General features: G+C 44.2%; 1 long non-coding RNA gene across 1 annotated transcript; it reads right to left on the bottom strand.

The window, feature by feature from the left end:
* Positions 1-938: 938 nt before the first annotated feature.
* LOC134299289 (uncharacterized) lies at positions 939-37,633 on the bottom strand. Its single transcript, XR_010006474.1, has 2 exons — positions 34,945-37,633; positions 939-8,237 (listed from the first exon to the last, which is right to left on the bottom strand). It is a non-coding gene; the product is annotated as an uncharacterized LOC134299289 (long non-coding RNA).
* Positions 37,634-60,948: the final 23,315 nt, after the last annotated feature.

Genomic DNA, 60,948 nt, shown 5'->3' with positions numbered 1-60,948 from the left:
ATATTATTGATCTTGTTCTCCACAACATTATTATCTACAGCAGGGGTCCCCAAACTAAGGCGGGGGTGGGGGGCGCGGATGCAACCCTCCAAGGTCATTGACCTGGCCCCTGCTCTCAGTTTTAGACCTAGGCTCGCCCAAAGTCTGACATGACTTGAAGGCACACAACAACAACAACAATCCTACTTAACTTGACTATCTCATTGGCCAGAATCAGGCCCACACTTCCCATTGAAATCCTGATAGGTTTACTGTATGTTGGTTAAAATTGTTTTTATTTTTAAACATTGTATTGTCCTTTCATTTACTAATATTGTGCTATGGTAATAATGGAATATATTGTGTATACATATAATGTTGATACTAATATGATAATGTCATACAATATAATACTAATGATAATGAAACATAATAATATTAATTATACATTATATATCAAATGTAATATTACTAATAATATTACAGCATAGTGGTATAATACAATATAGTAAAATATAATGCTAATATTGTACTTTACCATTAATATAATATATTGTATGTACATACAACTTGTAAGCCGCTCTTGAGGTCCACTTCAGGGCGAGAGAGGGCAGGGTATAAATGTAGTAAATAAATAAATAAATAAATAAATAAATGTTATTGTTGTTGTTTTTTTTGAACCGGCCCTCTACTTTAAAAGTTTGAGGACCCCTGATCTACAGAGAGAAAAGGTAGAAATAGTATCGTTCCTTCTTTCCATGGGGGGCACCTCACCAAAGGAAAGACCCACAGAAATAATAATAATAATAATAATAATAATAATAATAATAATAATAACTCTGTTTATATCCCGCCACTCTCTCCCAAAGGGACTCGGGGCGGCTTACAAGACAGCACACACACATTAAGTGCTATAACACTTAAAATACAAGTCAAATATCTCAACATTAGTAACAACACAATATCAAAAAATTTTTATTATTTATTTGCCCCATTTATACCCCGCCTTTCTCACCCCGGAGGGGACACGCACAAAAGTAAAACCTAACTCAATGTAAATCAGATATTGAATAAAAACGCAGCAATAGCAATATAAGATGGTCAATACTAAATCCCAATATATGAAAATACTGTACATGAAATCAATATTCAAACATAAACAACACTCACAAAAGTAAAACCCAACTCAATTTAAATCAGATATTGAATAAAAACGCAGCAATAGCAATATAAGATGGTCAATACTAAATCCCAATATATGAAAATACTGTACATGAAATCAATATTCAAACATAAACAACACTCACAAAAGTAAAACCCAACTCAATTTAAATCAGATATTGAATAAAAACGCAGCAATAGCAATATAAGATGGTCAATACTAAATCCCAATATATGAAAATACTGTACATGAAATCAATATTCAAACATAAACAACACTCACAAAAGTAAAACCCAACTCAATTTAAATCAGGCATTCAATAAAAACAAAGCGATGGCAATATAAGATGGTCAATACTAAATCCCAATATATGAAAATACTGTACATGAAATCAATATTCAAACATAAACAACACTCACAAAAGTAAAACCCAACTCAATTTAAATCAGATATTGAATAAAAACGCAGCAATAGCAATATAAGATGGTCAATACTAAATCCCAATATATGAAAATACTGTACATGAAATCAATATTCAAACATAAACAACACTCACAAAAGTAAAACCCAACTCAATTTAAATCAGATATTGAATAAAAACGCAGCAATAGCAATATAAGATGGTCAATACTAAATCCCAATATATGAAAATACTGTACATGAAATCAATATTCAAACATAAACAACACTCACAAAAGTAAAACCCAACTCAATTTAAATCAGATATTGAATAAAAACGCAGCAATAGCAATATAAGATGGTCAATACTAAATCCCAATATATGAAAATACTGTACATGAAATCAATATTCAAACATAAACAACACTCACAAAAGTAAAACCCAACTCAATTTAAATCAGGCATTCAATAAAAACAAAGCGATGGCAATATAAGATGGTCAATACTAAATCCCAATATATGAAAATACTGTACATGAAATCAATATTCAAACATAAACAACACTCACAAAAGTAAAACCCAACTCAATTTAAATCAGGCATTCAATAAAAACAAAGCGATGGCAATATAAAAAGGGCAACACTAAATCCCAATACATGAAATTCGGACCATTTCTTTTGCAAAAGGGTTTTTCTTTAAAGTTATGGGAAGGCATCTCTCCTAAATTCGCCCCATTTTAAAGGGGGAAATCGGGCTTCGGGGCACTTTCCGGCCCTTTTCTGCCCCTTCCAGCTCAAAATGAAGGGAAGTCCGCGGAAATGCCGAAAATGGAGGGGCGGTTCTTCCTCTTCTTCCCCATTTTCCTTTCTCTTTTAAGAGTGTCTTCTGTGTTTCTTTTTATTAAAGGTATTTTTGCCTGTCTGGCTTCCTTCCTTCAGCCCTGGGCTCTGAGCAGAAGAAGGGGAGCCACACAGGAAAGGCTGGCATCGCATGGCTTCCTTTCCCAAAAGGCTTCGAGAACAGAACCTCCCAACTGAAGGGTCAAGGACGGCGAAGGAAAAGGCGAAAGGAGTCCAACGCTGCCCCGAAAGGGTCTCACTTCGCGGGATTGGGGCCCGCCAAGAGGCGGAGAGAGACCACCCCACCCTCGGCTCTCCAGGGGGAAGGAAGGCAAGAGCTCTGCCTTTACAACAACAGCAACAACAACAACATAAATAGCAGCGACAACAATAGTATAGTAATAATAGTAATAATAATAATAATAATGATAATTCTTTCTCATAGTAGCGAACAACAATAAATAAATAAATAGCAGCGACAACATTAGTGTAGTAGTAGTAATAATAATAATTCTTTCTCATAGTAGCGACAACAATAGTATAATAATAATAATAATAACAACAACAATAATAATAATGTGTTGTCGAAGGCTTTCATGGCCAGGATCACAGGGTTGTTGTGTGTCTTTCGGGCTGTGTGGCCATGTTCCAGAAGCATTCTCTCCTGACGTTTCGCCCACATCTATGGCAGGCATCCTCAGAGGTTGTGAGGATGCCTGCCATAGATGTGGGCGAAACGTCAGGAGAGAATGCTTCTGGAACATGGCCACACAGCCCGAAAGACACACAACAACCCAATAATAATAATAATAACGATCTGCCAACTGCAAAAGGCCACCCTACTGGGATCTGCACGCATCATCCGAAAATACATCACACAGTCCTAGACACTTGGGAAGTGTTCGACTTGTGGTTTTGTGATAAGAAATCAAGCATATCTATCTTGTTTGCTGTGTCATCCAATAATAATAATAATAATAATAATAATAATAATAATAATAATAATAATAATCACACAGTCCTAGACACTTGGGAAGTGTTCGACTTGTGATTTTGTGATACAAAATCCAGCATATCTATCTTGTTTGCTGTGTCATAATAATAATAATAATAATAATAATAATAATAATACATCACACAGTCCTAGACACTTGGGAAGTGTTCGACTTGTGATTTTGTGATACGAAATCCAGCATATCTATCTTGTTTGCTGTGTCATAATAATAATAATAATAATAATAATAATAATAATAATAATAATAATACATCACACAGTCCTAGACACTTGGGAAGTGTTCGACTTGTGATTTTGTGATACGAAATCCAGCATATCTATCTTGTTTGCTGTGTCATAATAATAATAATAATAATAATAATAATAATAATAATACATCACACAGTCCTAGACACTTGGGAAGTGTTCGACTTGTGATTTTGTGATACGAAATCCAGCATATCTATCTTGTTTGCTGTGTCATAATAATAATAATAATAATAATAATAATAATAATAATAATAATAATAATAATACATCACACAGTCCTAGACACTTGGGAAGTGTTCAACTTGTGGTTTTGTGATACGAAATCCAGCATATCTATCTTGTTTGCTGTGTCATCCAATAATAATAATAATAATAATAATAATAATAATAATAATAATAATAATAATAATAATAATTCTTTTTCGGCCTGGTCTCAAGGCTGGAGCGCGTGGCTCATAGTTAAAGGGCCCAGAGAGAAACACGGGGCCCTTCAAACATATATTGTAAAGAGAAGGCCCTAAGGGAAAGCACACGAAAATAATTCATGCCCATACAATGTAAATGTAAATGCGCTCTTTGGAATGGACGGGGTCAGCTGGGAAATCCAAGGGGTTTTTAATCCTGCCTTTCTGATCTTGCTTCCTCTTTTCTTTCTTTCTTTCTTTCTTTCTTTCTTTCTTTCTTTCTTTCTTTCTTTCTTTCTTTCTTTCTTTCTTTCTTTCTTCCTCCCTTTCAGTTGCTATAGAGCAGGGAAAGTGCGAACTTGGGCCCTCCCTCCAGGTGTTTTTGGACTACAACTCCCACCATTCCCAACAGCCTGGGGGGGGGGGGGCTTCCTTTTCTTTTCTTCCTTCCTTCCTCTTTCTTTCTTTCTTCTTTCTTTCTTTCTTTCTTTCTTTCTTTCTTTCTTTCTTTCTTTCTTTCTTCTCTCTTCCTTCCTTTCTTTTTCCTTCCTTCTTTTCCTTCCTTTTCTTTTTTCCTTCCTTTCTTTCTCTTTCTTTCTTTCTTCCTAACAACAACAACAACAACTTTATTTTATCCCGTCCTATCTCCCCAAGGGAACTCCTTCCTTCTTCTTTTCCTCCCTTCTCTTCCTTCCTCTCTCTCTTCTTCCTCCCTTGCTTCCTTCCTTCCCTTTCTTTCATTTTCCTTCCTTCCTTCTCTTCCTTCCTTCCTTCCTAATAATAATTATTATTATTATTTAAAAAAACCCCTTTATTTTATCTCCTCAAGGGGATTTTTTCTTTTCTTCCTTCCTTCCTTCCTTCCTTCCTTCCTTCCTTCCTTCCTTCCTTCCTTCCTTCCTTCCTTCCTTCCTTTCTTCCTAATAATAATAATAATACTTTATTTTTATCCCTCGCTATCTCCCAAAGGGGACTCCTTCCTTTTCTTTCTTTCTTTCTTTCTTTCTTTCTTTCTTTCTTTCTTTCTTTCTTTCTTTCTTTCTTTCTTCCTAATAATAATAATAATAATAATAATAATAATAATAAAAACTTTATTTTATCTCCACAAGGGGATTCCTTCCTTCCCTTTCTTTCTTTCTTTCTTTCTTTCTTTCTTTCTTTCTTTCTTTCTTTCTTTTCTTTCTTTCTTTTCTTTCTTTCTTATAATAATAATAATAATAATAATAATAATAATAATAATAATAATAATAACTTTATTTTATCTCCACAAGGGGATTCCTTCCTTCCCTTTCTTTCTTTCTTTCTTTCTTTCTTTTCTTTCTTTCTTATAATAATAATAATAATAATAATAATAATAATAATAATAATAATAATAATAATAATAACAACTTTATTTTATCTTCCCAAGGGGATTCCTTCCTTCCTTTTTTTCTTCCCTTCGTCCCTCCCTCTCTCTCTCTCTCTTCTTTCGTTCTTTCTCTCTTTCCTATTTTATTTATTTCTTTACTCTGTTTCTACCCCCACTTCTCTCTCTCTCTCTCTCTCTTTCATCCCGAAGGAGAGCGGCTCCCAGTTTTGCAAATACAAATACACAAACACGCATCACATTCAGCAGTGAAACAGAGAAATACAGTTCACATGGAAACGGTGAAAACACAGCCCCTGGCCCCGTCTTTCTTAGAAAGAAGGGTTCTCATGAACCTGGAAACAGTCAAAACTAGTCCAAACTCAGTCGACATTGGCCGCATTGGGGCTTTGCGCTCTCTGGGATGAACCTCCAAAACTCCCACACTATATTTGTTTGTTTGTTTGTTTTTACTGTATTTCTAGACCCCTTTTCTCACCCCTGGGGAGGGGGGATGGACTCAAAGCGGTTTGCAGCAAAATAATGGCAAAATTCAACACCAAACATACACGTGAAACCAAATCATACTATCTAAACCAGGGGTCCCCAAACTAAGGCCCGGGGGCCGGATGCGGCCCTCCAAGGTCATTTACCTGGCCCCTGCCCTCAGTTTTATAACATAATATTTTTATATCATTTTTAATAATATAATATATTGTATATACATATAATATTGATAATAATATGTTATACAATATAATACTAATAATAAAACCATATAATAATATTAATTATACGTTATATATTACATATAATATTACAGTATAGTGGTATAGTTCAATATAGTAATATATATTGCTAATATTGTGCTATGCTAATAATATAATATATTGTATGTAGATACAGCTGCTCTGAGTCCCTTTCGGGGTGAGAAGGGCAGGATAGAAATGTAATAAATAAATGTAGTAAATGAATAAATAAATAATTTTAGACTTAGGCTCGCCCAAAGTCTGAAATGACTTGAAGGCACAACAGCAACAATCCTAATTAACTTGACTATCTCATTGGCCAGAAGCAGGCCCACACTTCCCATTGAAATCCTGATAGGTTTATGTTGGTTACAATTGTTTTCATTTTTAAATATTGTATTGTTCTTTCATTGTTATTGTTGTTTTGCACTACAAATAAGACATGTGCAGTGTGCACAGAAATTTGTTCGTATTTTTTTTTTCCAAATGATCATTCGGCCCCTCCACAGTCTGAAGGATTGTGGACCGGCCCTCGGCTTAAAAAGTTTGAGGAGCCCTGATCTAAACAATAAAGATGCAACTCTGCATGAAAATAAACGAGGCCATTAAAACATACGATACAAACAATATCATAATAATATAATAATTTCATTTTTATACCCCGCCCCATCTCCCCGAAGGGACTCGGGGCGGCTTACACGGGGCCAAGCCCAGGCAACAGACAATATAAAAACACAACAATAAAACAAGTCAATCAACAATAAAAACAAGTCATAAAACAAATGAGGTCACATACAATAAACATACTATCATAAAATCCTGGGTTGGCTCCTAACAACACTTAGAAATTAATCATAAATAATAATAAAACTTAAAACAAATAATATAATATAATAATAAAACTTATAAATAATTAATAATAAAACATAAAATAAATAATAATAATAATAAATAAAATGTGTTATTTTTTAAAATGTTTTTAAAATAATAAAACATAAAAACATTCAATTGGTTTAAAAAAACACCACATAATAAACAACATCACAAGGCAAGATAATCAGTAGACTCCATCAAGGATTTAAATAAATTTAAACAGACATAGCATTCAAACGCCTAATGTAAACATGATCCAAAATATTATATTATTAAATATTATATTAATATTATGTTATAATAATATTATATTATTATCAATACCATACTGATTTCCAGTAATAATAACGTTTCTTAGAAAGAAGGAGAATTCTTATTTTTCACCGCCCATATCCTGTTGTGTTGTGCTCCTGCATGCAAGGGGGTGGGGGGAAATTTAAACTCAAAATCTAGTCAAAATACCGGATCGGAAGTCAACATCAATGTATAAATATTATTAACATGATGACAACAACAATGTCAGCGGCAACAAAAGCAACAACAGCAGCAACAGCAGCAGCAGCAACAACAACAACAACAACAACAACAAGGTTTATCCCAATCATGATGATTCTTAAGAAGAAGAGGGATTCCTGTCTTCTGCTCTTCTATATTTTGGAGCTCAAGGTGATTACGAAAATTTGGATTCAAACCCTAGCCAAAGTCCAGCTTCAGTTTGAGTTTAAGGGGAGGACCTCCAAAGCCCTACAACAGGCATGGGTCAACTTGGGCCCTCCCTCCAGGTGTTTTGGACTTGGGTCCAAGTTGGCCCATGCCTGGCATAGAGCCATAGCAGTGGAAGAAGTTGCCAATCTACGAGGGTTGAATGACAAGTAATGCCTCCACCTTCGTAACTCCTCAATAGATGGCAGTTCTGGTCTGTGGCAGGTCCTGGCTTGTTCAGGAGACTCTCCTCTACAGTTAGTTCCATTGGGCGGGAAGCCTTAGCATTGAACGGTTGTATTGTTAAAGTGCGAAGTACGTAGATACGACTTAAGCCATGTGCAGTCACTGAATTCTTGACAGCAGAAGGTGTCACCCCAAAGGAGATTCATCCGAGAATGCAAGAATTATTGAGAATGTTACAGATCATGAAAGAAGACCTGTGGGGACATCATTATTCTTCTGATGAAGACGTTGAGAGAACGGTGAGACGCTGGTTGCGGAAACAACCAATTACAACACTTAAAAAAAAAACAAAAAAAAACATATAGTTAAAGTCCATTCATCCAATCACTGGGCAGGATCACTGGGTTTCAGTGAGTCTTTCGCCTGTATGGCTATGTTCCAGAAGCATTCTCTCCTGACGTTTCGCCCACATCTGTGGCAGGCATCCTTAGAGGTTGTCTGAGAGAAAAGTCAGGAGAGAAAGCTTCTGGAACATGGCCATACAGCCCGAAAGACTCACTGAAACCTCCTTGCTTGCAAAAGGCTCTCCCTGGACTTGTTCTCCAATTCTTCTGTATCTTTATAACTTTCTCTCCAACAGCAACTCTTATAATAATAATAATAATAGTAATAATAATAATAATAATAATAATAATAATAATAATAATAATATACTTCATTTCTATTCCGCCCTCTTTATAATAATATAATATAATAATAATAATGATGACAACTTTATTCTTATATCCCGCCCCATCTCCGAGAAGGGACTCGAGGCACTCACATGGGGACCAAGCCTAGCAATACACAATAAATACAATCACATACATTTAAAACCTATAAACATAAAATCATAGAACATATAATACATTAAAACATACTCAAGCAATAGCTACTCAGGGAGTCAGGGCGGATTCCAACAAGCAACACAACGCATACATTCAATGCCTTCATAAAACAGATAAATTTTGGCATAAGTTCCCAACCATTAAACTTAATCAGTGAATTGAGTAATAACATCAATAACCTAAACCAATACAGTCAGAAAGAACCAGACAACGATTATATAGTGACCTAAAATCTAAATAAAAGTTCACAGTAACTCTTCATCAACACAACTCCTTCAACACCAGCCTTCAACAACAGAGAAGGTTTTTTTTTTTAAACCGGCTGATAGTAAATAATATTAGAGGAGGGCGGGATGGAGAAGCTGCCCTGCTGGGGCGCATCTGCACCGGACAATTAAGGCAGTTCTGCGCCACTTTCATTGCCTTGGCTCAATGCTATGGGATCCTGGGAGGGAGCTGTAATTTGACGAGGTTTTAAAACACCACGTAGTGGAAACGTTAAAACGCGAGTAAATTAAATTCCTATTTAAAAATAATAATACTGGTGGAAAATCCGGGTTTTTTAAAAAACGCGGATAAAGCAAAACCTCCTCTCTTTGGGCCCTTGCACACAGCCCTATACCCCGGAACCTCAAGGCAGGAAATCCCACAATATCTGAGTCCACACTGCCTTATATTCCAGCCCAAAGCAGAACATGTGGGGTTTTCTGCCTTGATATTCTGGGCTATAGGGCTGTGCTCTGCTTCCCTTCCCTTCCTTTTCCCCTTTCTGCCTTTCCTTCTTTGTCCTGTTAAATAATCGGGTAAGGTCACACACTCTCAGCCTCAGGGGGAGGCAAAGGCAAGCCCAAGGTGAGCGAACCCTGGCAAGGAAACCCTGAGAGGAGAAGCTATTATTATTATAATATGTCGGAAGAGACAGAACAACAATACATCATAGAATTAGAGAGTGGGAGGAGACCACAAAGGTCACCCAATACAGCACCCTGTCATGCTATGGGTGTTGTTGTTGTTGTTGTTGTTGTTGTTGTTGTTGTTGTTATCAACACAACGACGTTGTATGGCACAGCAAACAAGATAGATATGCTGGATTTCGTTTCGCAAAACCACAAGTCGAACACTTCCCAAGTGTCTAGGACTGTGTGATGTATTTTCTGATGATGCGTGCAGATCCCAGCAGGGTGGCCTTTTGCAGTTGGCAGATGGTGATTTTGTCAATGTCTATTGTTTCCAAATGCCGGCTGAGATCTTTTGGCACGGCACCCAGTGTGCCCATCACCACCGGGACCACCTGCACTGGTTTCTGCCAGAGTCTTTGCAGTTCAATCTTGAGGTCCTGAGAGCGGCTGAGGTTTTCCTGTTGTTTTTCGTCAATGCGACTGTCACCTGGGATGGCAACATCAATGATCCAAACCTTGTTCTTTTCCACAACTGTGATGTCTGGTGTGTTGTGTTCCAGAACTTTGTCAGTCTGGATTCAGAAGTCCCATAGTATCTTTGCGTGTTCATTCTCCAATACTTTTGCAGGTTTGTGATTCCACCAGTTCTTTGCTGCTGGGAGGTGGTACTCGAGGCATAAGTTCCAATGAATCATTTGGGCCACATAGTTGTGCCTCTGTTTGTAGTCTGTCTGTGCGATTTTCTTACAGCAGCTGAGGATATGATCAATGGTTTTGTCGGTTTCCTTGCACAGTCTGCATTTTGTTGTTGTTGTTGTTGTTGTTGTTATTATTATTATTATTATTATTATTATTATTATTATTATTATTATATACACAACAAAATGAGTCCACAGCAAACAAGATCCCTATGGGTTTCAGTGAGTCTCTAATTACTTTATTATTATTATTATTATTATTATTATTATTATTATTATTATTATTATCATAAGAGTTGCTGTTGGAGAGAAAGTTGTAAAGATACAGAAGAATTGGAGAACAAGTCCAGGAAGAGCCTTTTGCAAGCAAGGAGGTTTCAGTGAGTCTCTCGGGCTGTATGGCCATGTTCCAGAAGCTTTCTCTCCTGACGTTTCTCTCAGACAACCTCTGAGGATGCCTGCCACAGATGTGGGCGAAACGTCAGGAGGGAATGCTTCTGGAACAGAGCTATACAGCCCGAAAGACTCGCAGCAGATTCCGGCTAGGAAAGCCTTCGACAATCCAAGATCCCTCTGCTGGCTGTTGTATTGGATCACAGGTGGGACACTTCCCAAGTGTCTAGGTCTGCGTGATGTGCAGTATTGGCAATTAATGCGCGTAGATCCTATTTAAAATCCTGTAATGTGGGATATACCTAACACGCACACATACAGATCTATAGCTATCAATATCTATACAGTATATTTATATATAGAGACTAGCTGTGCCCGGCCAGGTGTTGCTGTGGCTTATGGGAATTCTTTGTTGACCAGGTGGAATAGCAGTGAATAGCTTTGCAGCCTCAAAGCCTGGCCGTTTTCTGGATTAAAAAAATTCTGGGTAAAAAATTAAATAATGTCATAACCTGCCACTTGATCTACATCTAACCTAGCCGACATTAGACATAAATTATATATATATATATATATAAAGCTAACATTCATTTAAAACAATTATTAAAATATGATGCAGCCAATCATATTATTAAATCAATCATATTATCATATTATCAGCACTTTTAATCTTGTACCCATTACTCTGGCCCGGCCCAGTTCTATTGTGTTTTAGCGTATTGTTATTGCTTGTGGTTTATACTGTTTTAATTGTTTTTAATTTGCTTTTTGTTTTGTATTGTTATATTGTGTGTTGAGGCCTTGGCCTTTGTAAGCCGCATCGAGTCCTTCGGGAGATGCTAGCGGGGTACAATCCTCGATGGATTGTCACCTTGCCGTGGTGAGGGGGCTTGCGTGTTCCGATGAACCTGTGGGCACTGGAGTGATGCACTCCCAGGAGTGGCCGCAGGGGAGGTTCCAGACCAAGCACAATCCGAAGACCCAAAGACCTCAACGGCGGAGCAGGCGGAGGATAACATGGTACATGTTACAACGGCTGTGAAGGCGGAAGAAGGCTGCAACAGACTGAGAAGCCACTGTCGTTGTGTTAACCACACCACTGCTGGAACCTCACTCTGTGAAGACTGTGTGTTGACCGGCCGTGCACCGACCTCCACACATTAAAAAAAATCACGCACAGGCGTCTTCCAACAAAAATAAAAACAAACCTACAAAAGTCCCATGGCGATCAGCGAGTGGCGACGGGGGCAGGACTGTGAAATCTGGAAGCCCCTAGTCACAGACTGGCACATGGGCGGTGGATATGGACTCAGTCGTTCTACCTCAAGGACCGAGGCAGTTGAGTAGTCCGGCAGCTGTATCCATGACTGAGCAGCCCTTTTTAGGATCCGCTCTGCTCACCCCACACGGGGAAGGGGCTAGAAAAGGTGCCCTAAACATAGTCTGCCTCTCCTACCCTGACTGGACTGCCGCGTCCAGAGGGGTCACCACTCTGCGGCCAAAAAAGAAAAATGAACTTTGGAACATGGAACGTACGGACATTGTTAGATAACACTGACAGCGAGCGCCCCGAACGCAGGACTGCTCTCATTGCAAGAGAGCTGGGACGCTTCAAGATCGACATAGCAGCCCTTCAGGAGACCCGGAGAGCAGGAGAGGGGCAGCTGAAGGAAGAAAAGGGAGGCTACACCTTCTTCTGGAAGGGACTACCTGAAGAAGAGCGAAGAAGAATACACGGAGTTGGCTTTGCTATCAGAAACGACCTGGTGAAGCACCTGACTGAAGCACCCACTGGCATCAACGAACGACTTTCAACCCTCCGAATTAACCTTGCCAAAAACCAACAGGCAACCATCATATGCGCCTATGCACCAACTCTAGATGCTGACGAAGACATCAAGGAAAAATTTTACTGTCAGCTGGATACCATCCTATCGGAGATACCTAAGGAGGACAAAATCATCCTCCTGGGGGACTTTAACGCAAGAGTCGGAAGGGACTCTGACCTGTGGCCAGGGATCATAGGAAAAGACGGGGTCGGAAACAGCAACTCGAATGGCATCTTGCTTCTCACCAAATGCGGAGAGCACAACCTTGTCATCACCAACACGCTCTTCCGCCAGAAAAACAAGCTCAAGACATCATGGAAGCACCCTCGGTCAAAGCATTGGCACCTCCTGGACTATGTTATCACACGTGCCAGAGACCGCCGCGATGTGCTTCTCACAAGAGCCATGACAGGTACTGATGACTGCTGGACAGACCACAGGCTAATCCGATCCACGATGGCTATCAAGATCGTCCCCAAACGCAGACTCCAAGGAAGGAAAACAAGGCGAAAAATGAACACCCAAGCCCTTCAGGTGCCCTCCAAACGAGCCCTTCTCCAAACAACACTCAAAGATCATCTACCCACAGAACACCCCGAAAATGTTGAGGAACATTGGAACAAACTGAAGACCTCCATCATCACAGCCTGCGAAGAAAGCATTGGATACCTAACTAAGAAACATCAAGACTGGTTTGATGATAACGACAAAGAGATCCAACAGCTGATTGATAACAAAAGGAAAGCCTTCCAAACATGGCAGAGAGACACCAACTGTGCTGCCAAGAAAAAGATCTATGCCAGTGCAAAAGCCGAGGTCCAAAGAAGGACCAGAGAACTCAAGAACATCTGGTGGACAAAGAAGGCTGAAGAAATCCAACACCTTGCAGATACCCATGACGCTCAGGGATTTTTCAAAGCCACAAAGATCATTTATGGACCAAGAAACCATGGCATACAGCCCCTACGCTCATCAGATGGAACCAAAATTCTGAAGGACAAAACATCAATTGCACTACGTTGGAAAGAGCACTACCAGAACCTGCTGAATCGCAGCTCCAATGTGGCCGAAGAGACCCTCTCACAAATCCCGCAACAACAAACCAGGGATGAGCTTGCAGCACTGCCTAGTTTGGAAGAAGTCAGCAATGCCATCAGCCAACAAAAAAACAACAAAGCTAGCGGACCTGATGGGATTCCCGCTGAAATCTTCAAAGAGGGTGGACCTGAGCTGATGCAACAACTCCACCAGCTTATTGAAAAGGTGTGGATGACCGAGAAAATCCCAGCAGACTTCAAGGATGCCACCATCATCACCCTTTTCAAGAAAGGGGACAGAACAGACTGCGGGAACTATCGTGGTATCTCCCTTCTAACCTCCGCCGGGAAAATCCTCGCAAGAATCCTTGCAAACCGCCTTCTCCCTGTCTCAGAAGACACCCTCCCAGAATCCCAGAATGGCTTCCGCCCCTCCAGAGGAACAGTGGACATGATCTTCACTGCTCGACAGCTCCAAGAAAAATGCAGGGAACAAAACCAACCTCTGTACATGGCATTCATTGACCTTGCAAAGGCATTCGACACAGTGAATCGCAGCGCTCTCTGGACCATCCTCCAAAAAATCGGGTGCCCTGACAAATTTGTGAACATCCTGCGGCTCCTCCATGATGACATGATGGCAACAGTCTTGGACAGCAACGGCTCCCAAAGTGACCCATTTAAGGTTGAATCAGGTGTCAAGCAGGGATGTGTTATTGCCCCCACCTTATTTTCCATCTTCATCGCTATGATACTTCACCTTGTTGATGGGAAGCTTCCCACCGGAGTGGAAATCATCTATCGGACAGATGGCAAGCTATTTAACCTCAGCAGACTGAGAGCCAAAACCAAGGTCACCACAACATCTGTTATAGAACTCCAATATGCTGATGACAACGTAGTCTGTGCGCATTCAGAAGAAGACCTACAAGCCACTCTAAACACCTTCGCAGAAGCATACGAGAAGCTCGGCCTCTCACTGAACATCGAGAAAACCAAAGTGCTCTTCCAACAGGTACCAGCTCATCCCTCTGCAAAGCCAGGAATACAGCTTAACGGTGCAACATTAGAAAATGTTGACCATTTCCGCTACCTTGGTAGCCACCTCTCCACAAAAGTCAACATCGACACTGAAATACAACACCGCCTGAGCTCTGCGAGTGCAGCATTTTTCCGTATGAAGCAGAGAGTGTTCGATGACCGGGACATCCGTAGAGAGACCAAGGTGCTTGTTTATAAAGCCATTGTCCTCCCAACCCTGCTCTATGCCTGCGAAACGTGGACTGTGTACAGACGTCACACCAAACTCCTGGAGCGTTTCCATCAGCGTTGTCTCAGGAAAATCCTGCAAATCTCTTGGGAAGACAGGCGGACAAATGTCAGCGTGCTTGAGGAAGCAAAGACCACCAGCATTGAAGCGATGCTCTTACGCCATCAACTCCGTTGGACTGGCCACGTTGTCCGAATGCCCGATCACCGTCTCCCAAAGCAGCTCCTCTACTCTGAACTCAAGAATGGGAAACGGAATGTTGGAGGGCAGGAAAAGAGATTTAAAGATGGGCTCAAAGCCAACCTTAAAAACTGTGGCATAGACACTGAGAACTGGGAAGCCCTGGCCCTTGAGCGCTCTAATTGGAGGTCAGCTGTGACCAGCAGTGCTGCGGAGTTTGAAGAGGCACGAACGGAGGGCTTAAGGGAGAAACGTGCCAAGAGGAAGGAGCGTCAAGCTAACCCCGACCGGGACCGCCTTCCACCTGGAAACCGATGTCCTCACTGCGGGAGAATATGCGGGTCAAGAATCGGTCTCTTCAGTCACCTAAGAACACACGCCCAAGATACCAAGGTTGGAAGACCATCGTCCTCGAACGTCGAGGGATCGCCTAAGTAAGTAAGTAAAGACAAATAAAGTTTAATAATAATAATAATAATAATAATAATAATAATAATAATAATAATAATAATAATAATTAAAATATTATGGAGCCAAATCCATGGGGTTGCCTTGGGTCCCCTTTTGAAGGAGCGAATACAAAGCTGCATCCAGTCCACAAAGTGAGATGATGATGATTGGTGATGATGATGTTTATTGTGATGTTTATTTGCACCCCGCTTTTTCTCTCCACTGGGATACTGGTAAGGATGGAGTCCATGCCTGGATGCCTTCCTGCCTGCCTTCCTCCTGCGCCTGCGCACTAGGGCGCTTCTCTCCCTCCTCTCAAGGGCTTCCCTTGTTGGTAAACAGGCGCTCAAAGGGGCCTTTCATCCGCGCGAACAAGGCGCGCCTGTGTGGACAGATGTCCCGCGATCAACCGGCACCTGGCCCCAGAAGCGCCCCAAGCCCACACTGAGGACAATCATGCGGGGAGGCGGCCGGGGACCCCTTGCTGGAGCCGGGCGGGGGGGGGGGGGTGCAGATTGCAGGGAAGGCTCCAAACTTGGGGAACTATACGCCCCAGGATCCCAGGATGCACCCCACGCTCCTTATAGGGGAGCTGTCTCCGGTAGTGGACCACCCACTCATCCAGAAACAGCTCCTTCCTCACAAGCTCTGAGGATGCCTGCCATAGATGTGGGTGAAACGTCAGGAGAGAATGCTTCTGGAACATGGCCATACATCCCAGAAACACACACAACAACCCACTTCAATGTGTTGTCCAAGGCTTTCATGGCCGGGATCACAGGGTTGTTGTATGTTTCCGGACTGTCTAGCCATGTACCAGAGGTATTCTCTCCTGACGTTTGGCCCACATCTATGGCAGGCATTCTCAGAGCTGGTGAGGTTAGCTGGAAACTATGGACATGTTGTAGAAGCATTCTCTCCTGACGTTTCGCCCACATCTATGGCAGGCATCCTCAGAGGATGTGAGGTCAGTTGGAAACTATGACCATATTGCAGAAGCATTCTCTCCTGACGTTTCGCCCACATCTATGGCAGGCATCCTCAGAGGATGTGAGGTCAGTTGGAAACTATGGCCATATTGCAGAAGCATTCTCTCCTGACGTTTCGCCCACATCTATGGCAGGCATCCTCAGAGGATGTGAGGTCAGTTGGAAACTATGGCCATATTGCAGAAGCATTCTCTCCTGACGTTTGACCCACATCTATGGCAGGCATCCTCAGAGGTTGTGAGGTCAGTTGGAAACTATGGCCATGTTGCAGAAGCATTCTCTCCTGACGTTTCGCCCACATCTATGGCAGGCATCCTCAGAGGTTGTGAGGTCAGTTGGAAACTATGGCCATGTTGCAGAAGCATTCTCTCCTGACGTTTCGCCCACATCTATGGCAGGCATCCTCAGAGGTTGTGAGGTCAGTTGGAAACTATGGCCATGTTGCAGAAGCATTCTCTCCTGACGTTTCGCCCACATCTATGGCAGGCATCCTCAGAGGATGTGAGGTCAGTTGGAAACTATGGCCATATTGCAGAAGCATTCTCTCCTGACGTTTGACCCACATCTATGGCAGGCATCCTCAGAGGTTGTGAGGTCAGTTGGAAACTATGGCCATGTTGCAGAAGCATTCTCTCCTGACGTTTCGCCCACATCTATGGCAGGCATCCTCAGAGGTTGTGAGGTCAGTTGGAAACGATGGCCATGTGGCAGAAGCATTCTCTCCTGACGTTTCTAAGCAAGGAAGGTTTATATATATATTTGTGGAAGTTCCTGGGTGGGTGGGGGGACTTCTGTCTGTTGGAGGCCAGTGTGAATGTTGTAATTAATCACCTTAATTAGTATTGAATAGTTTCATCTCCTGGTTTCTTCCTGCCTGGGGGCATCCTTTGTTCAGAGTCGTTAGCTGCCCCTGATTGTTTCCTGTCTGGAATTCTTCTGTTTCTGAGTGTTGTTCCTTATATACTGTTCTGATTTTTGAGTTTTTTTAAATACTGGTAGCCAGATTTTGTTCATTTTCATGGTTTCCTCCCTTTTGTTGAAGTTGTCCACACGCTTGTGGATTTAAATGGCTTCTCTCTACAGACCCACTAAGAAAATCCAACAAATGCTACATTCAGCGAAGGACAAGAGGGATCCTCTCCCCTGGGCAGGAGTCTACCGTACACCATGCAGTTGTGGACAAGTCTACAGAGGGACCACCAAATGCAGCAGCATTGCCCAAACACGAGTCAAAGAACTTGAGAGGCAAGGCAGAGTCACTCAGCCAGAGAAGTCAGCCAGAGCAGAGCACTTGAGGAACCAACCTGGACACAGGATATTATTATTGGAGAACACAGAAATACTGGATCACTTTCACAAACACCATGTCAGGCTACACAGAGAAGCCACTGAAATCCACAAGAAGCACGTGGACAACTTCAACAGATGTGGGTGAAACTACTTATACTTCTGGAACATGGCCATACAGCCCAGAAAACATACAACAAACCAACAATTCCTTCCTTCCTCTTGCAGGCTTTGCCAAGCAGGCACCACCACAGATGACAAGCAAAGGGAACATGTATTTGGTCGCACACATTGATTGGAACCTCCAGAGCTGGAGATGCTCTGATCCCTCTGTGAGAAAGCCTCCCAAGAAGACCTGACCTCTTCTTCTCCATCTCTACTCTGGCTTTCTAACAAAACAAAAAGCCCCTTATTCTGGAATCTCTTTTTATCTGAGCCACTGCTGGATGTGAGAAGCTGCAAACCTGTGAGGCCTTGCTTCTTTCTGTCTTGAGGCATTCATTGGGTGTTTGCCTCTTGGTTTTGTGTTTGTTAGAATCCGCCCTGAGTCCCCCTGGGGAGATAGATAGGGTGGAATACAAATAAGGTTTTCCTATTATTATTATTATTATTATTATTATTATTATTATTATTATTATTATTATGACACAGCAAACAAGATAGACATGCTGCATTTCATATCACAAAATCACAAGTCGAACACTTCCCAAGTGTCTAGGACTGTGTGATGTATTTTCGGATGATGCACGCAGATCCCAGTCGGGTGGCCTTTTGCAGTTGGCAGATCGTAATTTTGTCAATGTCTATTGTTTCCAAATGCCGGCTGAGATCTTTTGGCACGGCACCCAGTGTGCCCATCACCACCGGGACCACCTGCACTGGTTTCTGCCAGAGTCTTTGAAGTTCAATCTTGAGGTCCTGAGAGCGGCTGAGTTTTTCCTGTTGTTTTTCGTCAATGCGACTGTCACCTGGGATGGCAACATCAATGATCCAAATCTTGTTCTTTTCCACAACTGTGATGTCTGGTGTGTTGTGTTCCAGAACTTTGTCAGTCTGGATTCGGAAGTCCCACAGTATCTTTGCGTGCTCATTTTCCAATACTTTTGCAGGTTTGTGATCCCACCAGTTCTTTTCTGCTGGGAGGTGGTACTTGAGGCATAAGTTCCAATGAATCATTTGGGCCACGTAGTTGTGCCTCTGTTTGTAGTCTGTCTGTGCGATTTTCTTACAGCAGCTGAGGATATGATCAATGGTTTCGTCGGTTTCCTTGCACAGTCTGCATTTTGGGTCATCAGCTGATTTTTCGATCTTGGCCTGAATGGCCTTTATTCTGATGTCTTGCTCCTGGGCTGCAAGGATCAGGCCTTCTGTCTCCTTCTTCAGGGTCCCATTCGTGAGCCAGAGCCAGGTCTTCTATTATTATTATTATTATTATTATTATTATTATTATTATTATTATTAATTGCCTTTGTCCTGATGTCTTGCTCCTGGGCTGCAAGGATCAGGCCTTCTGTCTCCTTCTTCAGGGTCCCATTCGTGAGCCAGAGCCAGGTCTTCTATTATTATTATTATTATTATTATTATTATTATTATTATTATTATTAATTGCCTTTGTCCTGATGTCTTGCTCCTGGGCTGCAAGGATCAGGCCTTCTGTCTCCTTCTTCAGGGTCCCATTCGTGAGCCAGAGCCAGGTCTTCTATTATTATTATTATTATTATTATTATTATTATTAATTGCCTTTGCCCTGATGTCTTGCTCCTGGGCTGCAAGGATCAGGCCTTCTGTCTCCTTCTTCAGGGTCCCATTCGTGAGCCAGAGCCAGGTCTTCTATTATTATTATTATTATTATTATTATTATTATTATTATTATTATTAATTGCCTTTGTCCTGATGTCTTGCTCCTGGGCTGCAAGGATCAGGCCTTCTGTCTCCTTCTTCAGGGTCCCATTCGTGAGCCAGAGCCAGGTCTTCTATTATTATTATTATTATTATTATTATTATTATTAATTGCCTTTGCCCTGATGTCTTGCTCCTGGGCTGCAAGGATCAGGCCTTCTGTCTCCTTCTTCAGGGTCCCATTCGTGAGCCAGAGCCAGGTCTTCTATTATTATTATTATTATTATTATTATTATTATTAATTGCCTTTGTCCTGATGTCTTGCTCCTGGGCTGCAAGGATCAGGCCTTCTGTCTCCTTCTTCAGGGTCCCATTCATGAGCCAGAGCCAGGTCTTCTATTATTATTATTATTATTATTATTATTAATTGCCTTTGTCCTGATGTCTTGCTCCTGGGCTGCAAGGATCAGGCCTTCTGTCTCCTTCTTCAGGGTCCCATTCGTGAGCCAGAGCCAGGTCTTCTATTATTATTATTATTATTATTATTATTATTATTATTATTATTAATTGCCTTTGTCCTGATGTCTTGCTCCTGGGCTGCAAGGATCAGGCCTTCTGTCTCCTTCTTCAGGGTCCCATTCGTGAGCCAGAGCCAGGTCTTCTATTATTATTATTATTATTATTATTATTATTATTATTATTATTATTAATTGCCTTTGTCCTGATGTCTTGCTCCTGGGCTGCAAGGATCAGGCCTTCTGTCTCCTTCTTCAGGGTCCCATTCGTGAGCCAGAGCCAGGTCTTCTATTATTATTATTATTATTATTATTATTATTATTATTATTAATTGCCTTTGTCCTGATGGCTTGCTCCTGGGCTGCAAGGATCAGGCCTTCTGTCTCCTTCTTCAGGGTCCCATTCGTGAGCCAGAGCCAGGTCTTCTCCTTATCAGCTTTTCCTTCAATTTTGTCAAGGAACTTTCCATGCAGTGTTTTGTTGTGCCAGCTGTCAGCTCTAGTTTGTAGTAGTTTTTTTGTACTGATCCTTTGTCTGCTGTGCTTTGAGGAGTTTCTGATTTTTGACTTCAATCAAAGCAGGTTCTTCACTTTGCTTTACATATTCTGCCAGGGCATGTTTTTCTTCTTTGACTGCTTGTTTGACTTGCAAGAGTCCTCTGCCCCCTGATCTTCTAGGCAGATAGAGCCGGTCAACATCACTGCGAGGGTGCAGTGAATGATGAATGGTCATGAGTTTTCTTGTTTTTCTGTCCAAATTGTCCAGTTCCGCCTGTGTCCAGTTTATGATGCCAGCCTATATCTTATGACAGGTATGGCCCAGGTGTTTATGGCCTTGATGGTGTTGCCTCCATTGAGCTTGCTTTTGAGAATTTTTCTGACCCTTTGTGTGTATTCTTTGCTGACCACAGTTTTCACATGTTCATGCTTGATGTTGTCCAGCTGTAATATGCCCAGGTATTTATAGGCCTCTGGCTGGTAACACTTTATTGCTTGGCCATTAGGCATATTTATGCCCTCACTTTCAATGATTTTCCCCTTCTTCAATGCCACTGTCGAACATTTGTCCAAGCCAAACTTCATGCTGATATCAGTGCTAAAAATTTGGACAGTGTTAGTCAGAGACTGGATTTCAGTTTCCATTTTCCCATACAGCTACAGGTCATCCATGTACATCAGATGCGAAATTTTGTGAGATTTCTTAGATGTTTGATAGTCGAGATTTGTTTTTTGTAAGATTGTTGACAGAGGGATCATGGCAATAATGAAAAGCAGAGGGGACAATGAGTCTCCCTGGAAAATTCCTCTTCTGATGTTGACAAGTCCATAGCTTTCATTTACAACAAACAGTTCAGTTTTCATAACAAGTAGGCTGTTAGGAATTGTGGGAGTTGAAGTCCAAAACACCTGGAGGGCCCAAGTTTTCCCATGCCTGGCATAGAGCCATGGCAGTGGAAGAGATTGCCAATCTACGAGGGTTGAATGAAAAGCAATGCCTCCACCTTCACGACTCCTCAAGAGATAGCAGTGCTGATCTGCGGCAGGTCCTGGCTTGTTCAGTAGACTCTCCTCTACAGTTAGTTCCATTTGGCAGGAAGCCTTAACATTGAACGGTTGTGTTGTTAAAGTGCAAAGTATGGAGGAAACCTGCGCAGACGGTCGGTCAATGCGACTTAAGCCACGTGCAGTCACTGAATTCTTGACAGCAGAAGGTGTCACCCCAAAGGAGATTCATCCGAGAATGCAAGAATTATTGAAAATGTTCCAGATCGTAAAAGAAGATCTGTGGGGACATCATTATGCTTCTGATGAAGACGTTGAGACAACGGTGAGACGCTGGTTGCGGAAACAGAGTGTTGACTTCTTCCATGACGGCATCAGAAAACTTGTTCATCATTGGCAGAAATGTATCAAATTGTTTGGTGATGATGTGGGAAAGTGAATAGTGGTAGTTGAGGAGCACCTTCTAAGGATTATTTATAAGTTTGATTTATACGCAAGTAAAGAAGGTGGAGGCATTACTTTTCATTCAACCCTTGTACATTCATTGCACAGTGTAGTCTGTCAATCTGGGCCTTCTGAAAGCCAGGCTCAGCCAGAAAGGGATGTGAATCCCCCTCAAAGGAGTGCGACCAAGGGGGCTCAGCCCCCCCCCCCCCCCCCCAACAAGGAGCCCTTTCTCTCCTCCTTCCTTTTCCCTGCCCCTTCCTTTCTTCCTCCCCAGCCATGGCATTCCTTCCCGGCTTTCAAGCAGAACGGATGGACAGATCCTCCAAAGACAAGCAGGCCAAGAGGGAAAGGAGACCTTGCTTTTGCCAAGGCCCTTCAGGGCTTGGAGAAGGCCTCCTTCCAGCCCAGTCCTTGGAGGAGAACCTCTTCCTCTCCACCTTCCATTCCAACGCTTTGGGGCAGGAAACAAAGCACTGCTTACTCTGAACCATCAGGAAGCAAGGTGCCACTCTCTCAGCTGATTTTGGAGTGGTATGGATTTCTGAATTCTCTCTAAAGATGTTCAACCTGTATTGCACAGCATACCGCGTTTCCCCGAAAATAAGACAGTGTCTTATATTAATTTTTGCTCCCAAAGATGCTCTAGGTCTTATTTTCAGGGGATGCCTTATTTTTCCGTGAAGAAGAATTCACATTTATTGTTGAACAAAAAAACCCAAACATTTATTACCTATTGTGCAGTAGTTGTTATCACAAAGCAGCATAACCAAACAAACTGTGAATCCTATCAAGAATTTCTTGCTACTACCATTATTTCTATGTACAACAATCTATGGTACTTACATTTACCAATCCTGAATGCTTTGGTGTTCTGTTTGGCGGGCAGGCTTCCAAACACAACCTTTCTTAGGTCTTAATTTTGGGGGAGGCCTTATATTTAGCAATTCAGCAAAACTTCTACTAGGTCTTATTTTCAGGGGATGCCTTGTTTTCGGGGAAACGGGGTATGTAAAGGCGCCATTCATTCTCTCTGTGGACAATTTTGGAGTATTTTGGGAGTATTAAGAGGCAATCAGCCTGTGTTCTTATGACTGTCATCACCCCCCCCCCCCCCTATACCATTATCATCCTCTGCAATATCACTAGCCAAGATGTTAAGGAAATTTCCCCAAAACAGCAGAGTATTTAAAAGTACAAAAAGAATGCTTATTAGAGTATTCAGCTCATAGCAAGCAAAATGAGCCCCCAGTGGCTCAATGGGTTAAAATTCTTGTGACAGCAGGACTGCTGTCCTGAAGGTTGGGTTGCAGACCTGAAGGTTGCCGGTTCGAATTGGGGAGAGTACGGATGAGCTCCCCTCTGTCAGCTCCAGCTCCCCATGCAGGGACATGAGAGAAAACCTTAGGAATATGCTTTTGAATCAGGAAGGGCTGCCTTGGTCCTTTTGATCTGGCCTAAACATCCTAAAAGAATCAGATCCTGCCTGATCTTGGGAGCTAAGCAGGGCCAACCCTGGTTTATCCTTGGATGGGAGACCGGCAGCCAAAGCCAGGTGCTGCAGGCCATGTTTTAGAGGAAGGACCTGGCCAACCCACCTGTGGGTGAGGATTCCTTGACTAGGAATCGTAGTTTTACAAAGTCTTTAGCCTTCTCTGGCAAACTACAACTCCCAGGGTACCAGCCATGCGTTTTGCTGAATACATCCTCTAAAATAGAGTCTAGACCATGCATGGGCCAACTTGATCCCTGCAAGTGTTTTGGACTTCAACTCCCACCATTCCCGGCCTCAGGCCCTTTCCTTTTCCCCCTCAGCCGCTTAAGCGGCTGAGGGGGAAAAGGAAGGGGCCTGAGGCTGGGAATGGTGGGACTTGAAGTCCAAAACACCTGCAGGGAAGGCCAAAGTTGGCCCATGCCAGCTCTAGAAGACCCAGGGCATCTTGGAAGTCCTTTTAGGATCTGGGAAAGGTCTACTTTTTGGATCACCTTCCCCCAAATCCATCTGGTGGGGATGATGGGACTGGTAATCCCAAAAGGCCCCGTTTCCAACATTCTGGAAGTTCTGGCATTTGAAGGAAAGGAATCTTGGGCCTGTTTGTGCCTTTAAACCCATTGACTTATGGTTACTCCATGATATTCATGGGGTTTTCTTAGTCAAGGAAGACTCAGAAGGGATTTTGCCAATTCCTTCCTATAATCAAGCAAATATAAAGCCTTGGTGGTTTCCCATCTAAGTTCTAACCAGGGCTGACCCTCCTTAGCTTCCAAGATCTGATGAAAGTACTTTTGCAGTATTTAGGCCATGAAGATAGAATACTATAAAGCAGAGTTTCTCAATCTGGGGGTTGGGAACCCTGAGGGGGTCATGGGGGGTGACACAGGGGTCACCAAAGACCATCAGAAAACACATATTTCTGACCGTCATAGGAACCCTTTTGTCAGAGAAGGCTGAAGATCTCTCCGCCTGCCAAACCCTTCCAGTGTTTTCTGTTGGTCATGGGAGTTCTGGGTGCCAAGTTCGGTTCAGTTCCATTGCTGGTGGGGTTCAGAATGTTCTTTGGTTGTAGTTGAACTATAAATCCCAGCAACCACAACTCCCAAATGTCAAGGTCTATTTTCCTCAGACTCCACCAGTGTTCACATTTGGGCATATTGAGTATTCATGCCAAGTTTGGTCCGGATCCGTCATTGCTTGAGTCCACAGTGCTCTCTGGATGTAGGTGAACTACAACTCCTAAACTCAAGGCCAATGCCCACCAAACATTTCCAGTATTTTCTGTTGGTTGTGGGAGTTCTGTGTTCCGGGTTTGGTTCAGTTCCATCGTTGGTGGAGTTCCGAATGGGCTTTGATTTTAGGTGAACTATAAATCCCAGCAACTACAACTCCCAAATGACAAAATCAGTATTCAAATGTGGGCGTATTGGGTATTTGTGCCAAATGTGGTCCAGTGAATGAACATCCATCCTGCATCTCTGATACTGACATTATGATTCAGAACAGTAGCAAAATTATAGCTATGAAATAACAACAAAAATAATGTTATGGTTGAGGGTGCCACAGCATGAGGGATTGTGTTAAGGGAACCACTGCTATAAAGGCATTTATGGCCTGAATGGTCTCAAGAATGCTAATTTATAATAAGAGGACTAATAAGTAAAAGGGATAAAGGGATCTGTCTTAACTGACAAGGACAACAACAACATCTTAACAAAATGGAGTCCTGAGGTTGGTATATCATCATTTCCCTCCCTTTGATTTTCAACACCATTTGCCTGAAGAAGAAGCCAATGGGGCTCTGAGAGATTGTGTGGTGCATTCTGTGCATTTGTGTAATGATGATGTCACTAGAACCATGGGACTGTACTTTACTAAGATGTTTTTGTTGCCACAATACAATAGACGCTGTTTGTGGATTCTGAGCGTCCTTGTTGTTATTGAGTTTATATCCCCACATTCCTTCTCTTAAAGGAGACTCAAAGTGGCTCACAACACTAACAGCAGTAGAAATTCCAAGAACGGAGCATAGAATAGTTAAAATCACCTAAAACCATTACAAAATGTAAAAAAAAATGTCACTTTTTAAAACTTGATTTTTTAACCAAATAGTTTTCATGATGAATTTTTAATAATGAATGTTAAGCTTCCATTCCAGGTTTTTAACAACACAAGCGAAAGATTTTGAAACAGTTGAAAACCAGCTCACTAATGCCTTGAAAGACCTCTCCAGCTACTACAAAGAGAACCAGCTGAAGCCCAACCCTTCCAAGACACAAGTGTGTGCTTTCCACCTACGCAACCGTGAAGCCAACAGGAAACTGAGAGTTACTTGGGAAGGCCAAGAGCTCGAACACTGTTTCCATCCTAAATACCTTGGTGTCACCTTAGACTGAACACTAACATATAGGAAACACGGCATGAACACCAAGCACAAAGTAGCTGCATGCAGCAACATCCTGCGGAAACTGACTGGCAGCGCATGGGGTGCAGACCCACAAGTAATAAGAACATCAGCCCTGGCCTTGTCTTTCTCAACTGCAGAGTACGCCTGTCCTGTTTGGCACAAGTCTGCCCTTGCAAAACAGGTGGACATAGCACTGAACGAAACATGCAGAATCATCACAGGATGCCTTAAACCTACACCTGTTGATAAACTCTACAAGTTAGCTGGCATTGCCCCTCCTGACGTGCCACGGGAAGTTGCTGCTAATGGTGAGAGAAATAAGGTCAAACATTGTGAAAGCCCCCCACTGCATGACTCTCAGCCTCCTCCCACCAGACTCAAATCAAGGAAGGGCTTCATGAGAACCACCACTCCTTCCTCTTGATGTTCCTCCAGCAGCAGCAAGAGTGTCCCTCTGGGCAGCTAAACCTGGCAATTCTAACTGGATGGCCCCCCAAGAGGGTCTTCCTTCCTCCAGGGCAAACCAAGAATGGGCCACTTGGAAGTCCCTGAACAGACTCAGAAGTGGAGTGGGCAGATCCAAAGGGAACCTGGCAAGGTGGCACTACCTGGAGGAACCCTCCACCTTGTGTGACTGTGGAGCTGAACACACAACTCCGCATATGTCTGCTTGCCCACAATGCCCTGCCTCATGTATGGAGGAGGAGTTGTTTAAAGCTACGGACAATCATCATCATCATCATCATCATCATTTAATTACTTATTAATCGCCCTCCATCCACGATGCTCTAGGCGATTTACAAGATAAAATTGTAAAGGATAAAAATACATACGTACAAATATTGATAAAATTAACTTAGATCAAAAGCTCTAGTAAAGAGCGATGTCTCGAGTGCGAGGGTGAAAGGCCCCAACTCACGCATGGCTCTCATATGGGGCGGCAAGGCATTCCATGAGGCAGGGGCAGAGATAGAAAAAGCTCTGCGCCTGGTCCTCTCCAAGTGCCCTTCTCTAGGACCCGGTACGTAAAGTAAGTCTCGTTGGGATGGTCGTTGTGACCTCCGATGATGGGAGAAGGAGAGACGGTCCCTAAGATACGATGGGCCCTGGCCGTAATGAGTTTTAAAGGTCAGAACTAGCAACAATGTGGTCGCTGTTGCCCGCTTTTGGTCTAAAACTATTTAGCTGCTTGTGATTCCTTTATTTTATCACTGTTAAACTTATTTATTATGCAATGCTTTTGACACAAACTAAATAAATACATTCTAGGTTTTGTGTACTGTAATATCACAATAGCCAGTGGCGCAGCATGTTAAAGCACTGAGCTGTTGAACTTGCAGACCAAAAGACTGCAGGTTCAAATCTGGGGAGTGGAGTGAGCACCTGCTGTTAGCCCCAGCTTCTGCCAACCTAGCAGTTAGAAAACATGCAAATGTGAATAGATCAATAGGTACAGCTCCAGCGGGAAGGTAATGGCGCTCCGTAGTCATGCCAGTGGCCACATGACCTTGGAGGTGTCTTTGGACAACGCCGGCTCTTCAACTTAGAAATGGAGATGAGCACCAACCCTCAGAGTCGGACACAACTGGACTTAACATCAGGGGAAACCTTTACCTTTACCTAATATCACAATGCCTTGTTTTGAGAATAAGCCTCTAGCTCTTATAACAAATTTAGCTATATTTGGGTCGATACAGGAGACTATGGCATCAACAGACATTGAGTCACTATGCAAATAATCAATCTGGTCTTTATCAGCAGTATACAACCTCCCCCCCCCCCGCCCCCCCCCCCCAAAACCCAAACAATATTCATAAGTCACACAAGTTTTCCAATCTTCCAAACTTAAAACCTTTCCTGGTTTAGGAACTTTAATAAACACCAGGACTAGATTCCAATTATTCTTATAATGTCTTCTGCCACGGATCTTTTGTCTATGGTTTTGCTGGCTTGCCATTGGCAACGCAGGTCCATCAACTGTCTCTACTGTTCCTACTGTTCTTCTCTTGGAGCCCCCGGTGGCACAGTGGGTTAAACCGCTGAGCTGCCGAACTTGCTGACCGAAAGGTTGGTGATTTGAATCCAGGGAGTGGGGTGAGCTCCCTCTGTTAGCCCCAGCTTCAGAGGGAACCTAGCAGTTTGAAAACATGTAAATGTGAATAGATCAATAGGTATTGCTATGGCGGGAAGGTAACAGTGCCAACCCCCAGAGTGGGACACAACTAGACTTAATGTCAGGGGAAAACCTTTACCCTTACCTTTACTGTTTTTCTCTCCTTTCTTATTGGTAACCCAATAGGTTTTGGGGCCCTTGATTAGTCACTCTGGTTCTAATATGTATTGTATGGAAATATGTTTTAATATGTGTATTGGACAGAGTGTTTTTAAATGCTTATGTGTTTTAGCAATGTTGTAACCCGCCTTGAGCCATGAGGAGAGGCGGGTAAGAAATAAAATTATTATTATTATTATTATTGTTATTATTATTATTATCATGTAGCATAATGTGAAATATTTTTAGTTCCTGGTTTGAAAGTATTATTTCCTTGTGCGGTCCTTACTTGGAAAGTAGTTTAGTATCAATACATTTTACTGATTAGTCCTTAGGCCATATCATAATACCACACCAAACAACAATGTTGGTTTGTGCTGGAAAACGTCCAAAGGAGGGCGACTAAAATGATCAGGGGTCTGGAGAATAAGAATCCCTATGAGGAGCGGCTGAAAGAGCTGGGTATGTTATTATGGGCAGGTGATTATGTTATAAGTTAAGGTGATTAAAGAGCTGGGCATGTTGAGCCTGCAGAAGAGAAGGCTAAGAGGAGACATGATAGTCATGTATAAATATGTGAGGGGAAGTCCTAAGAAAGAGGGATCAAGCTTGTTTTCTGCTGCCCTGCAAACTAGGATGCAATGGGACAAGGGCTTTAAACTACAGGAAAGAAAGGAGATTCCACCTGAACATCAGGAAGAACTTCCTCACTGTGAGAGTGAGCTGTTCAAAAGTGGAACTCTCTGCCCCAGAATTTGGTGAAGGCTCCTTCTTTGGAGGCTTTCAAGCAGAGGCTGGATGGCCATCTGTCGGCATGCTTTAAATGTGATTTTTCTGCTTCTTGGCCAAATGGGGTTGGACTAGATGGCCCGTGCGGTCTCTTCCAACTCTATGATTCTATAACAAGGCTTGATAAGACTTGATTTCACTCTTTATAGTGAGTTCAATAAAACACTTATAAAAATACATGGATGTTGCAAAGGAGTTGTTCTACTCCAATGACCTTCTTTGGCTGCCACAAACTATATCGAATTGGTTGAGAATTGATGACATGTATTGAAAACTAGAGCAAAATGTGCGACAGCAAGATGTCCCTCCCACAAAATCAAAGTTTTCGCAGTTTACTTGTGTCCATGTTTTTATGATAGACCCCATTAGGAAAAGATAAGACCCTCCTCAGGACCCTTGTGGCTCACTCTTAAAGGCCTCCTCCTTTGTCGTGTTTTGCTTCATAGCCAAGAAGACCACCTCTTCCTGGATAGGGAAGAGTCCCAATCCCTCCTGCTCTATAACTCTAGAAACTGGGAGGAAATGTCTTGATGGGGGTCCAAAAGAGCAGCCCCCCCCCCCCACTTGCTTTAACTTCAAGGCCTGGGAGCCTGGGGGCTGCACAAAAGAGAGGCCTCCTGAGAGAGACCTTCTCCTGACCTGTCTGGCTTCTGAATGGCATCACTGCCCACCCTGCTTTTGTTGCAAGATTATCCCCTCTTTCCCACGTTCTTCCAGGTGTTCCTGCACAGCTGGCCCTCCGCATCCCCCTCCCCATCTCTCCCTTGACTTTAACTTGAACCCTGGGCCTTGGCTCCTCCTCCTCCCTTCCATCCTTCCTTCCTTCCTTCAAGTCAGACTGCCTTTGATTCCAAAGTGAGGGAGAGGCATCTGCCCTGAAGGTGACCTTTGCAAGGAAAGGCCACCCAGGATCCCGTCCCAATTAGACGAAGGCTTTGCAGAACAGGATCCTGTCCCTTTGGCTCCGCCTTGGACACCTGTGGATCATACTGGTCTCAAAGGGCCTTGGGCCACATCCACACTGTCATATAATGCCCTCTAAACTGGCAGCAATTGGATAAAAAAAATTATTGCTCTCCCTCTAATTAGGACTTTATTTTTCTTTTCTTTTTGTTGTATCAACCTTGAGGCGTGGATGATGGGTTATGTTGTCAAATTTCGAGGTTGGGGGGCCTGTAGTTTTGTTGTTTTGTCCACTGCCCTGATGCCATCACTCTTTTATATATATAGACTAGCTGTGCCCGGCCACGCGTTGCTGTGGCGAAGTCTGGTGGTCTGGGAAATAAAGTATTGAGGAACTGGTGGTAGTTAAGGTCAAGGGTCAAGGTTTTCCCCAGACATTAAGTCCAGTCGTGTCTAACTCTGGAGGTTGGTGCTCATCTCCATTTCTAAGCCGAAGAGCCGGCGTTGTCCGTAGACTCCTCCAAGGTCATGTGGGATAACTACATGGAGCGGCGTTACCTTCCCGCCGGAGCAGTACCTATTGATGCACTCACATTTGCATGTTTTCGAACTTCTGGGTTGGCAGAAGCTGGGGCTAACAGTGGGGGCTCTCTCCGCTCCCCCAATTCAAACCTGTGGCCTTTTGGTCCAGAAGTTCAGCAGCTCAGCGCTTTAACACGCTGCGCCATCAGGGGATATTATTTCCTAGAGGTTGTGAATATACAATATTTCTGATTGGTTTTTTTTTGTTTGTTGGAGGCAAGTATGAATGCTGTAATTAGGAAAAATGATTAGGATGTAATGGCCTTGCAGCTTTAAAGCCTGGCTGTTTCCTCCCTGAGTGAATTTTTTGTTGGGAGGTGTTAGCTGGCCCTGATTGTTTCCTGTCTGGAATTCCCTTGTTTTCAGAGTGGTGTTGTTTGCCATATTTTATGTGCTTCTACTGTCTGTGGCCCTGAGAAAACAGAGGATTTTCCAGACTTTGATGATGGGAATACTTTGTTGGGAGGTGTTAGCTGGCCCTGATTGTTTCCTGTCTGGAATTCCCTTGTTTTCAGAGTGGTGTTGTTTGCGATATTTTATGTGCTTCTACTGTCTGTGGCCCTGAGAAAACAGAGGATTTTCCAGACTTTGATGATGGGAATACTTTGTTGGGAGATGTTAGCTGGCCCTGATTGTTTCCTGTCTGGAATTCCCTTGTTTTCAGAGTGGTGTTGTTTGCGATATTTTATGTGCTTCTACTGTCTGTGGCCCTGAGAAAACAGAGGATTTTCCAGACTTTGATGATGGGAATACTTTGTTGGGAGATGTTAGCTGGCCCTGATTGTTTCCTGTCTGGAATTCCCTTGTTTTCAGAGTGGTGTTGTTTGCGATATTTTATGTGCTTCTACTGTCTGTGGCCCTGAGAAAACAGGATTTGCCAGACTTTGATGATGGGAATACTTTGTTGGGAGGTGTTAGCTGGCCCTGATTGTTTCCTGTGTGGAATTCCCCTGTTTATTTACTGTCCTGGTTTTAGAGATTATATTGTTCTGCATTATTCTATCCCAGTAATTATTTCATATTAAAGTAGAATCTCACTTATCCAACATTCGCTTATACAATGTTCTGGATTATCCAACGCAGTCTGCCTTTTCATAATCAATGTTTTTGTAGTCAGTGTTTTAAATTCATTGTGATATTTTAGTGGTACATTTGTAAATACAGTACAGTAGAGTCTCACTTATCCAAGATAAACGGGCCGGCAGAACGTTGGATAAGCGAATATGTTGGATAATGAGGAATTAAGGATAACCCTATTAAACATCAAATTAGGTTATGATTTTACAAATTAAGCACCAAAACATCATGTTAGACAACAAATTTGTCAGAAAAAGTAGTTCAGTACACAGTAATGCTATATAGTAATTTCTGTATTTATGAATTTAGCACCAAAATATCACGATATATTGAAAGCATTGACTACAAAAATGCGTTGGATAATCCAGAACGTTGGATAAGCGAGTGTTGGATAAGTCAGACTCTACTGTAAATACTACATAGCATTACTGCGCATGGAACTACTTTTTCTGTCAAATTTGTTGTATAATATGATGTTTTGGTGCTTAATTTGTATAACGATTACCTAATATGATGTTTAATTGGCTTTTCCTGAATCCCTTCTTATTATCCAACATATTCACTTATCCTGCCGGCCTGTTTATGTTGGATAAGTGAGAGTCTACTGTATATTTCTAATCTTATATTATCTGCTCAGAACTGGATTATATGAGGCCCCTTCTTCACAGCTGTATAAAATGCACACTGAAGTGGATTATATGGTAGTGCGGAGTCAAGATAATCCAGTGCAAAGCAGATAATATAAGATTATAAATGGGTTATATAGCTGTGTGGAAGGGCCTTGAGTCTACACTGCCATATAATCCAGTGCAAATTAGATAATCTGTGGAAGAAGCCTAAGTAAGGCCTAAATCTGCCTGTCCCCTAACTGAAACCTGGCTGTCCTTTGGTTGCTAGGCAACCAAGTGGGCAGAGATTAGCCCTCTAAACTGGCAGCAATTGGATAAAAAAAAATTATTGCTCTCCCTCTAATTAGGACTTTATTTTTCTTTTCTTTTTGTTGTATCAACCTTGAGGCGTGGATGATGGGTTGTGTTGTCAAATTTTGAGGTTGGGGGGCCTGTGCTTTTGTTGTTTTGTGAATTGCAGTGATGCCATCACTCTTTTATATATATAGATATTGAACTGCATTGAACTGTATTATATGGTCAGTATAGATTCATATAAAGCAGATTAAACTGCATTGAACTGGATTATAGAGTCAGTATAGACTCATTGCAGATTGAACTTCATTGAACTGGATTATACGGTCAGTATAAACATATAAAACATATTGAAGTGCATTGAACTGGATTATATGATCAGTATAGATTCATATAACGCAGATTAAACTGCATTGAACTGGTTTATACCATCAGTATAGACATATAATACATATTGAACTGGATTATATGGTCAGTATAGATTCATAAATTGCAGATTCAACTTCATTGAACTGGATTATACTGTAGGTATAGACATACAATACATCCTGAATTGCATTGAACTGGATTATACGATCAGTATAGACATATAACACATATTGAACTGCATTGAACTGTATTATATGGTCAGTATAGATTCATATAACGCAGATTAAACTGCATTGAACTGGATTATACCATCAGTATAGACATATAATACATATTGAACTGGATTATATGGTCAGTATAGACTCATAAATTGCAGATTGAACTTCATTGAACTGGATTATACTGTAGGTATAGACATACAACACATCCTGAATTGCATTGAACTGGATTATACTGTCAGTATAGACATACAATTGCATTGAACTGGTGTAGACTTCCTCAGCACAATTGTGCTATCATTTTAACACCAAATAAAGTAAAAGGCTTCCTCTGAGCTATTGGGTAGTTGAGGACTTTTATAATCTAAAGGTGTCTCTCCACACAGTGGTGGCTGCATTTCCACTAATCGGTGGCAGTTATCTTTTATTATTTATAATAATAATAATAATAACTTTATTTTTATACCCCGCCCCATCTCCCCAATGGGGACTCGGAGCGGCTTACATGGGGACCAAGCCGGAAAACGTGCAACAATAAAATGATAAAACAATTATACCAATAATAAAACATCAATATCAATAAAACCATCATAGTAATCAACATATAGCATAAAATATTAAAAGCAGGAGAGTAAAACAAGGATCTGGGCCAAAGTGCAAAATATATAAAATGGGAGAGGTAGTTTCTCAATAAAGTGCAAAATAGTAGTGGCAGAAAAGACCTGTAATTGGATGGGCAGATAGTTCAACCTAATAGTTAATCGTTGAAGGGACATCTATTTGTTATTAATTGGGTCTTCTAGGTTACCCTCCCTTACAACTGGATTATATGGTCAGTATTGATTCATATAACGCAGATTAAACTGCATTGAACTGGATTATGTGAATCTACACTGCAATGTAATCCAGTTCAGTCTACACTATGACGGCAGTGTAGATGGGGCCTTGGCTCTATAGTGTGCTCAAGGCCTTTTTGAGACTCTGCCACATAATGCAGTATATTGAACTGGATTATATGGCAGTGTAGGCCTGAGCTTTTGAAAAATCAGCTGATGACCCAAAATGCAGACTGTGCAAGGAAACCGACAAAACCATTGATCATCTCCTCAGCTGCTGTAAGAAAATCGCACAGACAGACTACAAACAGAGGCACAACTGTGTGGCCCAAATGATTCATTGGAACTTATGCCTCAAGTACCACCTCCCAGCAGCAAAGAACTGGTGGGATCACAAACCTGCAAAAGTCTTGGAAAATGACACAAAGATACTGTGGGACTTCCGAATCCAGACTGACAAAGTTCTGGAACACAACACACCAGACATCACAGTTGTGGAAAGGAAAAAGGTCTGGATCAATGATGTCGCCATCCCAGGTGACAGTCGCATTGATGAAAAACAACAGGAAAAACTCAGCCGCTATCAGGACCTCAAGATTGAACTTCAAAGACTCTGACAGAAACCAGTGCAGGCGGTCCTGGTGGTGATGGGCACACTGGGTGCCGTGCCGAAAGATCTCAGCCGGCATTTGGAAACAATAGACATTGACGAAATCACGATCTGCCAACTGCAAAAGGCCACCCTACTGGGATCTGCACACATCATCCGAAAATACATCACACAGTCCTAGACACTTGGGAAGTGTTCGACTTGTGGTTTTGTGATACGAAATGCAGCATATCTATCTTGTTTGCTGTGTCATAATAATAATAATAATAATAATAATAATAATAATAATAATAATAATAATAATAATAATAATGGAGTTGGTAAGGGAGAACTTCACTTACCGCACAAACAGTTTTCGGGGGAAAGCGAGGCGCAGAGTTGTAGCTTTTCCAGGCTCTTGAAGTGAGACCCAAGCAGCTCAAGACTTCATGCTCCAAAATAGTAGCTTCCCTGGGTCTCCATTGGGAGCCAATCAGCTGCAGGGAAGGCTCTGCTGGAAGGGCCTGGAAGCCCGAAGAAACCGAGCTAGCTTTTCCAAACTGCTCCGCCAAGAGTCGGCCTTGGGTGGCTTGTGGGATATGTAGTTCTCCAAGGTCCCTCCCTCCTTTGAGGTCTGTTGGAAAGAAGGCTGGCCCCGCCCCTCTGCCTGGCAGGAGCGATTTCGCCGCGGGAGGAGGGCGTCTGAAGGGCGGAGTCCCTCCCAAGAGGGGCGTGAAATCCCCTCCGGACCCCCTTCTCCCGCTTGGGGGGGGGGGCTCCTCCCCCAGAAATCCCTTCCACGAACACCCCGGAGGTGTGAACCGCCAGAACGCGCCTTTCCCACCCGGCTTCTCCTCCCCCAAAAAGATATCGAATGGTCAAGTCGGCTTCCAAATAAACCAAACCTAGAATCATGGAGCTGGGAAGGACCCCAAGGGTCATCCAGTCCAACCCCTTTCTCTTTAAGCCACTCCTCCAGCCCTTTGGCCCTTTTGGTGGCCCTTCTCTGGACACCCCCTACTTGCTCATCTGTGTCCAGAACTGGAACCAAGGTTATTATTCCAAGGGAGGCCTGACCAAAGCAGGAGAGAGGGTGCCCTTCCTTCCCCCACCTGGACACGATCCTCCTTTTGATTCAAAATCATAGAATCATAGAGTTGGGAGAGACCCCAAGGGCCATCTAGTCCAACCCTATCCCATGCATGAAAAGCATCATCAAAGCACCCCCAGCAAATGGCCATCAAGCCTCTGTTTCAAGGTGTCCAAAGAAGGAGCTTCCACTACACTTGGAGGCAGTGAGTTCCACTGCTGAACAGCTTTTACAGCTCTAGAACAACACTGGCCTTTTTATGAGACACATCACACTCTTGGCTCATGCTCAGCTTGTGGTTACTATTTAAAAAAAAGGAATTAAGCTCCGAACAACCCTAATGTCACACCTCAGGTTAGTTTCACCTTGCTGAACACACCAGGTTGAAGTCTTTTGTAGTTTATTAGGAAATAGGAAATAAATAGTTCTTAAAAAGCAAAAGTAAAGATCCAAACGATTGTTGCAAAACCAAGGCTATAAAGAATAATCCAAGAAAACATTAGGCATAAAACAAGGATCCATTAATACATGACAAAGTCCCATGAACTTGAATACACAAAGCTGCAAGATAATCTGAGAAAGCAAGAACTGCTTCTAGACCCAAAGAGACGTTGCTTTTGACAAAGGTTTCTCTCTCAGCACACCCTTTAATATTCCCTGCATAGAATGAATGCATTTCTTTGGCCTCTGACCCCTTTCTTGTTTGCTATTCTAACAGTCCCGAGAACCCGAAATTCCAAATGGCCAGCTCGATCCAGTGATTCCGTTTTGTCAAGGCCAGACAGCTCGTTAGCAGCAGCCTCTGTCTGCTTGCTATCTAACTGGGAGCTGTCCTTGCTTAGGTATCATCTCCAGTATCATCAACACCATTCCCTGCGGTGAAAATGCCTCCCTGCTCCTCATCTCTCACAGCAGGGACACTCTGAACCTGAATCCCATAATTCCCATCAGAGTCATCTTGAACCTGAATCCCATCATCTTGAACATCTGGAACTTGAATCCTAAAATCCCCATCAGAATCACTCTGAGACTCCAGCTGAGTCACAACACCTAAAAGGAGTTGGGTCTCATCCTTTTTGTTGTTGTTTATTCCTTCAGTCGCAGACTCTTGGTGACCTCATGGAGCAGCTCAGGCCAGAGCTCCCTGTCGGCCGTGGCCACTTCCAGCTCCTTCAAGGTCAAGCCAGTCCCTTCAAGGATACCATCACCCATCTTGCCCTTGGTGGGCCCCTCTTCCCTTTTCTTTCCCTTTTCCCCAGCATCCTTCTCTTCTCCAAGCTTTCCTGTCTCTTTGTGCTTTCCTGAGCACAAGTCGCTTGTGTTATCAAGTCTCCAGACCTCAATGAATATCTAGAGAGGAAGTAAGATTAGAATGAGGTTTTCCTTCCCCCCACATTCCTATCTATGCATGCTTTCTTTCTCCCAGAAGGGGCTTTTGTGTGACCTCTCCTTTGTTTCCACCATCCCCTCCCCCTTTTGAAGACGAAGCAATGGAATCCCTTAGAGGTATGAAGGAACTTCCTCTTCGAAAGGTATTTGTATCGCTCTCGCTTTTGGCCACCTGGGCATCCCCCGTTGTTTCCTCTTTCTTTCTCTCTCTCTCTCTCTCTCTCTCTCTCTGCCCTTTCTTCCTTCAAGTGAGGACGCATCTTGCTTCTCTCCAGGCAAAAGGAATATTTGGATACTTTTTCCCTTCTTAGAAGATGAGACTGAGTCAGCTAGATCGCTCCAAGATCTTTTCCTATCAGGAATGTATTTCTTTGACTTCAATACATACTTTTGAACCTAAAGTTTGTCTCTGCAATCCTGTGCCATTCTGATGAATGGGAACTTATCCTGGCTCAACACAGGCAAGTCTGCTTCTGGCACTCTGCGACCTTTGATGGTGGAATCGCCCAAGTGAGGGTTATTTTTTGAGCCCAACAGCTCCGGCTCCCCCACAAAAACTCCTCCTCCTCCTCCTCCTCCTCTTCTTCTTTAATGTTTGTGTGGAGGAGCCCCAGGGAGATCCGTTCGGGAAATCGGGTCCATTCCACAAAAAGGCGCCCGAAGCAACGCCTGGTGCCTGGAGGGGTTTTGTCGGAAGACCACTCCCCAGAAGCAGCGGAGGGGAAGGGGCTGGGATGCGAGGGAGGGAGGGAGGGAGGGAGGGAGGGAGAGACACTTCGGGATTTGGGGGAGGGGCTCCCTCCCTCCCTCCTCCTTTTCTGGGAGCAAAGGTTCAGCCCGGCCTTCTTTTCATCATCATCATCATCATCATCATCATCATCATCATCATCATCATTATTTAATTACTTATTAATCGCCCTCCATCCACGATGCTCTAGGCCAGCGGTCCCCAAACTTTTTAAGCAGAGGGCCGGTCCACAATCCTTCAGACTGTGGAGGGGCCGAATGATCATTTGAAAAAAAATACGAACAAATTCCTATGCACACTGCATATTTCTTATTTGTAGTGCAAAACAACAATAACAAAGAACAATACAATATTTAAAAATGAAAACAATTTTAACCAACATAAACCTATCAGGATTTCAATGGAAAGTGTGGGCCTGCTACTGGCCAATGAGATAGTCAGGTTAATTAGGATTGTTGTTGTTGTTGTTGTTGTGTGCCTTCAAGTCATTTCAGACTTTGGGTGAGCCTAAGCCTAAAATTAATTATTTATTTACTACCTTTATTTACTACATTTATATCCCACTCTTCTCACCCTGAAGGGGACTCAGAGCAGCTGTATGTACATACAATATATTATATTATTAAAATAGCACAATATTAGCATTATATATTACTAGATTGAACTATACCACTATACTGTAATATTATATGTAATATATAACATATAATTAATATTATTATAGGGTATTATTATTAGTATTATATTGTATAGCATTATAATATTTTTATCAAGATTATATGTATATAAAATATATTATATTATTAAAACTGATATAAAAATATTATATTATAAAACTGAGGGCAGGGGCCAGGTAAATGACCTTCGCCTTAGTTTGGGGACCCCTGCTCTAGGCGATTTACAAGCTAAATTGTAAAGGATAAAATACATACATACAAATATTGATAAAATTAACATAGATCAAAAGCTCTAGTAAAAAGCCAGGTCTCTTCCTTCCTTCCTTCCTTCCTTCCTTCCTTCCTTCCTTCCTTCCTTCCTTCCTTCCTTCCTTCCTTCCTTCCTCCCTCCCTCCCTCCCTCCCTCCCTCCTCCTCCTTCTCCTCCCTTTCTTTCTTTCTTTCTTTCTTTCTTTCTTTCTTTCTTTCTTTCTTTCTTTCTTTCTTTGATGTTCATATTTTTGTTAGGTATAACTTAACTGATAGGTTATGTTATTATTTAATTCTAGGCTGTATGTTATAATTTCGTCTTAGATGTTGGTTCATTTTGGGAGGTGGCTGGTTCATTATGTATGTATGTGTGTATCTAGGGTTGCATCCTGACGTGCGATGGGAAGTTGCTGCTAATGGTGAGAGAAACAAGGTTGAACATTGTGAAAGCCCCCCACTGCATGGCTCTCACCCTCCTCCCACCAGACTCAAATCAAGGAAGGGCTTCATGAGAACCACCACTCCCTCCTCTTGATGTTCCTCCAGCAGCAACAAGGGTGTCCCTCTGGGCAGCCAAACCAGGCAATCCCAACTGGATGGCCCCCCACAAGGGTCTTCCTTCCTCCAGGGCAAACCAAGAATGGGCAACTTGGAAGTCCCTGAACAGACTCCGAAGCGGAGTGGGCAGATCCAAAGGGGACCTGGCAAGGGGGCATTACCTGGAGGAACCCTCCCCCTTGTGTGACTGTGGAGCTGAACAAACAACTCCGCATATGTCTGCTTGCCCACAATGTCCTGCCTCATGCACGGAGGAGGAGTTGTTTAAAGCCACGGACAATGCGGTTGCTGTTGCCCGCTTTTGGTCTAAAACTATTTAGTTGCTTGTGTTTTCCTTTTTTTCCTAATTTTAAAATGTATTTGTTATGCAATGCTTTTGACACGAAATAAATAAATAAATAAATAGGGTTGCATCAATGCCTTGGGCGTTTGCCTTTTGGGTTTGTTGGAATCCGCCCTGAGTCCCCTCCGGGAGATAGGGTGGAACAGCAATAACCTTTATTATCTTTTCCTTCTTTCTTCCTTCTTTCCTTCCTCCTCCCCTTCCTTTAATTTTCCCTTCTTCCTTCCTTTCTTTACTTCTTCCTTCCTTCCTTCCTTCCTTCCTTCCTTCTTCCTTCCTTTCTATTTTTTTCCTCCCTTTCATTCTTCCCCCTTCCTTTCTTTTTTTCTTTCCTTCTTCTAACCCTAACCCTAACCCTTTTCCTTCTTACTTCCGCCATTTCTTTCCTTTCTTTATGTCTTTTGTTTCTTCCCTTCCTTCCTTCCTTCCTTCCTTCCTTTCTTTCTTGCTCCTTCTTCCCTTCCTATTCTTTTTCCTCCGTTCCATTTTACCCTCTTCTTTTCTTTTCTTTTCTTTTCTTTTCTTCCTTCCTTCCTTCCTTCCTTCCTTCCTTCCTTCCTTCCTTCCTTCCTTCCTTCCTTCCTTCATTTATTTCCTTTCTTTGCTTCTTCTTTTCTTCATTTGTTCATTCCTTCCTTCCTTTCCTCCTTCCTCTTCCGCTTCCTTTCTGCCTTTCTTTTCTTTTTCTTTCTTCCTCCCTTCCTTCCTCTGCCAAAGGAGAGGCCTGGGAGTCCCTTCAAGGGGAGGCCAAGTCAACTGAGGGAAGTGTCTGTATGTATGTGTGTGTGTGTGTGTGTGTGTGTGTTTGGTGGTCGTGCCTCCTTGTGGGCGGGGGTTGCCCTTTGCACAACCCCAGGGCGGCCTCGGGGGGAAGGCGTCTCTGCGGGGGGGGGGGGGGGGCATCGGCCAGGTGGCACTTTCTGCTCCGGATTTATTAAGGGCGGCAGCAGCAGGGAGGGGCTGCGGGTCAGAGCCGGATTAGCAGACCCCCCTCAAGAACCCCTCCGCCCAAAGGCCTCGGAGGAGAGGGGGGGCGCTGGGCCTGTTGTCTCTAGAAGGAGAGCAACGTAGAAGGGGAGGGGAACCCCCGAGGGCACCTAGTCCGTGGCCCTTCTGCCCCCTCTGCACTCCCACCCAGGCTCTGCTTACAGCCCCCCAGGGAAGGGGACCAGGACACACTCGGGACCCTCGGCAAGGAAGAGTGTTGGGGATTGTTGTGTGTTTTCTGGGCTGTCTGGCCATGTTGTATTCTCTCCTGACGTTTCACCCACATCTATGGCAGGCATCCTCAGAGGTTGGGAGGTATATGGAGAAACTAAGCAAGGAAGGTCGAGAGAAGAACTCTTGTCAGTTGGAGGCCAGTATGAATGTTGTAGTTAATCACCTTAATTAGCATTGAATAGCTTCACCTCCTGGCTTCTTCCTGCCTGGGGGCATCCTTTGTACAGAGTCGTTAACTGCCCCTGGTTGATTCATGTTACAGTAAGACAATAAAACAGGAGTTAATACAGCGGTAATAATATCAATCAACCAGCAAGTACAATTCAGTCGACTTCATTGGTGGGCGGACTGCAGCATAAAGATAACATCATCAGTTAAAATACCCAAATAAAAGGGACCTAATAAAATTCAGGATAGAGTTATAATGCCAACTGAGGCTGGTCATCCAGTGACTGTCTCACCAAAGCCCAACCTAAACATCCAGGTCTTCAGTTGTTTCTTGAAGGAGGATAGAGATGGAGCCAACCTGATCTCCCTGGGGAGGGAGTTCCATACATTTTTGAATATTTTTGAACCTAAAGTTTGTTGGATATCATCCTGGACTACACAAGTCTCTATTAGCTATGTAGTGGATAGGTTAGAAGGAGGGAAACCTCTTTATGTTCCATGCATGTTCCAGGCTTTTGCTGGTTTCTCTCTTCCTTCCTGTTTACATCCACTCCCCTCATCTTGTGGTTTTAGCAACGTGATCCTTCAGGGATGAGGTAACTTCTTCTATCTAGATTGGAATGTTTATTGCCCCAAAGGCTTGGACCATGGACCACGAGGTCGTAGCCATAGTTCTTCCTCTTTTGTCTTCACTCTAAGAAGGACACATTTTGCCACTCTCCTGGCAAAATGTAGCTATTTAGATGTTTTTGTTATTTTTTACCTGCTTACCTTCCTTAGTGCTAGCTTAGAGAGCTAGTTAGCTCCAATACCTTTTCTGTTCACAATAGATTTCTTTTTACCTCAACCTTTTGAACTTTCAAGGAGACTTTGCAATCCTTTGCCATCCTCAGGAACAAAGGCTTCCTCAAACTCACCTCACGTAAGTTTCTGCTGCTTGTGAAGTGTGCTTCTGTCACTCTACTATATTCTTGAGGAATCGCCCCCGAAAGAGAGTTATTTTTTTTTTAGTCTAACCGCTCATAGATTCCCAACAAGTTCTGCCTCTGCAATCCTGTGCCATCCTAAGGAATGGAAGCTTATCCTAGGTCGCCACACATTAGTTTCTGCTGTTTATGAAGTTTACCTTTGGGACTCTGCTCTATTTAGGGCGGAATCACCCCAAGTGAGGGCTATTTTCGAGCCTCACAGCTCAGATTCCCCGACAGAGTTGAAGTCCAAAACACCTGGAGGGAGGGCCAAAGTTTGCCCATGCCTGGTCCAGGCAGTGCAATGAATACAACCGGACCCGACTTCCATCCATGGCTCAGGTGGTTCTGATGGCCTTTGTGGGTCAGTGCCTTCAACTTGCCTGAGACCCCTTGGATTCCACTGGGGTCCAAGAGGAGGTTTTGCCCGCCCCTTCCTCTGAAAGAGAGCCTGCGTCGTCTCCCATCCAAGCCATGACCAGGGCCGACCCTCCTTAGCTGCCAAGGACAGGTGCGGTCTGGAGGCTTCGGGGTCTTTGGGCCCCGTCTCTGCACCCCCCCCCCCCCCACCCTGGCCCTTCGCCTTGAAGAGAAGCCGGGAGGGAAAAGGAATCCAGGCATGTGGCCACACACACACACACACACACACACAAACAGAGAGAGAGAGAGAGAGAGAGAAGGATGGAGTGAATGAGCACCAGGCTGGGAATGGAAGGAGGGAGGGAGGGAGGGAGGAAGGAGGAAGAGAAGGAAAGAGGGAAGGAGGAAGGAAGGAGGAAGAGAAAGAAGAAGGAAGGAAGCTTGGAAAAAGGAAGGAGGGAAGGGAAGGAAGGAGGAGGAAGAGAAGGAAGGAGGAAAAGGAAGGAAAGAAGGAAGAAAAAAGAATGAAGAGAAGGAAGTGAAGGAGGGAGGGAAAGAAAGAAAAGAAAGCAGGGAGGAGGGAAGGAAAGAAGAAAGGAAGGGAGGGAGGGTTGAAGCTGGCTTTTGCCGCCTTTGGACAGAGCTCCCTCTCTTTCTTCCTCTCTTTCTCTCTTCTCTCTCTGTGTTTTCTCCTTCTAGAATCATAGAATCATAGAATAGTAGAGTTGGAAGAGACCACATGGGCCATCTAGTCCAACCCCCTGCTAAGAAGCAGGAAATCGCATTCAAAGCACCCCCGACAGATGGCCATCCAGCCCCTGCTTAAAAGCCTCCAAGGAAGGAGCCTCCACCACGGCCCCGGGGAGAGAGTTCCACTGTCGAACAGCCCTTCTCACAGGGAGGAAGTTCTTCCTGATGTTCAGGTGGAATCTGCCATTTCTTCTCCCAAAGTCGGGAAGTCTGAAGCCAAGGAAACGCTGCTGAGGGGGTCCCGATCCTGCCTGGAGTCTTAGAGTTAGATATTATCCTTGGACACCGCCCTTCGTCCTGGAGCCCTGGGAGCTGTAGTTTTACAGACCCTGTAGCCTTTCTCTGCCGAGGAGGGCTGGTTCCTCACCAAATGGGGATCGTCATTCAGCCCCATTTGCACGTCTTGGCTGCCTCGTCTCACTGAGGGGCGAAGGAGTTTGCCCACTTTAAGTGCCACTCGTGCTCAATGCCTGCGTTTGTATTAGCACTTGAGCAGCGTCACTTAAAAGGAGCAAACTGCTTCGCCCTCAGTGAGAAGAGGCAGCCAAGAAGTGCAAATGGGGAAAGGAGGCCCGGGCGGTTCATCTCCCTGTGGAAGGACCAGGGCGGGAGAAAGAACTCTTGTCTGCCTGAAGCAAGTGTGAAGGCTGCCATTGGCCTCCTTGATTCACACTGAATAGCTTGGCAGCTTCAAAGCCTGGCTGTCAAGCTGGCTAATTGAAACATTCACACTTGCCTCAGGCAGACAAGAATTCTTTCTCCCACCCTGGACATTATTCCACAGATACATAGATATAGATATAGATATAGATATAGATGCAGGTGCAGATATAGATACAGGTGCAGGTGCAGGTGCATATAGATATAGATATAGGTGCCGGTGCAGATACAGATATGGATATGGATCTAGACATAGATATAGATATAGGTGCAGCTGCAGGTGCAGATATAGATATGGATATAGATGCAGGTGCAGGTGCATATAGATATAGATGCAGGTGCAGATATGGATATAGATATAGTTATAGATGCAGGTGCAGGTGCATATAGATATAGGTGCAGGTGCAGCTATAGATATATAAACCCCACTGGCCTCGTTTCCAACATGTCTCATAACCTCTGAGGATGCCTGCCATAGATGTGGGCGAAACGTCAGGAGAGAATGCTTCTGGAACATGGCCATACAGCCCAGGAAATTCACAGCAACCCAGTGATTCGACAACACACGGATGCCTCTATTTGGACTCCCACCCAGGGGAGGTTTGAGCCCCAAGGCAAAACACACTGGCTTTCCCTCTGCCTTTCCTGCCAAACCGCTCTGAGTGGATTGATATTAATATTCAGAATCCTCACATGGATCTCCTGGGTCACTGTCCCGTGTATTTTCTGGGGTCGGGCTTTGTCTTTCTGCTTAATTTTCGCATGGGGTATAATTCCGTCCTCCCTCCCTCATCTGCTTTCAGAACGGAAGCATTTAAATTCGACCACGTCAGGCGGATTTCCCTGAAATTAATCCCTGGGACCCGCCAGGCTTTGCTCTCCAGACCCAGAAGCCTCGGCGTGGGCTCCGCACTGGCCCGGCCTGCTTCGGGGTGTCTGTCTGTATCTATAAGTATGTATATGTATACATAAAGCGATCGCTTCACAATATTCATTCCTCCCGTTCTAATTAAGACGGAGATTCTAAGGGTGGATTTCCACCACCTTTACTCCTTGAGTTGTTAACCTGGGGCTGGAAAACGCCATGTGCTAATGGGCAAGGGAACTATAGTTGTATTTACACTGTAGAGTTAATGCAGAAGTGAAAGGATCCCTCTTGTCCCACCCTGGACCTTCCACAGATATCTAAACGCAGAAGGCTAAGGGTTTATATGGGCAGAGGTAAGAAAAACAAAATAGCCAGCTTCCCTTTCTCTTTAGAGAGTCATGCGCATAAAATAAACACCAGAGACACTAAAAGTAAAATAGTAAAAGTATGTTTACTCACAATCTTGTATGATGATGGTCATACAGGTAAAAACATCTTAGTTCCAATGAATATAGTTCAGGATACAAAATATCTCTTAACAAGAAGTAACAGCAGGCCGCATGGCAGGATCAAGAGAGAGAGAGCAAAAGAAAGTCTCCCCTTATATACCCCAAATTCTAAAGGCATATGTAACTTCCTGTATGTCTCCAGGAAGTATACTCCCATTTCCCACTTCTCATGCAAAACCCCTAAAATGGTGCCATCAACTCTGGAATGCAGCTTTGGCTTAAGTTACTAAGCAACAAAGCAAGCTAACTACATAAACCATCCCACATTGAAAATGCATGCATGATTGCTAGATCATGGTTGAACTACACACATTGTAAAGGCATGTTAACAATAGCAATCTCTAACTTGCATTATCTCAGACTATTTCCAGTTCCATTTCTAGCCTCTGCTGTGGGCTTCTGGAATTCAGTTGTGAATGTGGCAACCTTTAATGTTATATTTTTGGAATAATCTGCTAACAGATAACTTCTGACTGTTGTCATTCTTCCAAAAGGACTCCCAGAAGATTCTTTCTAGGGTCATTACAAAATCTTTGGCTATATCTATATCTGGCCTCTAACCAGCCTGGTGGCATTGTCTGGAAGAGCAGACCTGTAGATAAATACTTTCCTGAGGGTTATAGACCTTAAGTCTTGAAGACATTGTTGGCAATATTAGTCACTCTTTGATAGGGGATACCAAGCAGTGAAACTTTGCTGTTTACTAGCCTGCAAGTTGTCAGTTATACCCGTCTCAAAGATTTTATCTGTTGTGACTCAGCTGGAACCTCAGAGTAACTCTGATGGGGATTATGGGATTCATGACTCTGATGGGGATTATGGGATTCAGGTTCAGAGTGTCCCTGTTGTAGAAGATGAGGAACAGAGAGTTTTTCCCACAGCAGGGAATGATGTTGATGGTACTGAAACTAGCCAGGTGCAAATTGACTCAGAAAAGGAGGACAGTTCTCAGTCTGATAGCAAGCAGGCTGACGCTAATGAGCAGGTTGGCCTTGATGGAACATTGGAATTCAGGGTTCGAATGAGTGTGAGAATAGCAAACAAGAAGGAGGTCAGTGGCCAAAGAAATGCTTTCATGCTTTGCAAAGGGTGTTAAAACAGTGTGTTTGGAGACAAATCTTTGTCAAAGCAACTTCTCGCTCAAGTCAAGAAGCAAGCTCTTGTTTTCCTGGATTACCTTGCAGACTTTGTGTGTTCATGTTCATGGGATTTTGTCATGCTCTAATGGGACTTTGTTTATTCCTTGTGATTTCTTGGATTATTCTCTAAAGCCTTGTTTTGTAACAGTCTTTTGGAACTTTACTTTTACTTTTAAAGAACTATTTATTTTCTATTTCCTAATAAACTACAAAAGACTTCAACCTGTGTGCAGCCTGGTGTATATAGCAAGGTGAAACTGACCTGAGGTGTGACATTATCTCTAATCTCCTTCTTGTCCAACTGCGATAGGGGGGAACCAACCTCCCGAACCTCCCGAACCTGGAGCCCGTTGTTTGGGGGGGGGGGGCAGGCAGGTTAAGATGACCAACAGCAACAGCATTTCCGCCCTGCTCTTCAGAGGAGACAGAAGGGCAGTGCTCTTCATGAGCGACACAGCTGGCTCTCCTCAACAACTGGCAGGGAGTTGTAGGGCATAGGGTTACTACCCCCTGAAGTGATCCTAGGTTCATCGTTGAGTCTGGAACCTTAGGTTTCAGCGGTGGCCAGCAGGGGCAGCCAGATTGCTCACCTGAGGGGAGCACCCCCCCCCCCCCCAAATTAGGTCAGCTCCACTGGCTGCCAGTCTGCTACTCAGCACAGTGGAGCTCCCTCCCTAATGAAATCAGGTTGGCTCCCTCCCTCCCTCCAGTCCTTTCCTAAAAAACTTAACACTTGGTTGTGGGACCAGGCGTTTGAGTAGCAGGCGCTGCATTAATAGTAAAAATGATTTTATGACTGATAATGGACAGACCTGGATCATGATTTGAATGGTGCATTTTTAAATGGGTGTTTTTAATTGATGCTTAATTTTTTTAAGTCGTAATTGTTTCAAGTATTATGTTTTCTAGCATCTAATGATGGTCCATATACAGTAGAATCTCACTTATCTAACACTCGCTTAACCAACGTTCTGGATTATCCAACGCATTTTTTTAGTCAGTGTTTTTAATACATCGTGATATTTTGGTGCTAAATTCGTAAATACAGTAATTACTAGCATTACTATGTATTGAACTACTTTTTCTGTCAAATTTGTTATATAACATGATGTTTTGGTGCTTAATTTGTAAAATCATAACCTAATTTGATGTTTAATAGGCTTTTCCTTAATCCCTCCTTATTATCCAACATATTCGCTTATCCAACATTCTGCCAGCCCGTTTATGTTGCATAAGTGAGACTCTACTGTACTTTTAATGAAGACTACCTATTTTAGTCTCTTGAGAGCATGACTTAAAAGCAATATATTTTATGGGGGAATAGATGTTCTTTTGGGCAACTGAAATAAACACAAAATCTGCTGTATATTTTATGCATTGGCATATCTTTGTTCCTAACAGTTCAAAGACAAAACCAGGCACATCAGTCTAACAACTGAGAAGCCTAAATTGCTTTGTATGAATCCTAGTGGATATTAACCACTAAGGAGAAAGTTGACTCAAGCGGATCTTCTCAGGAAGATCCTACTTTACAAAAATATTATGATGATTCCAAATAGTGTGAATAATGCCAATTGATCTCCAAAAAGGGTCACGCTTCCTAATGGCTTTGGAGATTCTGGTTTTCCGGAAAGATTGTGTCTCTAAAAAGCCATGTTTTTCCAAAATAGATGCAGACAAAGCCTATGGAAAGTCATGATACAAACTAGATTCGTGCTACAAGATCTTTTTGCATAAAGGAAGGAAGGAAGGAAGGAAGGAAGGAAGGAAGGAAGGAGGGAGGGAGGGAGGGAGGGAGGGAGGGAGGGAGGGAGGGAAAGAAAGAAAGAAAGAAAGAAAGAAAGAAAGAAAGAAGGAAAGAAAGAAAGAAAGAGGGGGAAGGGGTCTCTTTTGTGGGCCGAAGGGGATCCAGGCAGGTGCCCTTTCTGTCTGGAGTGCCGCAAACTCCACCGGAATCGGGAGTCACTCCGGATTTAACTCATCCTTCGCCGAGGTTCCTGCCAATGGATCAAATGCTGACCTGCAGCCAGAACAGCGAGCCCTTCTCTTCCTCTGCGGCTCCTTCCTTCTAAAACATTATTTAATGTATTGTGATTATGATTCCCCCCCCCCCCCCCCGCTCCCTCTGCCGCCGCCACTGCCCACCCCCGTCTCTTCCGCCCCCCTTTCCTCCCTCTGTTTCCTTTTCCTCTTTTGGCTTCATCCCCATCTGGCCCCAAAGCCTCCCAAGTGGAGACAGGCCGCCTCCCAAAGTTCCAACTGCGGGGAATTTTGAAAATGCCTTTATAAATGGCAGGCATTTGAAAAATACAAGATACAAGAGATCCCGGAACCCTCCAGGGCAAGGATGAAAGGAGCCTGGAGAAATATTGCCTGGAGACAGAGTCCCTGGACGCCTTGCACTGCTTGGGCTTCGTCTGTTGGACGGGGGTCAAACCGAGGGGCTTCCTCTCTTTTTCCCTCCTACTAGGAGTCTTCCGAAAGAGTTCCCAAACCCTTCTCTTTATTGGCAGGCTGAAGGGAAGGAGGCATTATAGCGCAAAGAAGTCAGAAAAGATTTCTTTCTTTCTTTCTTTCTTTCTTTCTTTCTTTCTTTCTTTCTTTCTTTCTCCTCCCCTCCCTTCCCCTTCCTTCCCTTTCCTTTCATTCCTTTTTCTTTCTTTCCACTTTTCCTTACTTTCCCTTCCTTCCTTCCTTCCTTCCTTCCTTCCTTCCTTCCTTCCTTCCTTCCTTCCTCCTTTCCTTTCCTTTCCTTTCCTTCATTCTTCCTTCCTTCCTTCCTTCCTTCCTTTTCCTTTCCTTATTTTCTTCCTCCTTTCCTTCCCTTTCCCCTCCCCTTTCTTTTCCTCTTTCTTTTTCCTTTCTTTTCCCTTTCCTTTCATTCCTTTTTCTTTCTTTCCACTTTTCCTTACTTTCCCTTCCTTCCTTCCTTCCTTCCTTCCTTCCTTCCTTCCTTCCTTCCTTCCTTCCTTCCTTCCTTCTTTCCTTTCCTTTCCTTCATTCTTCCTTCCTTCCTTCCTTCCTTCCTTCCTTTTCCTTTCCTTATTTTCTTCCTCCTTTCCTTCCCTTTCCCCTCCCCTTTCCCCTCCCCTTTCTTTTCCTCTTTCTTTTTCCTTTCTTTTCCCGTCATTCCTCCTTCCTTCCTTCCTTCCTTCCTTCCTTCCTTCCTTCCTTCCTTCCTTCCTTCTTCTTTCCTTTCCTTCCTCTTTCTTTCTTTTTCTTCTTCTTCGTTTTCCACTTTCCACTTTTCCTTACTTTCCCTTCCTTCCTTCCTTCCTTCCTTCCTTCCTTCCTTCCTTCCTTCCTTCCTTCCTTCCTTCCTTCCTTCTTCTTTCCTTTCTTCCTCTTTCTTTCTTTTTCTTCTTCTTCGTTTTCCTTCCCTTCCTTCTTCCCTTTCCTTTCAGAAACCACCCAATTTCTGAGGCGTTTCCTCATCTCAGGGCTTCTTCTGCACAAAATTCATGAGAAAGTTCTTTCCCACAGAAAAAAAAAATCTCCTGGATTTATTTATTTATTTATCCTGTCAGGAGCGAACCGAGGGTGCAGTTGGGATGTATTTAGAAACACAAAGTTTTGAAAAACTTGGCCTGATACTAAATGTCCTTCGAGGGGACTCAGGCCGGTGCGTGGCAGTCGGTGGTGGTCTGCGGTGGGCTCTTCCCCGCACTCGCATGTCCCGGGCCCCCCTTCGTGGCCCCATTATCTTCTGGATAATAAATAGCCTAGCATTTTGTGTGCAGAAAATAACATTTCTCCATATGCATATTACTTTTTGTGCAGAAAATGTTTTGTGTGCAAAATAAGTACCGTCTGTGTGAATTGTTGCGGAGGAAGTCAAGTCCCAAACTGCACGAGTCCCATCAGTCCAGTTTTCATTCTTCTTGTTAGAGTTTCCTGGAACTTGAGAAACACATTTCTGGCCACTTATAAAATACCTTCGAACACTCTTCCCTTCGTTGGTGGGAGGCATACAGTGAGTCTCACTTATCCAACACTCGCATTTTTGAAGTCAATGTTTTCAATGCATTGTGATATTTTGGTGCTAAGTTTGTAAATTACTACAGTAATTACTACATAGCATTACTGCATACTGAACTACTTTTCCTGTCAAATTTGTTGTATCACATGATGTTTTGGTGCTTAATTTGTAAAATCGTAACCTAATTTTGATGTTTAATAGGCTTTTTCCTTAATCCCTCCTTATTATCCAACATATTCACTTATCCAACATTCTGCCGGCCTGTTTACGTTGGATAAGTGAGACTCTACTGTACTTAAAAAGGCATCTCGTTAGGCTTGTGCGGAAGATCCAAGCAGAAATCTGATTGGTGTGAATAATATCTTGTTTGCTGCTTCTTTGTCAAGCTGGCCTTGGCGGCCAGGCCGGCCTTCACCGCCTCCCGATCTATCCAGAACAGAACCGTGGCCTTTGGCACCAGAGCCCCCTCCTTCCTTCCGCCCAGCCTGGACTTCCTCCAGGAAACCGGCCCTTTGTGGGGAAGGAAGGAAGGGTCGCCTGATGCTGAAGCCCACCCACGGCCGCCCCTAAACAGCCCCAGAAGGGAGTGAGCCCCGCCTTGACCAACCCAAAGGAGAAAAGGCCTTGCATTTCGCCGGACGCTGAGGGAGAGGCAGAGGAGGCCCCGATCCACTTTGGGGGGCGGGGGGGGGGCGGGGGGTTGGAGGGCAAAATACGAATCAAGGAACAGGGAAATCGTGGCAGACCAAGCCAACCAGAGAAGTCAGCCATAGAAGAGCACCTGATAGACCAACCTGGAGTCTGGACGCATAATATCATTATTGGAGAACACAGAAATGCTGGACCACTCCCACAACCACCATGACAGACGACACAGAGAAGCCACTAAAATCCACAAGGAAGTGGACAATTTCAATAGAAAGGAGGAAGACATGGAAATGAACACAATCTGGCTACTAATATTTTTTTTTTTAAAAAAAAACCTCTAAAACCAGGAGAGTAAATAAGGAACAACACTAAAACAACAACAACAGGGAATTCAAGAGAGGAAACAATCAGGGCCAGCTAACACCTCCCAACAAAGGATTCCCCCAGGCAGGAAGCAGCCAGGGGTTGAAGCTGAAAGGCTACTCAATGCTAATCAAGGTGGCCAATGGCAACATTCACAGTTGCCTTCAACAGACAAGGCTTCTTTCTTTCTCCCACCCTGGGCATCATTCCACAGGTGTGTATGTGTGTGTGTGTGTGTGTGTGTGTGTGTGTGTGTGTATATATATATATATATACCCCACTTGCCTCGTTTCCTCCAGACCTCACAACCTTTGAGGATGCCTGCCATAGATGTGGGCGAAACGTCAGGAGGGAATTATTTATTATTTTATTTATTAACTGCATTTTATACCGCTTTTCTCACCCCTGGGGGGACTCTGGAACGTGGCCAGGAGGAAAGAGCTGCGCGTGGAAGGAGGAGGCGAGAAAAAAGGGAGCGCGGAATTATTCCTGGGGGGATGCCTCCGGGTGCGGAGTCCACGAAGCCCGCTTTCGACCTCCAAACTGAGGAAAGACCGGGTTGTTGTGCATTTTCCGGCCTGTCTGGCCATGTTCCAGAAGCATTCTCTCCTGACGTTTCGCCCACATCTATGGCAGGCATCCTCAGAGGTTGGAAAAAACTAAGCAAAGAAAGTTCATATATCTGTGGAATAATGTCCAGGGCGGGAGCAAGAAAGAACTCTTGTCTGTTGGAGCCAGTGTGAATGTTGTAATTAATCTCCTTGATTAGCACAAGCTTAATTCCTGCCTGGGGGAATCCTTTGTTCGGAAGTGTTAACTGCCCCTGATTGATTCATGTCTGGAATTCCTCTGTTTTCAGAGTGTTGCTCTTTATTTACTGTTCTGAGTCTAGAGATTTTTTTTTAATACTGTTAACCAGATTGTGTTCATTTTCATGGTTTCCTCCTTTCTGTTGAAATTGTCCACATGTTTGTGGATTTCTCTTTGGAGGTGGACTTGAGGAAAGGCCTCTTTCCTTCCTTCCTCTCCCTCGGTGTCTCCCCTTCAACTTGCTCCGGAGTCCCCAAAAGATCCCGCCCCCTTTCCTCTCCAAAGCCCCCTTTCTGTTTCCAAGGAAATACTACTACTACTACTACTACTACTAACAACAAGAATAGCAACACTTTTCATCCTCCTTCTCAACTGTCTCTCCGCCTTTCTCCCCCGGGGGACTCAAGCCGGCTGAGAAAGAAACACGCCTAGTCAACATTTAAAATAAACACAGGTGCAAGTTTCAAAAACCAACACACACACACACACACACACACATGTTGTTGGGAAGATACTATTAAGATGTTTAATTATTATTATTATTATTATTATTATTTTATTGTGGAATAATATATATATATATACAGTAGAGTCTCACTTATCCAAGCTAAACGGGCCGGCAGAAGCTTGGATAAGCGAATAACTTGGATAATAAGGAGGGATTAAGGAAAAGCCTATTAAACATCAAATTAGGTTATGATTTTACAAATTAAGCACCAAAACTTCATGTTATACAACAAATTTGACAGAAAAAGTAGTTCAATGTTATGTTGTAATTACTGTATTTATGAATTTAGCACCAAAATATCACGATATATTGAAAACATTGACTACAAAAATGGCTTGGATTATCCAGAGGCTTGGATAAGCGAGGCTTGGATTAGTGAGACTCTACTGTGTATGTGTGTGTGTGTGTGTGTGTGTGTGTGTGTGTGTATATATATATATATCAACTATATATCACAATATATATGGCCGGACTGGGGAAAATACTTGTATTCTGATTGTGGGATATCAAGATTGTACGTTTCTATATGTGTGTGTGTATGTATGTATGTATGTATGTATGTATATATACACACATACACACACAAACAAAAAACAACACACACACATGTTTAATTATATATATATATTACACAATAAAATAACAATAATTATATATATATATATATATATATATATATATATATATATATCTCACAATAAAATAATAATAATTAAAAATATTAATACAGTAGAGTCTCACTTATCCAAGCCTCGCTTATCCAAGCCTCTGGATAATCCAAGCCATTTTTGTCGTCAATGTTTTCAATATATCGTGATATTTTGGTGCTAAATTCGTAAATACAGTAATTACAACATAACATTACTGCGTATTGGACTACTTTTTCTGTCAAATTTGTTGTATAACATGATGTTTTGGTGCTTAATTTGTAAAATCATAACCTAATTTGATGTTTAATAGGCTTTTCCTTAATCCCTCCTTGTTATCCAAGATATTCGCTTATCCAAGCTTCTGCCGGCCCGTTTAGCGTGGATAAGTGGGACTCTACTGTAGTATCTTCCCGACAACATGTGTGTGTGTTGTTTTTTGTTTGTATGTATATGTGTATGTATACACACACACACATAGAAACGTATAATCTTGACATTTTCAAATATTTTCTCGTCCTACCACCTCCCCATTCCCACCCGTGAACCCCCCCCCCCCCCGAAGGTACAGGAATACTACTGAATATTTATACCTCAGTATGATCAAGCATGCAATCATTTCCCTTGAGGTTGCAGTTGTTGTGTATTTAGAAACACAAACAAAGTTTTTAAAAACTTGGCATGATACTAAATGGAATCTTGTATGATACCACTAGGTATATTCATCTTATAATCTGTCTGAGGAAATAAGTCAAATCCCATCTCAAAGCAGCTCTACATCGAACTATACACAATGTGCAATATCCCGCTGCTCTTTGCCTTCATTCATTTATCCCCCCACCCAAAAAAAACAGGAAATATTATTTATTGGTACTTCAATGCTACTGAAGTAAGTGCATGAAGGCATTTCGATGAGCCCCCCACCACGATATCTTGTCCAGGGAAGATAAGATTAAATTGACCACTGAAGCCCACCATCCCACCCGCAACCTCTTCAGGAAGGGATGGGTGGGCGTATGGGTGGGTGGGTGGCGTTCCCTTCTTGAGAAAGACCCCCCCCCCCAAAAGCGTTTCCTGGCTGGGAAGACAGAGGGGTGCCCCTCGCAGCGTTTTCCCCCTTTGGGGGTCCCGGGGGCGGGGAAGAAGGCGGAGGACCCCCTTCCCGAGTCGTAGCTTCCTTTCTTCCCTCGAAGGATGGAGGGACCCTGGGGGCACAAAAGGAGGGGGGGGGCGAAGTGGGTCCCCTTGGAAGGGGCTGCCAGGAGATCTAGAGGGGAAGGGCCCCCAAACCTGGAGGGGAGGGCTTGGCGGGGCTCGCCTGCCTGCCTGTGAAGCGGGGCCTCTCTCTCGCCTCTCTCTCTTCTCTCGCGCTTCTCCATCTCTTCTCCATCTCTTTGGGCGCCCCCCCCCCCCCCGGCCTTTGGGACCCCTTCCTTCCCCTCCTCCGGACCCTCCTCGATGCGGACCCTTTGGCTCCGAGAGCCCTTTCCACGCAGGGAGGCTGCTTCCCTGCGAGCCCGCCCTGGAGAGAGAGAGAGAGAGAGAGAGAGAGAGAGAGGACAGGCGGGGGAGAACTTGCCCCCCCCCTCCCTCCCTCCCTCCCTCCAGGTGTTTTGGGCTCTCCCCCCCCCCCGTTCCTCCCAGTCCCAGGTCCCCCCCCCTTCTTTCCTCTTAAGCGGCTGAGGGGGGAAAGGAAAGGGCCGGAGGCTCTTAGGAAGGGTAGGGGCCCAAAACACCCGGAGGGCCAAAGTTTGCCCAAGCCTGGTGTACTGTCACAGAATCATAAAGGTTCTCCCCTTGGCATTAAGCCTAGAGGTGTCTGACTCTGGGGATTGGCACTCAACTCCATTTCTAAGCTGAGAGCCGGTGTTGTCCGTAGACATCTCCTAAGCCATGTGGCCACTGGCATGGCTGCATGGAGAGGCCTTCCCTTCCCGCCAGCGGAGGCTCCCATAGGATTCTAGAGTTGGATATATATGTGTGTGTGTGTTTATTTCCCCACTTCCCGTTGGGGGGGGGGGGGAGAGAAAGTTTATGTATATGTATGTGTATGTGTATGTAAATGTGCATGTGTATATGTATGCATATATGTATATGTGCATGTGTATATGTGTGTATATGTATGCATATATGTATATGTGTATGTGTATATGTATGCATATTGTATATGTGTATGTGTATGTGTATTTATGCATATATGTATATGTATATGTATGTATGCATATATGTATATGTGCATGTGTATCTGTGCATGTGTATATGTATGCATATATGTATATGTGTATGTGTATGTATGCATATATGTATATGTGTATGTGTATATGTGTATGTGTATGTGTATGTGTGTATGTGTATTTATGCATATATGTAAATGTATATGTATGTATGCATATATGTATATGTGTATGTGTATATGTGTATGTGTATATGTATATGTATGTATATATGTATATGAGTATGCGTATATGTGTGTATACTCCCCGTTGTTTGGGAGAGAGAGTTTATGTATATGTATGTGTATGTCTATGTGTATGTGTATGCGTGTATGTCTACCTAGACAGACAGTATATGTATGTGTATGTATGTGTATATATATATATATGTCTGTATAGGTAGCCAGGATACACAGAACAGAGACCCTTCCAGGTCTGCCTTTTGTCTGCGGCCTGTTTGAAAGGCGAGGGAGAGAGAGAGCGAGAGAGCGCGAGAGGCAGGAAGTTACGTGTCTTTGCGGCTCCAAAGGGCGGCGGAGGGGTCTTTCTCGAGGCCGAGACCCCCCCCCCCAGTCACTCCAGGGTCGCCCCCCCCCCAATGCGGGGGGGGGAGAGAGAGAGAGAGAGCAGGAGCTGTGCGTCAACAGCATCCCCTTCACGCACAAGGAGGAGGAGGAGGAGGAGGAGGATGGTCCATTGGTCCGCCTCCCCCTCGGAACTGGCCCCTCCCCCCCCCGCCCTCTCTCTCTCTCTCTCGCGGGTGGAACTGTCCAACCTGGAAAGGAGGGAAGGGAGAAGGAGGAGGAAGGAGAGAGAGAGAGAAGGAAGGAAGGGAAGGAGGCAGGAGGGCGCTGCGAGCGAGGCTGCTCTCTCTCTCTCTTTCTCTCTCTCTCTCTCTCTCTCTCTGTGTGTGTTATTTCTCGCAGCCTTCCTGCCTTTCGCTCATCAGAGGGAGACGCCGGAGAGCAGCGCCGAGAAGAGGAGAAGAGAAGAGGAGGAGGAGGAGGAGGAGGATGGCTGCCTGCGAGAGGGGCGCCTTCGCCCCCGGGCCCCGGAGAGGGGGCTCCGAGGGGTCTCCCGCCCTTCACTGAACGGGGAGCGGAGCCGGAGGAGAGGAAGCGGGGAACGGGCCAGGCATGGAGCCCGGCGGGGAGCGCTGGAAGCCCCCCGGCGCCCCTTGAGAAGGAAGGAAGGAAGGAAGGAAGGAAGGAACCCTGCGGAACTCCCCGCCTCAGGACCTGGGAGAGAAGGAAGGCAGGAAGGCAAGAAGGAAGGCAGCCAGGCGGGGAATGCGTGCCCCGTCCCGCCCGGGATGAGCGATGCCGGGAGACAGGGAGGAGGAGGAGGAGGAGGAGGAAGAGAGGCCGGGAAGCCGCCGCCGCCGCCGCCGCCGCGCGGGAGCCCCGCCGGAAGCGGAAGGAGCGGCCCCGGAGGCCCCGGCGGAGCGGGAGGGGGCGCGCGGGAGCTCCCTCCGGCCTCGCCCCCACGCTGCGCCCCCCAGGAGACCACGGCCGAGGAGGAGGAGGAGGAGGGCGCGCACAGCCCCCCCGGCGCCGCCCCCGGAGAGGCCGACTACTGCCGACGGATCCTGGTGCGAGGTAAGCGGCGACCCCCGCCCACCCCCTTCGTCCCTTCACCCCTCCCTCCCTCCCTCCCAGAGAAGCCCAGAGACAGGAGGCCAGAACCCTAGGCCTGGGACAGACCTCGTGGGCCACCCAGTCCAACCCCATTCGGCCAAGGAGCAGGGAAACCGCACTCAAAGCCCTCCCGACAGATGGCCAGCCAGCCTCTGCTTCAAATCCTCCAGAGAAGAAGCCTCCACCACACACCCCGGGGCAGAGAGTTCCACTGCTGAACTCTTTCTCATGTTCAGGTGGAATCTCCTTTCTTTCTTTCCTGACTCCCTCCCTCTTTTCCTTTTACCTCCCTTATTTTCTTCCTTCCAAAGAAGCCCCCTCCCCATAAGGGATTGGTCTCCTGAATCCCCACAAAGCCCTCTTCCCCCTTTGCCTCCAAAAGTGGACCCTCCCCCCCCGTCCTTCCCCAAATTGAGTCGACTGAGTTGCTGTGAGATTTCCAGGCTGCCTGGCCATGTTCCAGAAGCAGCATTCTCTCCTGACGTTTGGCCCAGGCATCCTTAGAGTTGTGAGACCTGTTGGAAACTAGGCAAGTGGGGTTTTATATATCTCTGGGATGATGTCCAGGGTGGGAGAAAAAAGGAAATCTTGTGTGTCTGAGGCAAGTGTGCATGTGCTAACACCTCCCAACAAAGGATTCTGCCATGCTTTGAAACTGAAAGGCTATTCAATGCTAATCAAGCTGGCCAGTTGCAACATTCACCCTGGCCTCCAACAGACAAGAGTTCTTTCTTTCTCCCACCCTGGACATCATTCCACAAACCCTACTTACCTCGTTTCCAACAGACCCCACAACCTCTGAGGCTGCCTGCCATTGATGTGGGCGAGACGTCAGGAGAGAATGCTTCTGGAACATGCCCAGGCAGCCCGGGAGAGACAATTGGGATGTTTAACTTATAGCAACCCAATTGGGATGTTTACTTGACTCGAGGCGTGTTTTGAGGGGGGAGGGGTTGGGGGGGTGGGTGGGTGCGATAGTATTGCTTCCATCTCTGGGGAGGGGGTCGGAGGGTCTTCCCCCTTCACCCCCTCCTTTCAACGCTCTCCGCTTTGGCAGAATCACGGACTCTTCTCTTCCACGCGCGTTTGTGTCAGGAGAGGGAAAGGAAAGGGTTATCCTTCTTTCCTTCCTCCCTTCCTCCCTTCCTCCCTTCCTCCCTTCCTCCCTTCCTTCCTTCCTTCCTTCCTTCCTTCCTTCCTTCCTTCCTTCCTTCCTTCCTTCCTTCCTTCCTTCCTCCCTTCCTTCCTTCCTTCCTTCCTTCCTTCCTTCCTTCCTTCCTTCCTTCCTTCCTTCCTTCCTTCCTTCCTTCCTTCCTTTCCAGGCGGCTGCTCCGGCTCCCAAACACGCGTCGCGGGGAAATCGCGTCACGGCAGCATCGCCCTCTCGCTCCGGCGCTCTTCCCCACTTTCCTTCCTTCTCTTTCCTTCCTTTCCGCGTGGAAGAAAGCGAGCCCCCTTTGAGACCCACCCGGGGGCCAGGCGCGAGGGAGGGAGGGAGGGTCGGGAAGGGTCTCCCACAAGGAGAAGACCCCCTTCCTTCTCCTCCGTGGAGCATCTCAGAGCCAGAAAGGTTGCCAAGAGGGGGTTTAGAGGGTCTCCTGTGGGTTGGAGGGTCTGTGCTTTGCAACAATGTGGAACAAGGGCGGGAGCTCCACTCCAAACGGAGGGGGTCATGCCCCGAATCGAGGGCGCAGCCCTCGATTCGGGGCATGACCCCCTCCGTTTGGAGTGGAGCTCCCGCCCTTGTTCCACATTGTTGCAAAGCACAGACCCTCCAACCCACATTTGGCCCACATTTGGGGCAGATAACCCCCCCCCCCCCCCATTTTTTTTCCAACTGAGGATTTAAGGCCCGAAATGTTGCAAACCCGAAGAGAAAAGATCCAAAATCGAGGGATGAAAGTGGGAAGGGCTGTGCATTCAAAACTGAGCCTTGGGTGTCCAAAACTGAGAAGTTGAATGTCCCCATGGTGCAAGGCGGGACAAGAAGGAGGCTCAGCTCAAAGTGTCCAAAATGAAGGACAGAAGGGCCCACGTCTCTCAAACTGAAAAAAAAATTCAGATCTCAATGTCCTGCCATGCCATCTTTATGTTTGATCTCTGCTTGCAGACTTGCAGATTCCTTAATGCCAGCACAACAGTCTCTTTGCCTTCCTAAGGTTGTGGGCTTGCTTCCAGCATTATGCCAAATCCTTCACAAACATGTCTTGTTTATTCACAAACATCTTGTATTAATTTACCATACAAGCACACTTCATGTCGCCTTCCTAAGGTTGCATTATGCCAAATACTTCACAAACAGGTCTTGTTTACTCACAAACATCTTGTAGTAATTTACCATACAAGTACATTTCTTATTAAAGTTCAGTTATAGCTTCTCTGTGTTGGGTACATAGGGTATCATTCTGAATTAATAGTCTTTCAGTATACTTGGACTCACTGAAGTCCATAAACATACTTCTATATTGAAGGCCAAACATTTTATTACTCATGAGAATAATAATAATAATAATGATAATAATAATAATAATAATAATAATAATACCAGCAGAGTGTCTGCTGTGGACTCATCTTGTTGTGTTAATAATAATAATAATAATAATAATAATAATAATAATAATAATAATAATAATAATATGAGTAGCTGTGTGTTTTCCGGGCTGTCTGGCCATGTTCCAGAAGCATTCTCTCCTGACGTTTCGCCCACATCTATGGCAGGCATCCCCAGAGGTTGGGAGGTCTACTGGAAAAGCTAAGCAATATATCTGTGGAAGGTCCAGGGAGGTGGAAAGGACTCTTGTCTGTTGGAGGCCAGTGTGAATATTGTAATTATTCACCTTGATCAGCATTAATGGCCTTGCAAGCTTCATTCCTGCCCGGGGGGGAATCCTTTGTTCGGAAGTGTTAGCTGCCCCTGATTGATTCATGTCTGGACTTCCTCTGTTTTCAGAGTTTTGTTCTTTATTTACTGTTCTGATTTTAGAGGGTTTTTTTTTTAAATACTGGGAGCCAGATTTTGTTCATTTTGCTCCTCCTTTCTCTTGAAATTGTCCACATGTTTGTGGATTTCAATGGCTTCTCTGTGTCGTCTGGCATGATAGTTGCTAGAGTGGTCCAGGATATTCTGTGTCCAGGTTGGTTCCTCAAGTGCTCTGCTATGGCTGACTTCTCTGGTTGAGTCATGAAAGGCAATCTGCAGTGCCTTTCATGTTCCTTGATTAATGTTTGGGCAATGCTGCTGCATTTCGGGGTCCCTGTAGACTTCATAATCATCATCATCATCATCATCATCATCATCATCATCATCATCATCATCTCATAAATACATCACACCGTCCTAGACACTTGGGAAGTGTTCGACTTGTGATTTTGTGATACGTAATCCAGCATGTCTATCTTGTTTGCTGTGTCATAATAAAATAATAATAATAATAATAATAATAATAATCACCCGCCTTCCCTTGCTGCTGGATAACGTTATGACTGTCTCGTGGAAGGCTTTCAGGCTTTCAGGGCCGGAATCCCTGTTGTGTTGTGTGGTGTCCGGGCTGAATGGCCAATGTGTTGTAGCAGCGTGTACTTTGTGACTGTTTCAAGAAGGGTGACATGGTGAAGCTGGTGTAAAACTGCAGGATGTGGCCGGAGACTGGACCGGAGAGACCCCCCAGAAAACCCCGAAGGAAAGGCAAGGCCCAGGCGGAAGGCTGCGGGCCTCCTGGCCTTGTTTATTTGTTGTTGCTGCTGCTGTTGCAGCCGTCCTTTGGGGGCCTGCGCCCCACACTTCCGCCTCCGGGGCGTTTCCCCGTCTCCTTCTTTGGGCCTTCTCTCCCCCCTTTCTTCCTCCTTCCTCTTCCTCCCGATGCAA

Source organism: Anolis carolinensis, chromosome 5, assembly GCF_035594765.1.
Source record: "Anolis carolinensis isolate JA03-04 chromosome 5, rAnoCar3.1.pri, whole genome shotgun sequence".
Taxonomy (NCBI): Eukaryota; Metazoa; Chordata; class Lepidosauria; order Squamata; family Dactyloidae; genus Anolis; species Anolis carolinensis.
Note: the sequence above shows the minus strand (reverse complement) of the source record. Positions and strands in the feature narration are given on the sequence as shown.